The sequence below is a fragment of the Ambystoma mexicanum genome, chromosome 9 (genome assembly GCF_040938575.1).
Source record: "Ambystoma mexicanum isolate Mex_15411 chromosome 9, UKY_AmexF1_1, whole genome shotgun sequence".
Taxonomy (NCBI): Eukaryota; Metazoa; Chordata; class Amphibia; order Caudata; family Ambystomatidae; genus Ambystoma; species Ambystoma mexicanum.
Window position 1 is genome coordinate 276,729,845 of NC_090931.1, and position 72,089 is coordinate 276,801,933.

Below are 72,089 nucleotides of genomic sequence, written 5' to 3' on the forward strand. Positions count from 1 at the left end.
ATCAATGTCGACTTTTGAGCAACTCAGCGTTCTGGAAACAGGAAATGTAAACCTCCCACAAAAAACAACCTATCAGGAGCAAAAGCAGAATGCAGTTGTCAGCTCGCCGAGAAGGGAGAGAGATGCCCTCGGATCACACCGGTCTCACGATTTTGGAGACGGACGGGCCGAAAAGCTGAGCGGGGCGGTACTGCGAGCTAAGTCCTCGATGAAAAAAAGGTGGAAATAACGCCCCAAACTGCTCCACTCCCCTAAATGTACACACAGTCGAATCTGCAGAGACACAATGTGAGAACCAACTTTCGCCCCGACAATCTGAACGCGGCGACATCAAATGTCATTGCAAGGGTAAGTCCAATGGACTCAATCACAGAAGTCAAATCTAACCTATCCGTTGCTGCGGCAATACAGATACATAACAACGTTTTAGCTGCAACATCGCAGGCCTTAATCCCTTTCATAAAATTATATGAAAGTGTGAATGAAACGTTACATAACGATGGAGCCATAGTTGGACATTTAGCAGAAAAAATATCATTGATGGAATTCAATTTCCACTCTCAGCAACAACAAAGAGCAAACGAACATATTGAGATAAAAAATGGATTAAAAAAAATATTTCAGCTAATTGAAAAAACTCAAATGAAGCCAGGACTCAAATGGATGAGCTGTTGGACTTCATGAAAAAGTCCTTCTTGAACTTAAGCTCAGCATTTCCAAATCCGGTGTATCCAGGAAGCTGTAGGCATTTTGACATAAGTCTTAGCGAGACAGCTCCACCACAAAGAACACAAATTGATAATAACGTTCCAGCTAGCGCCCAAGTCAGTACATCTCATCGGGCACATTCTGACGTGAGCGCAGCAAATGTTATCACAAAAACGAATTAAATCGAAACAAACATCGACAATCATGTGAAATCTCAATCACACGTAGTGGAGGCCCCAAAATTGAACGATGGGAGGCAAGCATGCGATGGCATAAAAGGGTCAGTCCCCTCCAGTACCTGGGAGATGCCATTGGTGGCACCAAGTAGTTCCAATTCAAAGGCGTCCTTCTGAATCTTTCATGGAGGAGCAAAAAACCTCCAAATTGGAAAAAACCCAGGCACCACTCAAGATGAAGGGCAAGGAGGGGCAACAAGTAGTGTTCAACACAAAAAAAGGAAAGAAAAGACAAAAAATACAGTTGTTACGAAGCATACTTCGAACTCAATGAAATTCATTAGAAATTTAACAACCCCCCCCCAAATCTAAGGTATTTGCCCGAGAAAAGTCTTTAGGGAAATCGACAAATAAACAATTGTTAATTCCCATTTTGGAGACAACAAAAGAGAACGACAATGGAAAAGAAAAGCAAAAAACACTCACCGACTGGACTTTGGATGACAATGACGCAAGACAAGCGTCTAAGCCAGTAAGATCAAATCCAAATAAGCGGAGGAGAGTCGATTTGGATTCTAGCTGCGACTCGACAATCGATGGACTTGAAGAACTCTGCAACTTGTCTACCTACTCACATGATGTAAGTGAAGAATGTAGCAGTGCTTTCTACGATAACCTTTCCAATGACAGAATGAACTTCCAGGAAGCACAAACTCAAAGTCATCAAAACAGACCGAAAACAAAACAGAGTCAATCACGTCCTCCTACAAAAATGGGAGAGAATCGTGCTTCAGCCTTTGTGGAGTTTGATAAACAAAGGGATGGAGGAAAGTTGGATAATCCTTGCAACAGCAAGGAAAAATGTGTTACTGTATTAAATCCCAAGCGTACAGCCGCTCAAAAACAAAAAATTGGAGAACCAACACCGAAGACCTCCATCTCTGGGCAACAGTGCATATCATCAAAAAAAATAAAATTGGCAAATGTGTTGGCAGATGATATCGATGTAAATCTGAATCGTGGCAATGTAATGCGCCTGTTGCACTCAGTGCCTCTACTATGGACAATCACCTCTGATGATATTCAAATTGTTGAATATATCTCAGAAGAACGGGTCGACTGCGTATTGCTACATACCAATTTGCATGCAGTCAGAAGGTCATTGATGGACGTAAAGGATGACATCTTATGCCTTGGCTTCGATATCTCGGAATATCTCGAGCCGATAAGACAGAACGGAGCAGAAGACATAGACAGGCGAGAGTCGAAGAGCTCTCTGAGTCACCGGCGCGACCAGATTCGGAAGCACTTGAACTCAAACTCGACCTCTGCCATGAACAACAGGACCGTTCAGCAATTTGAAAAAAAACATTAACTAGACAACGATGGATTGGACGCTCTTAACACCCTGATCTCGTGGAATACTAGAGGCTTCAGCCACTTATATAACAACTTCCCAGTGGACCTATTAGACAACTTCATAATATGCCTGCAGGAAACTTGGATGCGTCAACCTCCTGTAAAAGATGGATATCAAATACTGATAAACCCTGCAAGTAAAAACACAAGAGGCCGCCCTTTTTCTGGCGTCCTGACGCTGATAAAAATAGGAACAAGTTGGGAAGTGGTGGAATCAATAAACCCAAATGGATACGTCCAAACGACCCTACTCGAAAGAATAAACAGTGGAGCTGAAAAAGTGCAACATCCATCTCAACACCTATTGTTAATTAACATATACTGGAACCCAGCAAAGATTACGGCAGGGGCATTTATTCTATCAATAACTACAATAATTGACAAAAATCACAGGTGTCTCCAAAACCTCTGGATTATCGTGTGTGGAGATCTAAATACATCCTGGTTTAATGGAAACCAACAGAAAAGCAATCTTCGTTGCCCTGAAGATCTCAGGGATTTCTCTAGAAGAGCACGATGGACCGAGGCTATGGAATCTAGAGATTGTACCATGGTAAACGGAAACGTGCCTGGCGATTCTCCGCCACAAATTACGTGGATAAATATGGGGTTAAAGAAAACATTGGATTATATTTGGGCCTCGAACAACGTGATGCACAAAATTACCAACCTGCAGATAACACCAACGAATAACAGTGATCATTATCCATTGAAAATGTCCTGGCAATCTCGGTGCAGGCGCTTGAGTGGCACGTCTTGCACTCAATTAGAAGTGAACTTAGGTCGCAATAGACTTAGGCTGAATACAAAACAGATCCAGCAACTAACTTCTGTTTTTCAGTCAGAAAATAAAGAAAGCTCAGATTTTACAAATTATCCAGCAATTCTTCTAAACTTGAGCACACATCCCTTAGAAATCCACTTCCAGCACCTAACCACAAACATACGTGGAGTACCAGCTTGAACAATGAAAAGAAGAAATTGAGGAAAGATTTAAAAGATCTGCAATCCAGATTTGGCACCAATAGTGCAAGCATAATCAAACAACGCAAACAAAGGTACCGAAACTGGTTAATAGCATGCGCACACCAGTGGGACCAAGAACGCGGTGAGGTGATGCTCTCCTTGATAAGAACACATAACACTAGAGACATTTGGAAAATCTTAAATCAAGGTCATCTAAATCAAGCTGTAGCAATGGCAAATGGAGTACCCGAGGCGACATGGGTGAGTCACTTCCAGAAAGTATTCTCATCCCATGCTCGATCGATGGAGGAGGAAAATAACTCTGCCGATTCTTTCTGGTACACAATAGAGACGGTGGACAACATAGTCTGTGCCATAGCAAAGCTAAAAAATTCTAGAGCAGCTGGCCCGGACGGCATCACGAATATGATGCTAAAACAACAGTCTCATGAATGGGCCAACTTCATAGCCGAACTGTTCGTAATAATAGCAAAATCTAGGAAAATTCCATCATCCTGGTCTGAGGCAATAATCATCCCGATCCATAAAAAAGCCAGCAGGGATGTCCCTGCCAATTATCGACCAATTGCTTTATTGGACACCATCGGAAAGGTATTCGCAACTTTCTTACAGAAAAAAATCTCAGCTTGGGCCCTTCAGTTTGGACTAAACGATGTAAGGCAAACTGGCTTCACTAAGGGAGTTGGAACCGAAAACAATCTCTCCATATTGAACCTTTTGAAACTAGAAACCTTGCAAAGAAAAGAAAAACTGTTCCTTGCATTTATTGACATGCAACAAGCTTTTGATGGTATAAATCGGGCAAAGCTTTGGGGAAAGCTGAAGAAATGGAATTGCCCAGATAACATACTAAATCCCATAAAAGCCTTGCATGATTTAACCTCGATAAGAATAAGGCTAAATGAAAATGGCGACCTCTCTGAACCAATTGCAACAAATAAGGGAGTGAAGCAAGGCTGCCCATTGGCAGCGGTTCTATTCAAACTTTACATCGCTGATGTGTCAGGAACGTTAGCAAAAACTCATTGCTTCCCCCCTAAAGTCAACGGCAATTCTGTAAGTTGTCTGATTTATGCAGATGATCTAGTATTGATTGACAAAACGCAAATTGGTTTACAGAGGTTATTAAATATGTTGAATATATACATGGTGGAAAATGATTTGATGATCAACGTGGAAAAAAAAAGATATTGAAGTTCGACCTTGTTTAGGGTCACAGAAATAAGAACTTCAAGTGGACAATAAACAACGTCCCGATCGAGGCAGTGAATGAGATCCGCTACCTGGGTATATCCTTTAGCACTTCGATAAGAGAAAGGAATTGGGTGACTGATCTTGAAAAAAGAATCAAAATTTTAGCTCTTCAAGGAGCTAGAATTCACTCACAATACGGGAAATTTTCTTTGATTCCAGTACGAACCTTTTATCTACAAAAGGTGATATCAGCAATAACGTTTGGAGCCGAGACAGGCTGGAATATTGACTATAAGATCTGGTCAAAATTTGAAGGTCTGTTTTGGCGAAGTGTGCTAAGACTGCCTAAATATTTATCAGTGACAGTAATACGCCATGAATTAGGACTGGAGCCTATGTATGGAGCCGTCATTTGGAAATCGATGGCTCTGCTACGAAAGATGTCAATGGAGAAGCCGGAACCTGCATTTAAACTGTTTAGTCCACTGAAAAACTCAAACATGGAAACCTTACAGGAAATATGGTCTGAAAAAGTAAAAGCAAACATGCAAGCTGCAAATGTCACCATGGAGATGCTTTTAGAATGGCCTCAAAATGCAAAGAAAAAAGTGAGACAATGGCTATGTATTGTTAATTTGGAAAAATATAATGAATTAAAGACTGCCCTGGATTTGAGGCTGACAACGAACAAATTGGATCAACTGCCGAAATACTTGTGCAAATTTCCGTCTCGACATCATAGAGATGGTTTTCTGCGCTTAAGAACAAACATTTACAAAACTAGGCAATTGTGTTTTGTTCGGCACATTGACAATGTAAAGGATCCTCTATCTAGGTTTTGCGCGAATCATCCGGAAACAATAAAACACATACTGATCGAGTGTCAATTGCTTAAAGATCTAAGAACTTTACATTTGTTCAAGTTCGCTCCACTAACTGACAGCATGGATGAATTGTGGATGCGAATTCTAAGTGAGAACTCAGTCCACTTGACTTGTGCAGTCATACATTTTTTGGAGAAATCACTAAACTGAAAGGTTTCCTGAAATCTGAACTTTGACAATCCATAAGACGTAAAATGGAGAGACTGATAAGGAAAGTTGATATTAAAATTGTAATAAAAGTTTGTAAGAAACTAGATATTACAATAAAAAATAAAATACTGTCTTTGCTTCCATCAAGACGATTGACCGACCACAGGGTCTTTTCTGCCAACGGCTTTTTCCCCGGAAGTTCACCTGTCGGTGAGGAGGCCACATCGCTACCATTTACAGGTGGCCTCTGTGGCTTCTAATCAAGGCAGGTTTCAGACATCATAACGGCAACCTTATAGAGAAAGCCCAGTTCACAACCATTCGGACACCAGTTCTTCAGGTGAGGAGTCGGAGTGGGTCTGAAGAGACTGAAGTAAGCATTGGGAAGATTGACAGTTGGAGCTTTTGTTAAGGCTGCTTTAATGAAAGAGAACTCACTTTCACACACTTCATCCCATTCAAATGTCTTAATGGTTTTTAGCATATTTCTCAAATTAACTGTATGATCTGAAAATCCTTTCATGAACTTTGCATAGTATTCCGCCATGCCTAGAAATGTTCTGAGTTGCTCTTTGCTCTCAGGGGTTACCATCAATTTTATTGATTTGGCCAACTCTTTTTTTGGTGCAATCCCTTCACCAGATATCACATGTCCTAAGTATTCAATCTCCTTCCTTTTGATTTTTGATTTCTCCTTACTCAATATCATTCCTGCTTCATGTAGTTTTCTGAAAACTCTCTCCAATCTTTTGTTATGCTCTTCCTCCTCGTTTGCATAGAAGAGTATGTCATCTTGGAAAAAGATTACACCATTTTCTCCATCTAGAATTCTGTACATGACTTTCTGAAAAACCGAGGCTGCTGATATCAATCCGAAAGGCATCCGCTGAAATCGATATAACCCCTCCGGGGTAATAAATGCTGTTAACTGTTTGGAGTCCTTATGCAATTTCACTTGATGGTACGCAGCTGTTAAATCCAACGTTGAAAATATTTTAGCTGGACCTATTGTAAGGAATTAATTCCTGAATATTTGGCAATGGATACCTTTCCGGGATAATACACTTGTTCAACATTCTCATGTTGATGCACAACGTAATTTTTCCTGAACTTTTCATGACCACTACCATTGGTGACACCCATTCAGAAGCATCTATGCGTTCAATTATCCCTTGATCCTCCAACTTTTTCAGTTCAATTTTAACTTCTTCTCTAAGTGATAGTTGTACATTGCATAGCTTCTGAGCAACTGGTCTAGTGCCTGCTTTGAGCAAGATGCGATGAGTTACACCTTTTACACGTCCAATAACATTTTCTCTGAAGATTTCATCTCGAATTCTCTCCAAACTCGCTTTAGCTCCAGTACCTTCTACTAACAACACTGAATCCCTCGCATTAGGATCCAAACGAACTTTTAGAAGTTTTTGATGAGTCCAACTCAATAATGAAGATGTTCCATTCTTTGAAACATAGATGCGACCTTCCGCCTGTCTTCCTTTAAACATGAATACTGCATTGAACAAAACAATCAACTAAATTTTTGCTCCACCATACGCCCTTGCTTTGATATCTAGCTCATCAAGTTATGCTGGCACACAACTCTTCCATACTTTCTCTGAGATCAACGAATATCTGGCCCCTGAGTCTACCATCATCACTATGGGATGACCATTCACTGCTATGGTTGCTCTCGGGCTATCAATTTCTTCACCTTCATCTGAAACCATGAAGTAACATTCTTCTTTCTCATCATCATAGTCACCACATACCCAATTCGTGTTTGATGATCCTCGCTTGCCTCTACAACACCTGGCAAAATGGCCCCTTCCTCTGCAGTTTCTGCAAATAATCTTCAAAGCAGGACATGTCGCACTGCTTGCCCAATGTGACAGACTCCCACATCTATAACACGTTCTTGCCAGAGTTCTCCCTCTCCCTCTTTGGGCATATCCACCTCTATTATGGTGTTCTACTTCTTTTCTTCTATTTCTGTATTTTCCATCCTGGAGATCTCTCTTCTCAGATATGAATCTGTTTTCAAACCTTATCTTCCTATCCATTTGACGGTATGTATTTGCTCCTTTAGTCTCATTTTCAACAGCCGCAACTATGTTTTCCACATCTGGTTGTACAGCGCTGACCATTGCCTTGGTCAACATCGCTTTTATTCAACTTTCAGTTCTGCTGTATTGATGTGAAGCCTGACCTTATGATGGCCGGCGAGTCAGCTGACGCACAGGCTGCTTCTTAAAGCTGTCAATTGTGCATGCGCGCAATCTTTTTTTTTTTTACTTCCTCTTTTATTTTATGTAGGTGGCGCCTTTCATCATTCGTCGTTACGCCCCTATCTGCAGTCGGCCGGAGATCTTTCTCCACGGCCGTGGGAACTTCCTCGTCGCCACTGAAGCAGGGGCATACACAGGTAAGTGATTGGGAAGTGCTTTAATAATTATATATTTAGGGTGGGGTAACATAAATATAACTTCTTAACTATTTATATTCATAAATAGATTCAATAGTTTTTAAGGGCGTAATGTGGAGTGGGTAATGGGCGCATCCTTTGTCCGCCTCTCCGTCTTCTCATCCTCCCCAACCGTCTTCCTCTCGCTCCCCGTGTTCCATGCCTCGCGTTCCTGCGTTCCTCGCACAAGCCTCCAGCTGGCTCCCACCATCTATTCTTTGCTCTGGATGCTACATAAAGTCTACTTAAACAGACAGGACAAAAGCTCAGAAATGCGGCTTAGTACTTCTTAATTACAGAGAGCTGCAAACTCTAACTAGCCCTAGTTCAAGATGGCAAGGCTCTGGCTACTGTGGCTGGTGGCCCTTATGCTAATAAAAAACAATATCTACCCTACTTAATGCTTGCACTACCTGGCACTTCAGTCACTAACTGAAGCTTGTCCTAATATAACAGTGTCACAATCTAATTCTTTCCACTTCAACAAAGACATAGGGCCTCATTACACGGAAGGCGGTAATGGTTAACGGTCACCGTTAATGGTAACGGTGACCGTTAACCATTACCGCCTTACTACGAGGTCCCTTAGCGGGTTGGTGCTTTAACGCCTGCTTTTTGCAGACGTTAAAAACCAACCCGCTAAGGGACCTTGGTGCTAATTACGGCACCGCAAAATTGCGGTGCCGTAATTAGCTCCTTCCCCATTCCCATTATGCCCTATGGGGCAAAAATGGGAATGGGGAAGGGCAATGGTGGAAGGGGGAATTACCGCCCCGCCAACCTTGGAATAGGGCGGTAATTCTCCTTTCCACCAAGGCGGTGCCGGTAATTTACCGGCATGGTCCAGGGTGCTAATAGCACCCTGGATTACCGCCTTCCGTGTAATGAGGCCCACAATCTAGATCAGTTTCCCAGTTCCTTGAATCACCCTTCCTTCCTTCCTTTCCTCAAAACTTACCTTCGAACTTCCTGGATTTTCGGCCGCGCTCGGGTCACGGCGTTCCGTGTCTCCGAGCTCAGACATTGCTCCTTCCTGGTCTCCGTCCTGGACATCTGAACGTATCCTGGAGTTGGATTGTCATCCTCACGCTGGAATCCGAAGACCAGCGCACAGGTCTATACAAATCCCGGACCGTGCGAAAGAAGTCACCAAAGAAGGTCTCAAGCAAACAACAAAAACAGGTGAGAAGGGGAGAGACTTGTGACAAGCAGTCCTCTCACAGGGCCTGCAGCATACTTCTTGGTCCATCACCACTCCGGTAAGCACTGCCCGCAAGCGGCAGCTTGGCAACACCTGCTCCCACCAGCATGGTCCATTCCCATGCTGCTGCCTTCTCCTATGGCTATGCTTCCTTCTGCCTCCGTTCGGCTTCTCTCGCTTTTGCAAATGCAGACACCATTTTTAAATATCCCCCAGAGTTGGGCCTCATCATAACAACTAGCCCGTGTATTCAGTTTAGTGTTTCTTTGGATCCATATTAACTCCTTCTTCCTCTTTCTCCTCCCAGTACTTGAGGCTTTATGGGAGTTGGAGTTCCTAGGATTTATATGACTTTTATGGTGATTTTGCTTGGAATTTTTGGTTAGCACAAAACCATCAGAGATAAGAGGTATTATCTGTGTGTTATGTACATATGATGTGAAAATGGTATTCTGTCTAGAATGTCTGGTAGGAAGGGGTTTTAGGGTTTTGCAACTGGAGGGATTTGTAAAGTGATAACACGCCATCAGCAATTTAGGAATTATAGGGTCTTCTTCATTTAGAAGGGTTGAATACTGCGTCCCTCCTTATGAGGTCACCATATCTCCCCGACAGCCATCTCCTCCCATGTGATTCTCCCTCATAATACCACCCCCAGGGTCAGGATAAGGTAACGGCTGTCATCCCCTGGTGACAGGCGGTAAGATAGCTCAGCGGGTTGAGCGCTCTCTGCTGCGATCTGAGCGCGACCTGCAGGTCGCAGGTTTGAATCCCAGCAAGGCCAACTCAGCCTTTCATCCTTCCGAGGTCAATAAATGAATACCGATTTCGGTTGGGTGATATTGTATGTAAATATGTGCTCTGTAAAGCGCTTTGGATTAAGGCGCTATATAAATAATACATCATTATCATTATTAAATGTATTTCTTTTCCCAGAATTGTAACAGGTATTTGAGTTTATGGATGTCCCTCTATATGGCCATGAATCCATCCTTTGTTCTTTTTTTCAGTAGATTTCCTCCATTGGGGAAGTAAATCAGCCCTTACAGCAAATCCCTTACTTCCTGTATCTAATTTTATTTTTATCAATGTATTGAATATTTATAAGGCACTTATAAAGCCAATGGTATTTCCAGGTGCCACAAGAAAAGGGGGAGTGCCAAGGGAAATAATAACAATAATGGTCCTACTAGGCCTTGTGACATTCGGACCGTGTGCAGTAACGAGAAGTGCAAAAGGTATGGTGGGGGGACCTGCATACAATGCAGGGGAGGCAAGGGCTAGGCAAGTGCCGAGGGTAGCCCAAGGGGGGTAAGTGCCAGGGGATGCCTAGAGTGGACCACTGTCTAAGTGCGGGGACGGGGTGGGCTCCAGCGGGAAACCTAACCCACCAGGCTAGCCAGAGAAGGGGGCCCAGAAGAGCAGTGTTGGTTTGGGAGAGTGCTGGTATAGACTGGTCAAGGAGAGCCTGGAACTTGTAAGACTCATAAGGGGTCAGGCCACAAGTTGCAACGGCAGGTGGGGACATTAGCAAGGGACGTCAAAAGGGAATGAAGTAGAGAAAAGCAGGGTCTTGAGAAGTTTCTGGAATTTGAGGAGGCTCACCTCAAGTCTGAGAGGGACGGGGAGGCATTCCAGCAGACAGCAGCTGCCAAAGAGAGATATCTATCCCCCCACTCTCTGCTTGGAAAAGCATTGGATCTGCAGAGAGTTGGACCTAGAGGAACAAAGGGCTCTACAAGAGAGGTATTTGGGGAGAGAGTGTTGGATATAGTGGGGTCCATGGCCCCAGAAAGCACTGTGGATGATGCAGAGGGTCTTGTATTTGATCCTTGCAACCACCGGGAGCCAGTGGAGCGATTTTAGGGATGGAGAGATGTGGCCCCTGGGCTTGAGGCCAATGATAAGTCTTGCAGTCCTATGCTGGATTAGTTGAAGGGGGCGAAGGGAGGAATGAAGCAGATTGAGGAAGAGGCTGTTGCAGTAATCAAGCCTAGAGAGGACCAGAGCTCTAGAGACATTGGGGGTCATTACAACCCAGGCGCTAATTGCGCCAACTTTACCACCATGGTGTAAACTATGTTTACACCATGGTGGATGGCGGATTTACCACCCCATTCCAAGGTGAGTGGGGCAGTAAATCCCCATTTCCCATTTTCCCTTCCCCATTCCCATTTTTGCCCCATAGGGCATAATGGGAGTGGGGAAGGCACTAATTACGCCACCGTAAATTACGGTGGCGTAATTAGCATCATGGCAGGTTAGCGCCATGGATTTTAACGGCTGCTAAAAGCAGCCGTTAAAATCAGAATAGGCGTTAAGGGTTAACGACGGCGTTAACCCTTAACGCCTGGGTCGTAATGAGGCCCATTGAGTTTCTGTGGAAGGTGAGGAAGGGAAGAATGCCTCTGAGGAGGTGAAGCTGAAAGTGGGCTTTCTTGGCAAGGCCCTTGATGTGAGGGGAGAAAGAGGGTGGCTTGAGAGTGGGAGGGAAACACAGAGCAAGGGTCCCCACAAGAAGGATCTCAGTCTTACTGGCATTATCACAGAGATTGTTAGCCGTGCACCATGCCTGAATAGCAGTCAGACAGTCAGGAATGAGATGGAAGAAGAGGAGACAGTGGACAGACGCTTGAAGGAGAGCTGTGTGTCATCAACATAACACTGGAAGTGAAGACAGAAGGAGGAGATCAAGTGAGCCAGAGGGGCAAGGTAGATGTTGAAGAGCCACAGCGATAGGATAGAGCCTGGGTGAATGCTGCTGGTAGAAAGTGAGGTTGAGGAGAGGAAAGGGCCCAGTTGTACCTGGGAAGGTCGATTAGATACAAAGGAAGTCAGCCAATCCAGTGCCAGGTCAGAGATGCCATGGGTATCACAAAGCCGTTTAATGAGGATGGAATGTATAACTGTGTCAAAGACACAGAAAAGATCGAGGAGAATGAGAACGGTGGGAGAGTTGGAATCAAGTTTTGAAAGCAGGTCTTCACGGGTGTTCAGGAGAGCAGTTTCTGTGCCTCTGGATGCTTTGAATCCAGACTGTTGTTCATGGAGGCAGCCAACATAGTCAGTCTGGTGGATCAATTTGGAGATGACCAATTTCTGGGTTTTCCCAGGAAGTGGGTAGTGGAGATAGTGAGCGACGCAGACAGGGTCGGCAGATGGCTTTTTTAGGGAGGGTGCACAAGGGAGTTCTTGAGGGGTAGTGGGAAGGAGCCACTGGCAAAGGAATTATTACAGATGTCAGCCAAGGCAGGTGCGAGAGATGAGATATTGTCCTTGAGAGTTCTAGAGGCGCATCGGAGCACCTTTTTGGCAGGAGGCTTTCATAGAAAGGACAACTTTAGAGACCTCATCTGGTGCTATGGGCAAGAAGGATGAGAGTATAGGGGAGGGAGAGAGGGGGCCCAGGGAGGCTTAAGAATAGGTGGGGGAGCATGGAGGGCAATAGAGGAGTGTGAGGACAGGATGTCCTGTGTTTTAGTTGTGAAATGGGAGGCAAGTGCAGGACAGAGGGCCTGGGATGGAAGAAGAGAATTGGTAACTGCAGTAGGATTGGTAAGTTCCTTACAGATTTTGAACAGTTCAGCCGTGTTGTTGGTGGCCCTAGAGATGCAAGCTTGGATATGGGCCATCTTCTTGGGGCAGATGGAGAGATGGTATTGCCTTTGGAGCAGGCGGCAGGCCAGTTTGTCAATGGATGTGCTTTAAGTCTGCCACTTCCATTCTGCAGCTCTGCACTTTCGTTTCAGTAAGGCTAGATTGGAATCATACCAGTTGTTGCACTTGGAGGCAGGCTTCATGCGTATCCTAAAATAGGGGCAAAGGTGTCAAGGGTTTTGGAGATGGAGAGGTGAAGGTTAGCGAGAGCTGTGTCAATGAGAGAGTCATTTGCAGGGGTAGGAGGGGGAATGAAGGTGGTGGCAAAAGCAGCGACTGAAACTCACTTCATTACATTCAGCTACAACCGCTGCACCTGCCACCCGCGCTGCCTGCACCACGTACCTGTCAGCTCTTGCCGATTGTATCCCAGGTGGTGCAGGCGGGCTGCCACAGCTTCTGGGGTAATTTGCCTACAATCATGGAAGGCAACAGTGGAGTGTCCCACAAGTGTTCTGTCATCCTGTCGGATGTTTCTGTGGTCCACGTCGTGCCTACATCACGGCACAGCCTTCAAGGCTCTGGTCACGTGACCGTTTTCCCAGTCTGCAGCGTCTCAGTTGCCTGGCAACCACTGCTGCTGGTGACTCAGGCACTATTTAAGGCTAGCTATCCCTCGATTCAGTGTGTCTTATCGCTCCCATGGTCAGGTCCGCTCCTGTGTCTCTCCATGGTCTTGAGATCTTTCTCCTCACTCTGTTGTCAGCCAGCCTGGTCCTGATTCAGCTTTCTGCTATCTATCAAACGCTCTCTTCCTGCCCTGTTTGCTTCATCCCTCTTTGTTCCTTCCTTTCTGCCTTTCCTCCTGTTTGGTTCCTATTCCTTTTTCTTCTCAGTGCCTTTCTTGTCTGTCAGTGTGTGGCTCCTCTGTCCGATCATCATCATCAACAGCACTTCCTGGTCCAGTCGGACCCCTGTGGTTCCGCTGCCTTTGCCCTACGTTAATTCTCGGAAGCAGCTCAGCCTGTGGTGTGGAGGAAACAGCTTGGGACAGAAGGGGGCTGGGTCTCCTGCCTGCATAGACCCCGATTCATCCTGGATGACTTGCGAACCGGTGCCTCCAAGAAGAAAGGGAAAGGATCATTGATCCAGGATGCGCGGGTCCCTTTACTGAGGAGGAAAAGAAAAGAAGAACAAACCAACTGTGCTTATACTGTGGTGGGTCAAGGCACTTTTTAGGATCCTGTCCGATACATCCTACCAGGGCGGCAGAAAAGGAGTCAGCTTGCTGTCTGAAGGGAAGACAACAGCAAGCCCATCTAGTTCCTCATCCCTTCCCGATGTCAACCAGGGGCTAATGTCTACATTTTGTCTCCTAGTTCTGGAAATCCAACTGTTCAATGCTGAGACACACCAAACGATCACTACCACGAGCTTGTTGGACTCAGGAGCCACCGGTAACTACATTGACCTGGCATTTGCAACCCTGCATGATATGCCATTGATAGAGAAGGCATGTCCATAGGCGGTTGCCCTAATTGATGGGTCCTTGATCTCCTCAGTTCCGGTTACCCATCACTCAGTGCCCGTTGATGTACGAATAACCAGCACCAGGGACAGATCTCTTTTGACGTCCTGCAAACCCGGTGATACCCACTGGTCCTTGGTCTCCCCTGGTTAGCTTAGCATAATCAGTGGTCGAAGTGGGCGGGAGCGGTTGGGAGCGGTGCCCCTATACTTTTTTTAAATTACATTATTTTACTGTTCATACTTTTATTTAAAAAAAAAGAAACCATTCTGGAATGGTTTTGTTTTGAAATAAAAGTGTAAGAATGAGTAGGAAGGAGTTGAAGCTTGCACTGCACTGAATGTTACTTTAAAGAGCAGGTGCACTTGTTTGGGGGTTTGCATTGTGTGTGGGAGGGGGCGTTGCGATGGGGTTTGTGGGGAGCGGGGCAGGCCAGCAGGGAACATAGTTCCACTACTTCTTTTCATACACTTCAACCACTGAGCATAATCCATATATCAACTGGGCCTAACAAACCATAATATTTGGATCTGATATGTGCACCACCCAGTGTTGTGTTAAGCAGACCGGAGATACATGTTTGTTCTCCATGTTCCTTGATTCTACCAAAACCATACCCAACACTTGCCCCATTCACTGAGTCCCTGCGGTATATTCAGGGTCCAAGAGAGTCTTCACCGAACCCAAAGACATCCCCTTTCCTCCGCATCGGCCGTTTGACTGCACCATTACCCTCCTACTCGACAAGGACATCCCTCATGGAAGAATGTACTCCTTATCGCTGCATGAACGGCTGGAACTCCAGCAATATTTGAAGGATTCTCTCCAAAAAGGGTATATTGGGCCTTCTCGGTCAGCGGAAGGCAATCCCTGTTCTTCGTACCCAAGAAATAAGAGAACTTGAGGCCCTCTGTAGACTACCAAGATTTGAACAGCATCACTGTGAAGGATCGGTATTCCCTACCTCTTATCTGAGACATTCTAGAATCCATGAAGTGTGACTGCTACTTTACAAAACTGGATTTGCGGAGTGCCTATCATCTGGTCCGGATTAAGAGAGGGGACAAATGAAAGACAGCGTTCAAAACTCCCCAGAGCCACTTTGAATACTGAGTGATACTGTTCGGGCTCTGTAATGCGCCCTCGGACTTCCAGAGGTTTATGGACATCTTCTCTGACCTCATAGGAATAACCATGTGGATATACCGCGATGATAATCTCATCTTTTCTCCCACTCTCGAGGAACACCAGAAACATGTGGCTCAGGTTCCACAGCGCCTGGAGTCCAATCGTCTGTATGCTAAACCCTCCAAATGCATGTTCCATCAGCTAAAAATCAACCTCCTAGGACACACCATAAATAAGCATGGTATACAGATGGATGACAGCAAGATCCAAGCCAGTAAGGACTTGCAAAGTCCTAACAACCGCAAGGCAGCACAACGTTTTCTGGGTTTTGCAAACTGCTACTGGGATTTCATAGCCGACTTTGCTCAATTATCCTTGGACATAACTCAGGTGCTACGCACCAGCCAAGTTTTTCACTAGGGTCCGCCAGCCGAACTGGCCTTCCAGAAATTGAAGAAAGCCTTTATGTCTACTCCTGTACTCGGTCATCTTGATGATTCTGCCCCTTTCTTCATCGAAGCCGATACTTCTGACAGAGCGATTGGGGCCGTATTACTGCAAACTGATGTCCAGTCCTTGGTGGAACAACCCATTGCCTACTTCTCTCGCAAATTAACCCCTACCAAGGGTCAACTATTCTGTGATCAAGAAGGAGCTGTTGGCCATCAGAGGGGCTTTTGAACAATGGACACAACACATTAAAGGAGCACAACACACTTTGACCACCCGTACGGATCACCAAAACCTTCAACATCTGCAATCCTTGTCATGCTGTAACAGCTGGCAATATGACTTTGTCCTTACTCACATTCCTGGCTACTCCAATATTCGTGCTGACGCCTTGTCCAGATCTTTTGACCCCAATGCGGTTCCTGAAGAGTACCCCACAACCATTCTGCACCATAAGCATTTTGTGGGCATCGTTCAAACCTTTTTTGGTCATGTTCGTTCTGCCACTACAATAGACCCTGCAGTACCCAACCTTTTTGAACCAACAGGAGGTGCATTCCAATGATGACCTGTGTTCTACCTCAAGCGATTATACATACCCACTCGTGGACTATGAAAACAAATCCTTTTTGCGTGCCACAATACACCCCAGGCAGGACCTAGGGTCTCAAGACCACCATTGAATTGGTCTCCCGTACCTTTTGGTGGCCTGTATTAAACAGACAGGTTGCACTATATGTGGAGCCCTGTCCAGTGTGTGCTCAGTCAAAAACATCACGCCAGAAAGCTATCTGCTGACTGCAACCCACGAGAAACCACCCAGACCCTGGCACACCATTGCTATAGATTTCATTGTAGAACTCCCAAAATCAGATAACCATACCTGCATAATGGTAGTCGATTGCTTCTCTAAATTAGCCCACTTTGTGCCCTTAACGGGACTGCTTATGGCAGTAAAAATGGCCAATGTGTTCCTACACGAGATCTACCGTCTACATGATTTACCTTCCAAGATCATCTCAGACCGTGGGTCACAGTTCATCGCTCGTTTTTGAACACCGCTTTGCAAGCATCTGAAGATACAAAGGGGGCTTAGTTCTGGCTATCATCCCCAAACTAATGGCCAGACTGAGAGGACCAATCAGACGCTTGAGCAATAGCTCTGTTCCAATACCAACGCAACGCAGGATAATTGGTCCTCTTGTTTACATCGGGACGAATTCGCCTACAACAAGTCTTGGCGTTCATCAATCTGTAATTCACCCTTTTTTGTCACTTTTGGTCAGGATCCCCGTCCGTCCCCCATGGAATCCATTACGGATAGCTCGGTGCCCTCAGCAGATTCTATGGTACGGCACGCTCAGCAGACACATCTGCTCACGGATTCCATACTGCAGGTCACCAAGGCCTATGCTAAGCAGCAGGTGGATAAACGATGATGCCAGGAGACATCATACCAGAGAAGAGACCTGGTATGGTTGGCATCAAGGAACTTGCCCTTACGGAAGTTACCTGTCAAATTGGCTCCCAAGTATTTGGGCCCTTTTATGGTTCTGAAGAAGATATCGTCAGTGGCCCACAAACTTCAACTGCCTGTTATGTGGTGTGTACACCCCTTGTTCCACATCTCCCTGTTGAAATATTTCATGCCTGTTTCTTATGGGTGCCTGCCTGTCAGGTCTGCTACGGTGGACGTTGATGGTTCTCCTGAATACGTGGTCCATTTGTGATTCCCGTTTCCACAGGGGTCGTCTGTATTATCTGATTGACTGGGAAGTTTACGCCCCTGTGGATCGTACCTGGGAACCTTCATCCCAAGTCCATGCACCACGCTTGGTTTGGTTGTTTCATCTTTGATTTCCCTGGAAGCCAGCTCTCCCCAGAACCAGGGGGGCAGAGTCTTACATTCAGCCAGGTCTGCCACCCGTGCCACCTGCTCCACGTACCTGTCAGCTCTTGGGGATTGTATCCCAGGTGGTGCGGGTGGGCGCCACGGCTTCTGAGGTTGTTTCATTGCCTACAATCACGGTAGGCACTGGTGGAGTGTCCTGCAACTGTTCTGTCATCCTGCAAAATGTTTCCGGGGTCCAGACTGCATCGTGCCTACGTCACGGCACAGCCTTCAAGGCTCAGGTCATGTGATACCTTTCTTCAGCCTTCAGTGTCTCGATTGCCCAGCAACCACTACTGCCGGTGACTCTGGCACTATTTTAGGCTGGCTATCCCTTGATTCAGTGCGTCTTATCGCTCCCATGGTCAGGTCCGTTCGTGGAGCATTTAGTGTGAGGAAGAGGCTGAAATTGGTGAATAGGAGTGAGACAGGTAAATGACTGGAAAGACATGTGGGTGGTGATTAGCATGCCTCTCTCCTTTGGTTTCACTCCTTTCCTAATATCTCTTGATTACACTACTTATCACATCACACATATTTTATTTGTAATAGCATTGGGTGGGGACTAATGGACCTTTCATGGTAGGAGAAGACCTCTTAAGTTTTGTATTGTCTCTGTATGGGGATTAACATTTTTGTCTGGCAGGCAATTAAGTGGTGTTTGTAGCTTGTACCTTACTCAGACAGTTTTCCTTCAGTTTAATTCTATTGCCTGATTCAAACTCTTTGTTTATTTTCAAGCCACTCCACAGAATATTGCCCATTGTGATAAGCATTTTCTTTCTGCATTTAAATATGATTAGCATTAGATTGCTGCAGGCATACGTGTGTGTGGGTAACGGGTGGTGCAAATGGTGGGTGATTAGACAGCATGGCTGCGTAAGGGGCCTTCTCCTACCACTAAATGTTGAGGCTCTCTACAGCCTATTTTTATACATGCAGTATAAAGCCCTGCCCAGCAATTTGTGAGGCCTGCCCACGACTTTATGAGCCAATCAGACAGTAGTTGCATGTATTTACATGTTCCTCAATCACTGTTATAGCAACATTTAAAAATCAACCCTCTTGTTGGCTAACAAGCACACCACTGTAGTAATTGATGTAAAAAGCAGCTTTCTTCATGTTATAGTTGTATTGGGCCAAAGAACGTGCATGCTGTAGTAGTGTGACAGACCTCAGCAAAAAGACATGCTGGGAGCTGCTGGTCCTTTCCTTCTCTCTGGAAGGCACTGTCATCACAGTTATCATTAAAGTATAGCTGGATGTGTTTGAGGGAGGGGCGAGCTGGGGACAGAAGTCTGCTTTTATTAAAGTTACGCGGGTATGTTTCTACCACTCAAAAGAGTCAAATCCTTCTTACAGTGGGACTTTCATTGCAAGGCTTGTTTGTGAGGGTCACAACCCTCATTACAGTTCAGGTGAGGGTGTAAGAAGCTCTTTTTCTGATATAATTTGTCATGTCTTTAATCTGCTAAATAAGTGGATTATTGAAGAAAAGAAAAACTATAAACCCTCCCACCTCCAAATCACTAGTCAGTTACACCTGGTGTGTGTTTTGTCTAAGTGCTGTGGTGTAATTTTTTCTTTAAAATGGTACAATCCTGAGTCCATTCAATCAAAACATTTGCTTTTTGCCATACCAGCTGTGTTTGATTCTCTTGGAAAATACACATCCCCTGTAAAGTGCATGTACATTTTCAAGGTAAAATGTGCAGTTTTTACACACAGTTTACTTAGTCCTTCTATCACACTCATTTCCATGCACACATTTTCACATTTAGGGCCTAATTCACAGAGAGTTTTTAATGGGGTTTTGCCATTATAGGCCCTTACACTTTTTACTCCACAAAAGACAGGGTTCCATGTGTTAATATCCCTGCAACAATATTGCCATACAAAAATATCGCCATATTTTTGGCAGTGATATTAAGCCATGGAACCTGCGGGGGACACCTCCGGAACCCCCATAATTTTTTTTAATGGAGCGGGGGACATCCCCGCAACCTCCGGTCCCAATAACTGCATAAATTATCCCCACTAATAATATCGCCTATGGCCTTACCCCACGACCATATATATGGCGATATTATTGATGGGGATAATATAACCTGATACCAAAGACAGCAGGTGTACGTTAAGCAACAGGGCTCAGGCAATGTGAGTAATTGTTAGTGAATAGTCAGTTCTACTTGGCAGAAGTGTGTGTGTGTGTGTGTGTGTGTGTGTGTACCCTCACTGGTCGGATACAGCAGTGCTTTGTGCTGAAACATTTCAAGGTGCATCTGTTTTCGGAGGATAGAGTGCTGTTTCCTTTACAGTTAGTTTGTACTGTACTAAGTGCATTAACCTCGGGAGGATGGCTCAGGGGCAATGTGCTTGCCTTGGACGCAAGACGACACGGAGCAACACAGGTTTGATCACCGGGTCCACGCTTAGAAACCTCTGGTTATTAAGCACGTTATAAATAACCAATTACAATTACAACCTGGGGAAAGAGAATAACTGGTAAGGTGTTTGTTTGGTGAGGGCTTTCAAAGAAGTTGAACGCAGCACGGGAGTGGTCTCAGTAATCATTAGTAACATGGAGGGTATATTTTGGATGTACTGCAAGCTTCTATCATTCCAAGGAATCCTACCCTTCATGTGTGAGGCACAGAGGACTTTAATGTTATTGTTCCTTAGAAGGGAGACGCACTCGTCTAATCACTTTTATGGTGGCAGTGTACGTAGAGTGTGGCATGTCATAATTCTGCTTGCCTGAAGCGTCTAGTGTCCCAACTCGTAGGATGTGGAAAGAAAGTAAGCAGAGAAAGTTTCAAAGAACCGTGACCAAGATTTACTAACATTACTGTTATATGGGACGGCACATAGGGTAAAAAGTAAATGATTGCAACGACAAAGGTAGTAGACACCATGTAGCAAAACAGAGAACAGATGGTGATGCAATATAGCGTGCGTGCAATCGTTCGGTTACAGTTGGAGGCCTTTTGACTGAAGGGGATAGGTCCGTGCAAGACTGCACAAGGAATACCAACCGATAAATTGTGGGATAGGCTCTTTGTCTCGTTCAGCAAGCCGACTAACAGCGAGCAAATGGCCATGAGATTACGAGAGAGTAGAACAGATTTTCAAGTTTTCGATTTTATGGTGCAGACGGTATACCAGGCACATTGAAGGAGTTTCTTATCCTGTATATGGTAGGCGTGGGGAGCAGAGGGGCTGGCCCCTCGGCTCCTTCGGCAAGGACAGGCGACAGCCTTATATGGTTGGCCGTAGCTGGAGAGGCCAGCTAACGCCTTCCGGTCTCGTAGTACGGAGTAAATGCAGACACTCAGCCAATCCGTGGTGAGATGGTTTCCTAGCAACATATACACAATGTTGCGGATGCCATTTTGCATGCCCTCCTCATGTAAAAAGGCGGAGGAAATGACGAAACTGGCCGATCACAGGGTGTATGGGGTCATAAGGTGCAATAATGAGGACAAGGGTCCCTCAGGTGATACTGGAATTACCCTTCTTACCCCAAGAGGCTTGGCAGATGCCGGGGTGATGTCGGCAACGTAGATGCAGAAATATGTTGGCGCGGAGGTGAGGGCTCCTGCCTTACCTGCAGAGCTGCTGATGCTGTAGCAGTGATGCTGATCTGTGGACAAGCAAGTACAGGCGACGGCCTTGTATGGTTGGCCGTAGCTGGAGAGGCCGGCTAACGCCTTCCGGTCTCGTAGTACGGAGTAAATGCAGACACTCAGCCAATCCGTGGTGAGATGGTTTCCTAGCAACATATACACAATGTTGCGGATGCCATTTTGCACGCTTTCCTCATGTAAAACGGCGGAGGAAATGGCGAAACTGGCCGATCACAGGGTGTATGGGGTCATAAGGTGCAATAATGAGGACAAGGGTCCCTCAGGTGATATTGGAATTACCCTTCTTACCCCAAGAGGCTTGGCAGATGCCGGGGTGATGTGGGCAACGTAGATGCAGAAATATCTTGGCGCGGAGGTGAGGGCTCCTGCCTTACCTGCAGAGCTGCTGATGCTGTAGCAGTGTGTAACGCTCACCTGATTCCCGTAGAGGCGCCGGTCTTGACTGGGCGTATACCGTATCTTCAAAGGTGATGTGTAACACACGGCTGGCTCTTTGGGTTGGACCTCTGTGCACTGTATGTCTGACTTGAAGGGTAAGATGTCTGCAGATAGAAAATATGGGATTAATGAACTGGGTTATTGAATGTCTCTCTCTTCTTCCCTTTCTCTTCTCCTGTAGAACCCCAAAGGTTAACGCTCTCACCTTAGGTAAGTGAACGCCGTGCTCTCCATCTGCCTCGGGGCAGGGTGCTGTAACCAGTTTCTTCACTGGATAAGGGGAGCAGGCCTCTTGACTTCAGAGGACTGCTGTCCGTCGTTTACTGCACGAACGGTAAGTTTCGAGTAATTCTAATGTCTTTAAAAGTCTTTAATAATGATGTCTCTTGTTTTGCAGGGTTCCGGCGATGGCGGATGACGGGCTGAAGTGAGTTGAAGATGGAGCCCGTGTGATGAATAGAAGCGCCTGGAAGCACGTAAGTAAGCGCTTGTTGCCTGCTTCACGATGCGCTCTAACTGTCTTTTTATTTTGCAGGTACAAGTTCGGAGCGGCTGCTGGGTGCCGGAATACCCACTGGGTTAGATGTGGAAAGGAGTAATGGCACGTGAGTATTAAAGTTCCCCAATGTCTTTAAACGCACCTTGTTTTGTCTTTCAGATGCGGGATGCAGCGCCGAAGGCCTCCGGAGCGTGCGAAGAGTTGGTAAGCTTTTGTCTTTCAGATGCCGCAATGCAGTGCGAAGACCTCCGGAGCGCACGCAGTGTAGGTAAGCCTTTGTCTTTCAGATGCCGGAATGCAGCGCGAGGCGTTGGTGACAGCCGATGGACCAGGTAAGTGAAGCGCTGTCACTGAAGACCGTAATGCTAACCTGTTCTTTCTTGTCTTTATAGGTGTTGCTGAAGACTGTATTCAGGATGGTAAGCCTTTTTCCTTAGGCCCAGGATCAGATGCAGAAGACACGATGAGCGTTCTGCTGCAGAGGATGCAAAATAACGCAAAGCAAGATTCATCCATCGGGTGTGGTTTAAATAGCCTCCTGTAGTGCTTAGGTGTCTCCTTCCACAGCCACGCCTAGGTAAGAAAAGAGTTCCTGCTTTCCAGAAGAGTTCCAGTGTTCTGAACCTAGGGAGTGGCTCCTGCCCCACCCAACAGGAAAAGTAGTTCCAAACAGAAGAGGATCAGAGGCTCAACTGGCAGGCAAGTAAGTAGCATGGTCTGCTGCAGGTAAGTCCACCCAAGCATTATGAGCCCGACGCTTCCAGCGCTGGGACTGGGCATATTTATGAGCCTGGTGCCACTGGCGCCAGGACTGGGTCCAAAAGGTCCCAATTGGGACTGGTTGGCACTCGGAACCTGGGTTATGGATCTGCTTCCAAGGGAGTTGGGAAAACCCTGACCTTTTGGAAGCAGAGATCATGACAGTACCCCCCCTCAAGGCCCCTCCCAAACCGGGCTTCTCCGGGGGTTTTGGCTTGTCAGGAAATGTTCGGTGAAATCTTTTGATTAGGCGAGTAGCGTGGACATATTCAGCAGGTTCCCAGGATCTCTCTTGGGGGCCGTAGCCTTTCCAGTCAATTAGGTAAAATAGTTTAGATTTGGAGATCTTGGAGTCCAGAATGCTTTTGACTTCAATCTCGAGTTCTCCATCAACTAGGATGGGTTTTGGAGATTTAGTTAGTCGGGTTTGAGGTTGCACGGGTTTTAATAGAGAGACGTGGAAGACCGGATGTATCTTCATGTGCGGGGGCAAGTCCAACTTGACCGCTACTGGGTTTACTATGGTAGTGATGGAATAGGGACCAAGGTATCTTGGGTTGAATGTGGGTGGCCCTTTTAGAGGTAGATATTTGGTGGATAACCAGACTTGATCCCCTACTTGCTATTGAGGGGCTTCCTTCCGATGTTGATCTGCTCCTTTCTTGTACTGTTCTTTAGCCCTTTGAAGGTGAGAAACAGCTTCCTTAAAGGCTTGGGTGATTGTAGAATGCAGGTAGTCTACTGCTGGTGTTTCAAGATCTTGGAGGGGATCCAACTCCGAGGTTCGAGGGTGACTGCCGTATAAAAGAAAAAACGGGGTTTTCCCAGTTCCCGAACGGACAGAGTTATTGTAGGCATATTCGGCTATCCAAAGGATGTCTTTCCAAGTTTTTTCAGTTTGTTGCAGCATGCAGCGTAAATACTGTTCCAGAGTTTGATTGGTCCTCTCGGTTTGTCCGTCGGTCTGAGGGTGGTGACTGGTCGATAGTCTCACATCAATTTGAGCCGACCGACAGCAACTTCGCCAAAAATGAGAAATAAATTGACTACCTCGATCCGAAATTAGAACCGAAGGAAAACCGTGCAGTCGGACAATGTTTTCGAGAAATTCTCGGGCCAGAGTTGCTGCTGTTGGCAAGCCTTTGAGCGGAATGAAATGCGCCATCTTGGAGAATAAGTCCACGATTACTAGAATCGTATTGTATCCGGAGCATGGAGGTAGATCGGTGATGAAGTCCATAGAAAGCGTATGCCAAGGGCGAGGTGGGATGTCAATAGGGCGTAAGAGGCCTGCTGGTCTTTCCTTTTGACTCTTGTTTTGGGCGCATACTCCACAGGACATTATAAAGTCTCTGATATATTTTTTCCAAGACGGCCACCAGAAGTAGCGCTTGATCTTTTCTGAGGTCTTGGCCATACCGGGATGTCCTTCCATTAAAGAATCGTGATAACAAGAGATTACTTTTTTCTGTAAATCTGTGCTGGGCAGGTATAATCGTTCTTGGAAATACAATAAGTTGTCCTTTACTGCAAAGTCCTTTCCCTGCAGATGCCAATTCTGTATGTCTGCTGGAGTTACAAGTTGCCTGGCTTTATCCTTAACTTCCTCTATGGATTGTGTGGTGATTACACCCAGAATTCTTTGTTCGGGAATGATTGGTACAGGTTTAGGGTTGATCAAGTGTTCTTCCACTCCCATCCGAGAAAGGGCATCAGCTTTACCGTTTTTTGTACCAGGTCGATAGGTAATTATGAAGTCAAACTCGGCAAAGAATAATGCCCAACGGAGTTGTCTAGAGGATTGGGCTTTTGCGGTTTTCAAATATTGCAGGTTTCGGTGATCCGTAATCACAGTAACGGTGTGTCGGGCCCCCAGCAGATAATGCCGCCAAGCCTTAAAGGCAGACTTGATAGCCAGAAGTTCCTTGTCAGTAATCGTGTAATTGATTTCAGGAGGCGAGAATTTGCGGGACCAAAATGCCACGGGATGCAACTGATTGGTTACCGGGTCCTTTTGTGATAGAACTGCCCCCATGGCAATGCTTGAAGCATCAGTTTCCACGATGTAGGGGAGTTCGGGGCGAGGGTGTTTTAAGATTGGTGCAGAGATAAATTTAGTCTTCAAATCCTGGAAAGCTTGTTCCGCCTCAGTAGACCATTCAAAACGTTTGTTTTTCTTTAACAAGGCAGTGATGGGCTGGACTATTCGAGAAAATTCGGGGATAAACCTGCGGTAAAAGTTAGCGAAGCCTAACATGCTTTGCACACCTTTTACGGAGGATGGTGATGGCCGTTTGAGAACTGCATCGACCTTCTTTGAATCCATACGCACTCCGCTAGGTGATAATATGAATCCCAAGAATTCAACTTCAGTCACGTTGAAAACACATTTTTCCAACTTAGCGAAAAGTTTGTGTTGACGCAATCTTTCGAGGACCATTTTCACGTGTTTCCGATGTTCAGATTCCGATGAAGAATAAACGAGGATGTCGTCAATGTAAACAACAACACACACATCTATGAGCTCTCTGAGGACATCGTTCATAAAATATTGAAAGGCGGCCGGGGCATTGCAAAGTCCGAAGGGCATGACCTGATATTCAAATAGCCCATATTTGGTGCGGAAGGCCGTCTTCCATTCATCGCCCTCTTTTACTCGTACCAAGTGGTAGGCTCCTCTAAAATCCAGCTTTGTATATATGCATGCTTTTCTGACTTGGTCCAGGAGTTCAGGGATCAAAGGTAACGGATATCTATTCTTGACGGTGATCTGGTTCAGGGAGCGATAATCTATACAAGTTCTAAGGTCTCCTTCCTTTTTTGGAACGAAGAACAAAGCTGAAGAAGCAGGGGACTTGGAAGGACGAATAAACCCATTTGCCAGGTATTGATCCAGGTATTGTCGAAGGTGAAGGTTCTCAGGCTCGGTGAGGGCATAAATTCTACTACAAGGAGGAGTAGATCCAGGTATCAGGTCTATCTGGCAGTCATAAGACCTATGAGGAGGTAGAGAGTTAGCTTGATCCTTCCGGAAAACATCTTGGTATTCTAGGTATTCGGGAGGTAACTGGGGAGTCTCTGAAGAAATTGCTGCCAGTGCAACACCAGGTGGAGGGTGACAAATAGAGACACATTCTGGAAACTGGACCGTTCTTGCTCGCCAATCGATCAGAGGATTGTGTTTCTCTAACCAAGGTATTCCTAGAATAATCTGAAACTGAGGAGCCTTGATCACATCGAACACGATCTTCTCATGGTGTCCATCTTGACTTACTAGCGTCACTTCTTGAGTGGTATGCGTTACTGGTCCGGAGGCTATCTCCGTTCCATCCACCGTAGTAATGACGTCCTTTACAGCCTTGGGACAAAGAGTTAGATTCATCCTCATAACCATTTCATGATCCACATAATTGCCGATGGCACCGCTGTCGACGTAAGCTTCAATTGTATGTAATCGATCCGGATTATCAGGGCTAATGAGGACCATAGGTATCACGAAATGCGAGGTCACAGAACTGGTTTTCACGCTCGGCAAGAGGACCTCTATTCTTGTCGGGTGAGGTCGTTTCCCTGCTCAGAGTTTGTAACTTTGGTAACTGCAGCTCCTACTGCCTTCTTGGCAGGTTTCACCGGACAGTCTCGAAGAAAGTGCCCTGAGTCTCCGCAATAGAGGCATAATTGCAACTGTTTTCTCCTTTCCCGCTCCTTTTGTGTTAGAGGACCTTTCAGGCCCCCTATTTGCATGGGTTCCCCGGAGTCTACTCCTTTGGAAGGAGTTGGCGGTTTGGAAAATACTCGAGCATCAAACTTGGAACGATCGGCCTTCCTGTTCTGCAGTCTGTGATCTATTTGAACGACTAAGTCTATATAGTCCGAACAATCTTGTGGGGGATTCACTACTTGGGCTAACACATCTTTGAGCTCTCCATGTAGACCTCTATAAAACAGCGTAATCCTTTTGTCCTCAGGCCATTGAGTTTCCACTATCAGTCTGTTGAAAGACGCAATATAAGCCAAAAGGTCTTGATTACCTTGTTGCAACGAAAGAAGCTCATTGTCCAAGGCCTGCCCCTGTAAATGTCTTGCGAACAGTTTTTCCATACTGAGCTGAAAAGCTTGAAAATCATGGAGGACCGGATCATTTTGATTTACTAGAGGGATCGACCAGTCTGCCGCATTGCCACTAAGGTACGAAAGCACGAAAGCTACTTTAGCTTGATCAGTTGGAAAGGCTGCTGGCCGGCATAAGAAATGCAACCGGCACTGATTGATAAATACTGCAAACCTCTTTGGGTCACCAGAAAATCGTTCGGGTGGAGCCAGAGGTACATTCCCAGGTAGGTTGATCTGCACTGGATTCATAGAGGATGTAGAAGGAAGATTTCCCCCAGATGCGGGTAACGGGGTCTGTCCGGCTTGTGACTGTAGCAATTGTCTAGCGAGATCATCTGTTCGCTCCTTGGAAATAATCAGTTCCCTTCTTAGAGCGTTCGTTTCCTGACGGGCTGCATGCACTTCTGCCCTTAGTTCCCCAAGTAACTGGGCTAGCTGGTCGGTATCCGTGGTTTCCATAGCGCCTGGACGGGAGTTTTGCGGTAGGCTTTGTGTTCTGTAACGCTCACCTGATTCCCGTAGAGGCGCCGGTCTTGACTGGGCGTATACCGTATCTTCAAAGGTGATGTGTAACACACGGCTGGCTCTTTGGGTTGGACCTCTGTGCACTGTATGTCTGACTCGAAGGGTAAGATGTCTGCAGATAGAAAATATGGGATTAATGAACTGGGTTATTGAATGTCTCTCTCTTCTTCCCTTTCTCTTCTCCTGTAGAACCCCATAGGTTAACGCTCTCACCTTAGGTAAGTGAACGCCGTGCTCTCCATCTGCCTCGGGGCAGGGTGCTGTAACCAGTTTCTTCACTGGATAAGGGGAGCAGGCCTCTTGACTTCAGAGGACTGCTGTCCGTCGTTTACTGCACGAACGGTAAGTTTCGAGTAATTCTAATGTCTTTAAAAGTCTTTAGTAATGATGTCTCTTGTTTTGCAGGGTTCCGGCGATGGCGGATGACGGGCTGAAGTGAGTTGAAGATGGAGCCCGTGTGATGAATAGAAGCGCCTGGAAGCACGTAAGTAAGCGCTTGTTGCTTGCTTCACGATGCGCTCTAACTGTATTTTTATTTTGCAGGTACAAGTTCGGAGCGGCTGCAGGGTGCCGGAATACCCACTGGGTTAGATGTGGAAAGGAGTAATGGCATGTGAGTATTAAAGTTCCCCAATGTCTTTAAACGCACCTTGTTTTGTCTTTCAGATGCGGGATGCAGCGCCGAAGGCCTCCGGAGCGTGCGAAGAGTTGGTAAGCTTTTGTCTTTCAGATGCCGGAATGCAGTGCGAAGACCTCCGGAGCGCACGAAGAGTAGGTAAGCCTTTGTCTTTCAGATGCCGGAATGCAGCGCGAGGCATTGGTGACAGCCGATGGACCAGGTAAGTGAAGCGCTGTCACTGAAGACCGTAATGCTAACCTGTTCTTTCTTGTCTTTATAGGTGTTGCTGAAGACTGGATTCAGGATGGTAAGCCTTTTTCCTTAGGCCCAGGATCAGATGCAGAAGACACAATGAGCGTTCTGCTGCAGAGGATGCAGAATAACGCAAAGCAAGATTCATCCATCTGGTGTGGTTTAAATAGCCTCCTGTAGTGCTTAGGTGTCTCCTTCCACAGCCACGCCTAGGTAAGAAAAGAGTTCCTGCTTTCCAGAAGAGTTCCAGTGTTCTGAACCTAGGGAGTGGCTCCTGCCCCACCCAACAGGAAAAGTAGTTCCAAACAGAAGAGGATCAGAGGCTCAACTGGCAGGCAAGTAAGCAGCATGGTCTGCTGCAGGTAAGTCCACCCAAGCATTATGAGCCCGGCGCTTCCAGCGCTGGGACTGGGCATATTTATGAGCCTGGTGCCACTGGCGCCAGGACTGGGTCCAAAAGGTCCCAATTGGGACTGGTTGGCACTCGGAACCTGGGTTATGGATCTGCTTCCAAGGGAGTTGGGAAAACCCTGACCTTTTGGAAGCAGAGATCATGACACAGTGATGCTGATCTGTGGACAAGCAAGGACAGGCGACGGCCTTGTATGGTTGGCCGTAGCTGGAGAGGCCGGCTAACGCCTTCCGGTCTCGTAGTACGGAGTAAATGCAGACACTCAGCCAATCCGTGGTGAGATGGTTTCCTAGCAACATATACACAATGTTGCGGATGCCATTTTGCACGCCCTCCTCATGTAAAACGGCAGAGGAAATGGCGAAACTGGCCGATCACATGGTCTATGGGGTCATAAGGTGCAATAATGAGGACAAGGGTCCCTCAGGTGATACTGGAATTACCCTTCTTACCCCAAGAGGTTTGGCAGATGCCGGGGTGATGTGGGCAACGTAGATGCAGAAATATCTTGGCGCGGAGGTGAGGGCTCCTGCCTTACCTGCAGAGCTGCTGATGCTGTGGCAGTGATGCTGATCTGTGGACAAGCAAGGACAGGCGACAGCCTTGTATGGTTGGCCGTAGCTGGAGAGGCCGGCTAACGCCTTCCGGTCTCGTAGTACGGAGTAAATGCAGAGACACAGCCAATCTGTGGTGAGATGCTTTCCTAGCAACATATACACAATGTTGCGGATGCCATTTTGCACGCCCTCCTCATGTAAAATGGCAGAGGAAATGGCGAAACTGGCCGATCACAGGGTGTATGGGGTCATAAGGTGCAATAATGAGGACAAGGGTCCCTCAGGTGATACTGGAATTACCCTTCTTACCTCAAGAGGCTTGGCAGATGCTGGGGTGATGTCGGCAACGTAGATGCAGAAATATCTTGGCGCGGAGGTGAGGGCTCCTGCCTTACCTGCAGAGCTGCTGATGCTGTAGCAGTGATGCTGATCTGTGGACAAGCAAGGACAGGCGACGGCCTTGTATGGTTGGCCGTAGCTGGAGAGGCCGGCTAACGCCTTCCGGTCTCGTAGTACGGAGTAAATGCAGACACTCAGCCAATCCGTGGTGAGATGGTTTCCTAGCAACATATACACAATGTTGCGGATGCCATTTTGCACGCCCTCCTCATGTAAAACGGCGGAGGAAATGGCGAAACTGGCCGATCACATGGTCTATGGGGTCATAAGGTGCAATAATGAGGACAAGGGTCCCTCAGGTGATACTGGAATTACCCTTCTTACCCCAAGAGGTTTGGCAGATGCCGGGGTGATGTGGGCAACGTAGATGCAGAAATATCTTGGCGCGGAGGTGAGGGCTCCTGCCTTACCTGCAGAGCTGCTGATGCTGTGGCGGTGATGCTAATCTGTGGACAAGCAAGGACAGGCTACGGCCTTGTATGGTTGGCCGTAGCTGGAGAGGCCAGCTAACTCCTTCCGGTTTCGTGGTACGGAGTAAATGCAGACGCTCAGCCATTCCGTGCTGAGATGGTTTCTTAGCAACACATACACAATGTTGCGGATGCCATTTTGCACACCCTCCTCGTGTAAAATGGCTGAGAAAATGGCAAAAATGGGCGATGCGGGCATAAGGTGCAATAATGAGGCCAGGGGTCTCTTAGGTGATACTGGAATTACCCTTCTTACCCCAAGAGGCTTGGCAGATGCCGGGGCGATGCAGGCAACGTAGATGCAGACATTTTTCAGCGCAGAGGTGAGGGCTCCTGCCCTACCTGCGGAGCTGCTGCTGCTGCGGCGGTGATACTGATCTGTGTGAACTGGCGCCATGGAGTACTATGCAATCACCTCGCCACAGCAGCTCACTTCTTGCAGAATGCTATTACACGGATCCAATCTTTTCTAAACAACAGGACCATGAGAGTCTTCTCACCATCTGCAGCAGCTGACCCAATTCCTATCACATATCGAGTCCCCCAAGGCTCCTGCGTGTCACCGACCATGTACAATATCTTCACAAAGCATCTATTCAATGATCTGGACCATCTGGATGTCACCTACACTAACTATGCAGATGACACCCAGATCCTCCTCCCTTTAATGGGTAATTATGATACTGACGTACTGCTAGTGAACAAAATGTATCTAATCATTCAGGCATGGATGTCCACCCATGGCCTCTGCCTGAACGATGATAAAACTGAGCTCCTGATTTTAGGCTCCCCAGCTAACCTGAATAAACTTAACACAGATTATGCTTCCTTCAATATAGATGGGAACAATATCCTAGTGGCTAAAGAGGTAAAACTTTTAGGTTGTTATCTTAATTCTACACTGAATATGCATAAACAAGTCAACACCACGGCCTCAGCCACAGCCTATACCGGTAAATTGATAAAGGCCTTCAAACCCCTGCTCTATAAGGAGAGTTGTCTTACCCTAGCTAGAGCCCTCATCCTATCTAAGTAAGTATGTTGTAAATAAATTACAAATCTTGAGAAATAATGCACTTAGGACTGCTTTGAGTATCTCAAGGAGAGAACATATCTCGGAAACAAGAAGACAGCACAAATGGCTATCTATCAAGGATAAGATTAATCTTAAAACTATGGCTCTCACGTATAAATCCTTGAACCATGCAGCCCCACCATGCTTAACTGAGAAATTCACCATCAGATCCTGAGCACGGGTCACCAGGTCGACTAATACCTCCTGCCTGGTAGTCCCTAGGTTCAAACAAAAAAAGTCAGGAGGGAGTAGCTTCCCAATTTTGGGGGCCCAGCTTTGGAATACACTCCCACCTTCCCTAAGGATTACCTAGTCTTTCTCTAACTTCAGAATAAAATCCATAACATGGCTAACTGAGAAGGGCCAATGTTGAGAATCTGATCTCACCACTCCCAGGTTCACTTACTGCATATTATTTCTTTCTGTACTGCTTATGTTGTTCTTATTACTGATTATCGCTTGTAACCTACTGATCCCTTTGCGGTTTCAATGTACTTATCTGTAACCTGTGAGCATGTCTATCCTTTAACACTTGTTATTGATCCAATGCAATCCAATGCGCCCAGATACCTCTGGGTTCGGTGTGCTATGGAAATAAATAAAACAAACAAACAAACTGTTTTTAGTGTTAGTTATGTGTGGTGTAGGTATTACCTACTTATGGTGCAGCTGCCCCTGAATATAGTTTTCACTGCTCTCATGGAACATTAGTATTTTGACATAACACAGAAAACATTATCCAAATTCACTAGGAAAGCACCCTTCACCTTTAAAACGCTGGAGGAAATGATGCTGTGTAATGCTTTGGCAGTGGTACGTTTTCAAGTGAAAGAGCCCAAAAATATTCTCACACACTTATACGCTTGCTCCATCCATCCCACTCATTTCCTTGAACACATTTTCACTTTGACACACACACAAGGAACCATGGGCGTAATTATAGGGGGGACAGGAGGTTTTGTCCCCCCCAACTTCTGTGGCATGCATGTTTGCCCCCCTCATCTTTTGGAGGGAGGGCAGGGAGGCCGCAGTCATCAATTATGTAATTGGACAGCACGAGCCCAGCTGGGGTGCCCAGCAAGGCTTGCACTGTCTCATTACATAATGCTGAGATGCCTGTGAGCCGCACTGCAACATATTCAGGGCCAGGATGCCCTGCATGCTTCAGTCCCTCACCCTGGGTGCTGAACTGGGTGTGCAGGGACTGGGTGTGCAGGGACTGGCGCATGTGCTGTCACGCTAGCAGCAGCACTTCCAGAGGCCGCGGCTCAGAGAATCACCTTCCAGCTTTGTGTTCATGCCACTCACTGACAGGAACTAGGAAGCTCATTCAGCTTGCTGGTTTCTGTCTGGAGGTGCTTGAGTGCGAAGAGGTTAGGTCGGTGTAACATGAAACGTGGCCCGGGCGGCATTTGAAAGCAGAGCAGAGGTACTTTTTTAAAAAATAATTTTTAATTGTGTTTGTGTATGTTTGTTGGGGTGCTGGGCTGCGGGCTGACTCTAGTGAGGGTGCGTGTCACATTTGGACAATGTGAGCAGAGCTCACAGTACACATTAAGGACCCAAGTATCAAGACACAATAACAATAACAAATGGTGCATTCTCTGTTGCAAGCCACAGCTCTGCAACGCCTCTGAAAATAGTCTTGCCACTTTTCAGATGCTACTAAAGCACCACCATCCTAATTTCAAAATGAAACTGGCAGAAGGTGCGCCCTACCCAGATAGAGTGGAAAGAGTCAAGCTGAGAAAACCTGTGACCCAAAACTGTCATACTATGCAAATTGTGTTAAATGAATTTGAGTTCTATAAGGCTTCCAAACATGGTGAACTTTTGTTAAGCGGTTTTTGCTCTAGGTGCAGAAGGAACCGTATGGGATTTTGTGTTAAAAGCACACTTTTAGGAGCCCTGTATAACTTTTCCCCCTGCCGCCAAAAATAATCTTCACCAAACTGACAAAAAGTATTTCAAGTTTTGCAGACACTTTTTCAGGACGGTTTGGTGCAAATTTGTATATGGGTGTCATGGTTCAGGTTACAGGCCAACAAAAACTGCTTCACTTACCAAACTAAGCAGCGCAGTATCCTGCATTGTAAGAGTGTGGGAGGGGGAGCAACGAAATGCAGTGTGTGGAATTCCACATGGTCGCATTGGCGCCCCCAAACCGCCCACCCCTACCTCAATCTACTTTTTTGGTAACATTAGTGGAAGATGGCATTTTAACACACAACAAAAAAATTTAAAACTGCAGGTTCATTTCAGATGCAGAAAACTCACTTATTAGAGCTCTGTCCAAGCCCTCTGAGGCAAAATACATGCAAATTTTCTGATTATTATATGGAAGTGACTTCATAGAAAAGGACATTGCAAGGCGCATCATCAGTCTTTGATACTTGGAGGCACCATGGAAGTGACTTTAGAAAAAGCTGCCATAAATAAGTCAAGTGACAAATAACTTTGCGGTGCAAAATACCCAAATTGCACTATCATTATATGTGGAGCAACTCTATAGTCATTAGGCTTTTCCATTATAATACCATGATACATTAACATAAGCTTTGAAGGGAATCAGAGTCACTTGCAGAGCTGCTGATAAGGCACAATATGATTACATGATTTGCTCAGGATCACACACTTGGTTAAATGGTGAAACTGGGATGTGGACAATTTAAGCAACCGCACACATCTTTACAGGTTTAGTTGATATAGATATTTATTAAGATTTTGCTTTACATTTCATGTGCTTAAATAATTATTTATAGAAATGCCTTGGAAGCAAACCACATTACATAATAAACTAGCCTTTCATAGCAGACTAACCACACACTATATACATTGTCATAGAAATATGTTGAGCAATGGGAGTATGGCTTTAGTTTTAGAGTCCCCATTCTGCATACAAAGTCACAATAGCATCATGTAGATTGATGTGAGCCTCACAAATCCCTCTTGGGCTTTAAAGCCACAGCCATTATTTCATAAAGCATGTAACATTATGCACCCTTCTCACTTCTGATCACTCCCTCCCATTCACATTTCTAAAGGGACAAAAGTCCCTGCTAATAGTACCCCCATCCCTCCCATTAGTGCCTAATGGCTCACATTGTAATGCTCTGTTGATACAGAGCAACGTGAGGACCCTCTGCTACCCTGAGCTCCTTGGGACATTATCCTGGCAGCGGGACACCTCTACCATTCGGAACAGGTATGGTCTACTGCTGCCAGCGGGACACCTTTGCCATTGGGCGTCTTCTTTGATGTGCCGAACGGGAGAGGTGTCCCAATGACAAATGTCTCAGTCTGGCTCTTAAAAGAGCCACGGGGGCAGCTTGCCCCCCCCCCCCCATCTCCTCTCCCGGCTTGTTACTCCACTGCTTGGAGCCATTTGAATACATGAAAACATAGCTTCATTTTAATCCGTCCCGATCTTGTAGAAAAAATCTATCTGCACGTACACATATAAGGTACTGTGCAGAACCCAAGAATAGAGATATAGGGCATTTAAAATTTGATACCAAGTATACTAGGTCACCCACTGCACTGCATTCACTGATGACATCTGCCTTCGAATGAAAGTAATAATCAAGTGAATTGCTGACATTCCATTGAATCTGTTCCTTTTGGCCATGGCTTTATAGTTCAGCTAGGTCAAGTCAACTTAGCCAAAAATATCAGGGACCAGGGGCTGATAAAGTCTGGTCTGCTCAATGGACGTTGCGCCACTGTTTCCATGTGTTATAGTATATGTACATATAAATGTTGTGTGCACACAGTGGGCCTCATTACGAATCAGGCGTTAAGGGGTTAACGGCGCCGTAAACGGTGCCGACCCTTAACGCCTGATTCCGAGGTACCTTTGCGCCATGGTGAGTTTAATGCCTGCTTTTTGCAGGCATTAAAATCCATGGCGCTAAGGGACCATGGTGCTAATTACGCCACCGTAATTTACGGTGGCGTAATTAGCGCCTTCCCCACTCCCATTATGCCCTATGGGGCAAAAATGGGAATGGGGAAGGGTAAAATGGGAAATGGGGATTTACCGCCCCACTCACCTTGGAATGGGGCGGTAAATCCGCCATCCACCATGGTGTAAACATAGTTTACACCATGGTGGTAAGGGTACGACCCAGGCGGTAACTCACCGCCTGGGTCGTAATGAGGCCCAGTGTATGTCAATGGAGGTGCTGGGTGCATTTGTGTGTTTGTGAGAGTGTATGCAAGCATATGCGTGTTGACTTTTGTGTCTGAATGAATGATAAATAATGCATTGTTTGTATGTTCTATTGGAATTAAGTTTGGAAATGTTATGTTGTGTCACTAGGTGCATGGCAGGCCGGCTGAAGATGTGTGGGGGCCCAATTGAATTTTAAAGATAGGCCACCAGTCTTATGAAAGTTATAACAGAGCATCAGCAATTGACTCTTGTGGTGTAGTAGTCTACTGTTATCCCTCAGGAATTTGGGTTGTTTGACCAAGGTACAAAATCACGGCGAAATTGACCGTAGTCCTTTTCGCTGCGAATACGTTTTTACTGCAGTACAAAAAACAAACCCCACGTCCCCCACAAACGGCCAGTACATCCGCAAACCACCCTATTTACTTTTTCTCCATCCACTGCCTCTCCTGTACCCTGCAGAGTCAGATCCATCCATCTAACGTGGGTCGGATCTGACACTGCAGGGTCCCTTTTTCTTTTTTTTTACTGGGTCCCCTGCCACCAATGCTGAGGAAGTGGGGGACACCCCCACAACCGCTGAAGCCAAAAATACCGAACATGGGGAGCGGGGGACACTCCGCAACCCCAGCTCTTCATGTTCGGTATCTTCGTCTTCGAACTAATGGTGGTGACCGAATTCAGTCAAATCTACCATTTGACCACATTTTTTCGAACAATTTGGCTGAAACGATCCCTAAGAGCCACCACCTGTCCTCCCTCCACCACACCCCTGTCGCCCCCAACATTTTCAGAAAAGTTACTCCACTGCAAGGAACTGTTGGGTAGGAGTTAAGCAATGGGCATCTTTATTAATTGTTGGCGAATATCATGTGAGTTACGCTTGTATTAAATCTCACTGACAAAGCATTTCATCATTCTGAGGTGAATAATATGAAAGGCACCTATGTTGCTCAGCATTAGTGATGTTCTAGACTTCTTACAACACCTAAAAGGTACTATGAGTACTTCTGTGTTTTATCATATTACGAAACAGTGTAGAAAATGTATTCAGGACATTTTCAACTTTCTAATCCTAAATGTCTTGACAATAGTTGAGGCTGTTTCCTTGCTCTATAACCATTCATGGTCATACTTTCAATTTCCATTGACTAACCCACAATTCAGTACCAAACCCATTAATACTACATTTAAGGTGAGATATGTAGTGTAAGATTTTCAACTTGGTGGATGGTGTGCTGAGATTTACATTTGTCTGTTTAGAGAAGTGTCGGGCATATGCCTCTCAATGAATCTGGTGCAAGTTCCAGGACAAATAACTGTGAATGTGCACCCTCGTTAATTTCCTTTCACTCAAGTAAGTACCAGCTCCAGGGCATCCCACCAGACACTTGGCTCATAGGCTGCACTGTAAGGAGTACTGGAGGCGGCAGGATTCACAGGGGAAAGGGACGCAACACCATCTCCCTATATAGGGAGGAAATGGGAAAATCAAAACAGTTCCAAGGTCACCAACTTCTTTGGTGTGATCATCTTCCTCCCTGGTCTGCTGCCATCTCTTTTGTTGATATAGCCTTGTGTTGACTTAAATGCTTTTTGTGTCCCTACATATATCTGATTATGTATGTGACTTCTTTGAGGGGTGGAATTTAGGATCAAGTTGGGCTTCATTTTGTGTTTCTACTACTTTGCCTTTGAGAATGGACCCAGGTTGCTTTGCTGAGGCCACAGTGAGGTACTACGAGGAATTATTTACCTTTTCCTTCATTTACATCCTCCTTCTTTGAGCCCCTAGCACATTTTCTGGCTGATTTGATTTCGTTTTCTCCTTTTTGGCAAATAAAGTGGTCGTTTTCCTTCACTTGCCACTGCATTTATTTTCTTTGGACATAAATAACCAGTGTCTAAAACACTCATCTAATCTTACCTTTCTATATAGCACCACTGCTGCCCCTATGGCTGGTGTGCAGGGAGTCCTCCCCTCGCTCCCCATTATTATTTACCCTTCGGCAGTGCGTTGTGGACTGAGTGATGTCAGTGCTTGTCATGAAAGTGCCACTATTCCTATGAAGCAGTCTGAGTACCTGAACCCCATAAATCGTATAGACCTGCACTATTTTCACTTTCGCAGGCCCAATGGGGGATGAGGCAGATTGCCTTCAGATGCAGTGCTCAAGTTGCTGCTAATGAAAATAATTCATCCCTCGGTGTGTCAGTATTTAAGCAGCTGCCTGCAGGAGCAAATTTTTCTCCAGTTTTGGACCACTATTAGACTCACATGCTCTGAATAATTCCCTGTCATCTGGCTGGGTATCCTCTTTACTAGTAAAGCAATGAGGAAAGTTTTAATTTGCAGCCCATCACCTTAATTTTGGTTCTTTTTGACCTTGATAAATATGGCCTATTGGGTTAAGCTCCACCCCTGCAGGACATTTCCAGATTCTGTGAGTTAGGACATGTGGCCTAAAACAGTAGTATGATTTCAGGCCATTTTACTGTATCTTAACATTAATTCTGAGAAGTAAAACATAACCCTTACCAATCGTCCACTGGCACCACCAAACTAGGTACATACATTCCCAAATATTACAGTTTAGTCTCCACATTCTAGTGCTTTGAGTCAAGAAGCAAATGTGAAGCTAAAGCATCATTTACCAGTGACAGACAAATACTGGTTCCTAACAGTAACACCAGCTTCATGTGAGTTTTCAATTTGGCCAAAACAAAAACATTTCCACAAAAACAGCCAGGTATGTGGGTAGATTAACATTGGCCTACGTCCATGGCAATAATGAAATCTTGATAATTTCATGCATGCTACCATTTCCCGTTTCATTTGGCTTTTGCATAGAAATGTGCCGGTTTTCATAACTCATGCTCTGTTGCCAAGCTTCTAAAATCATACAGTTCTCCTGACAATTTGCAATTTTGAGTTGTTAGATGGATCAAATGCCCTGTCACCTTTCTCATTCCATTTATTTTCTTTTTATTCTTTTTTTTTTTTTTAACTTTTGTTTATTGGCAGGAGGTTAAGACAGGTAGAGCACAGATAGCATGTAAACAAGCAAACAACATAACAGCACGTATACGCATTGCATCACAGCTATTATCAACAGCTCATCTTATAGGGGGTGGACATTATGGAATAGCACGTATGGGTCGTACATCAGGGTGAGTCCGGCTGGGCTGGTGAGGGGGCGGAGGTCCACTCGACCTCGTCTTTGTTATTCAGATAACTGCAAAATTCCGACCACACATTTCTAGGGTGGGAAGGCATGGGCAAGGATCCGATGTACTCCTCCTCGCATGTTTGTACCCACGTGAGGGCCCTCAACCACATGCTGAGGGTGGGGGGGGGGGGGTGCGGCGCTTCCAGCATTGTAATATACATCTTTTGGCAACAATAGCACTTACTTCAAGAATTTTGACTTTTTCCTTACATTTTCTCCAGTCCAAATACCAAACAGCAAGGCTAATGGGTCCATCTCCACTGGGGAGCCAATTATCTCCGAGAGCGCCTCCGTCACCTCCACCCAAAACGTGTTCCACGCAGCACAGGACCAAAACATATGAACATGATCTGCCTCGTTCGATTTGCATTTCGGGCATGTATATGCCGAGGTGAGCGTGAATTTTGCAACTCTGTACGGCATGTAGTAAAGCCTATTGAGAAGTTTGTATTGTATGCAGCGGAACCTGGGGCTAAGTGAGACCTTGTGCGTGTGTGCACACATTTTGCCCCACATTTCTTCAGTGATCTCCATTTCGAGCTCCCTGGCCCATGCTTCCTGCGGTTCTGGGGACATATTCTCTAGTTTGCCCATTTGTATTTTGTACAGGGAGGATATTATGCCCCTGCAGCCTGTCGAGTTTGCTATGTATTGGAGTTCAGGTGAGTCCGGAGGTTCCTCTGGGAAGGAGGGCCACATTGCCCGTACCGCTGCTCTCAGCCTGTAGCATTGCAACAAGTCAAGCGCAGAGCTGGGGTGGCCGGGGCGCAATGTTCGGGGGTTAATAAATGAACCATCAGGATAAAGGTCAGCCAGGGCCCGATATCCCAGGCTTTCCCAACGCTGGGAGAGATGTGGATCGTGTGTAGGGGTGAGGCCGGGAAATTGCCATAAGGGGAGCCACTTATAATATGGACGCTGCTCTTGACTGGAGGGAAGGATATTATTCCATGCCCTGATCGTGGTAGCCACCGGGTCTAATGGGGCATCCGCACGAAATCCATAGTGTAGTAGTAAGGTCATGATGTGGGTGCCGCCCCCCGCCATTTTCTCCAATTTAACATGTGGGGGCGGATTTGGGTGTGTGTACCAATGGGTAGCAGGTTGGGCCTGTACAGCGTTCCAGTATAAAGTTAGATCAGGGGCATTAAAGCCCCCTTTTTCATAAGGCAGGGTCATATGTTGCCACTTCTTGCGGACCGCCCCGGAGTGCCAGAGAAATTGAGCAAACGCTGTGTGCAGCCTCTTGAAATACTGCTTGCTGGCCACACTGGCACATTCGCAAATATATAGAGAAGCTTGGGGACTGCGATCATTTTTATTAGGGAGAGTCTGCCCGCAAGGGATTGGGGGAGATTGCGCCACTTGAGCATCTTGGATTCGATGAGCTGTGCCGTTGCTTCGTAATTGTCTGCCAGCAAGGAAACTTTAGCCAGTGACACCTGCACCCCGAGGTACTTGATTCCGCCCGGGGACCAGCGTAGGGGGAATTCGCAGGACGTTTGCTGGTGTAACGCTCACCTGACTCCCACGGGGGCGCTGGCCTGGTTCGCGCTGCTGTGTCCTCGTCTAAGGTGATGCGCAGGGTTCGGAAGACGGACTGGACCGGGCCCCAGATCGGGCTGTCTGACTCGCAGAAGTATCCTTCTGTAGGTGAGAATATGGGGTTAACTGTCTGCGGGGTAATACAATCGGCCTCCCACTTACCCCTCTCACCCTCCTCAAAACCCTTCTGTGCTTCCCCGTAGCGTCTCACCTTAGGGTCTGGAAGGACGAGCTCTCCATCCTGCTTCTGATGCAGGGGCGCGTTGGTATCCAGTTACGTCACTGGATTTTCGGATGGGTGAGAACCAAACTTGCTTGGCTTCCAGGTAAGTTTTCTATAAGTGGTTCCCCTTGTGTCCATGCATTAATGTTCTAATGCTAGTGTCTTTTTCCCCATAGGGGCCGGGGTACGGAATGCCGGGGAACAGGCACCGACCCGAGGTGAGCGGTGAAATCCTTGTGGAAATCAGGTAAGTCATTAATGAGTGTTTTGGTAATGTCTTTTCATTCACTCATTAACGCTGATGTCTTTTTCCCCTTAGGGGCCGGGGTCCGAAAATGCCTGGATGCGGCGCGGACCCGAAATGAAAAGGGAATGACCCAACAGGTAAGTCTTGACATAGAGTTTTAGCTTCCCTTTTCCCTTCTTTCTCTCACCTTTGTTCTTGTCTTTTTCTCCCTAGGCGCGGGGGCGCGACTGCGAATCCGGATGGTCGCTGCAGAACATGGAGGCGCCCTGTAAAGGTGAGTAGAATGCGGCGCTGCAGCGATTGATGCGATGTGCTTTTAAAAATAAATGTCTTCCTTTTCAGGATTGTCGGCGAAATGTCTCTGCGATGCAGATTTAGCAGGTGAGGCCTTTTCCTTCTTCTGTTCTCTTGTTCCCTTCCTTTGCAGGTGATTCAGGATGCTGGCAGGTGTGGCAGAAGTCAAGATGCAGGAGCAGACACGGTGAGCGTCCAGCTGCTAGATGCAGAACAACGCGAAGCACGTGTGGCTGATCGGGTGTGGTTTAAATAGCCTTGGAAGAAGTTCCTAGAATGTGTCCTTCCTCCAATCAGGAATGTATCCTTCCCCGACCACGCCCGGGTGGTAAATGAGTCCCACAGGTAAAGTAGTTCCTTTCAGGCCTCAAGGAGGCCGGGGTTCTGCAGCATGGTCTGCATCAGGTAAGTGCACCCAAACACTTTCATAATGAGCCTGGCGCCTATGGCGCCAGGACTGACGTTTTCTATGAGCCTGGCGCCATAGGCGCCAGGACGCTGTCCAAAGGGCCCCTATAAGGGGTTGCTGGGACCTTCCCCGGGGACTTGATGTCCGCTTTCGGGGACGCAGGGCCTGAGCGGGCTCCCCGGGAGCGGGCATCGTGACAGCTGGGTTGTTTTAGTGAGAGGGAAGATTTCGAATTTAGACTAGTTTATGGTGAAGCCCGAGTATGTGCCTATTTTTGTTATGTCTCGAATGATGGGGTCCAAGTATGTGGAAGGTTGTCTGACGTAGAGGAGTATGTCATCCGCATACAATGAGATGATTTCCGGTGTATCCTGCAAACGAACGCCCTTACGAGTATGTCGATCCCTGACATGATCGGCCATGGGTTCAATGGCAAGCGCAAACAGGATGGGGGAGAATGGGCAGCCCTGTCGGGTACCCCTGTTAATTCAAAGGGGGAGGAGGGGACGGAGTTGACTAGCACCCTTGCCGACGGTCCCGTGTACAACATCTTTATATAGGAGATCATATTCGGCCCTATTCCCATTTTTCCAAGACAGCCCATTTATATTGCCATGAAACTATGTCGAACCCCTTTTGGGCGTCTAATGTAACTGCCACTGGGTCCGCATTCGGATCGATTCTAGACAGCACGTTAAATAGACGCCAGATGTTAAGTGCCGTAGAGCGACCAGGGACGAATCCGCTTTGGTCGGCATGGACCAAGTGGGGCATGAATGGAAGGAACCTATTGGCAATTATCTTAGCAAAGATCTTCATGTCAGTATTGATGAGGGACAGGGGCCTATAGGAACCACATTCGTCTGGAGGTTTCCCTGGTTTAGGGAGGATGGTGATTAATGCTTCTCTTAAAGAGGGGGGGAGGGTATGTGAACAGAGTGATTCAGTCCAGACCCCATGTAGTATGGGCGCTAATATGGCAATATGCTCTTGATAGAACTTGCATGTGAGCCCATCGGGACCCGGGGCCTTGCCCTTAGGGAGATCCGAGATCACCTGGACTATCTCATCTAAGGAAAACGGGGCATCAAGAAGTTCTTTGGTGCTTTGAGAGAGCAAGGTCATAGGGATGGACTCTAGTAGGTCGTCAAGGTCTCGGGCTGTGTGCTCAGGCTGGGGACTGTATAGGTTGGCGTAAAAGCTGGTGAAAGTGTCAAGGATGGCCTGGTCTGACCAGTGTCTCAACCCCTTCTCATCGATAATACTATCTATCCGGGTCCTACCCCCCTCAGACCGCACCAGTTTAGCCAAGGTCCTGCCCGGCCTATCCCCCTCACCATACCTTCGGGCAGCCGCGGGGCAGGCATAGTATCTCACTTCACTTAGGGCATGTGCTTCAAATTGTTCCAGTTCTGTCCTAATCTTCGCTAGGGTAGCAGGTGCTGGATTAGAAGCATACTCTTGTTCTAGGGTTTTAAGCTTGGTTTCAGAGTGATTTAAAGCCTGCCTTATGGCTTTGAGGACCCCTGCTTCCCTAGACATGTACAATCCTCTGTTGTAAACTTTGAATGCCTCCCAGCGGGTCCCCTCGCGCGTGTCAGAGGCATTGTTGTTTTCGAAGAACAAGTTTATGTCCGCTAGTATCTCAGCCCTAAAGTCGATATCTGATAGGGCGTCGGATTTGAAATGTCAGACGGGACGGGCCCCAGAGGCATTACCAAGTTGGATCTGTAGCAGCACGGGGGGGTGGTCGAAGAGTGTGCGCGCGAGGATCTTAACATCAGAAACCCTGCCCATCCACATCGACAGGAGGAATGGATCTATTCTTGAGGAACTATCGTGTACCGTAGAGTAAAAGGTGTAGTCTCTCTCCTGGGGGTGAAGTGTTCTCCAAGCATCGTGTAAATTCAAAGAGCCCATGTGAGTTAGAAGCCATTTGGCCGCTCGGGTTATGGGTCTGCGGGCAATGGTTGTTCTGTCCAGGGTCGTATCGAGTATAAGGTTCATGTCTCCGCCCCATATAATGGGGACATCTACATATTTCATGAGAATGGCAGATACTGTATCTATAAATTCGGGGGAATCAATGTTGGGAGCGTACAAATTCACAAGCAGGCATTCTTCGTTAGCTAAGGTACAATGTAGGATCACATATCTGCCTTCTGGATCGATGTGGGATGTGTGAAGTGTGAACCCTACCGATTTGTGGACGAGGGTGAGGACTCCCCTGGACTGAGTGGAGTACTGAGTATAGTATCTGTTGGGGCCCCAGGTCTGTGCAAGGTTTGATGACAAGAGTTCCTTAGCGTGTGTCTCCTGCAATAGGAGAACTTTGACCCCATGCCTCTTTGCATACGCCATTATCCTACGAGATTTGGTAAAATTGGTCAGCCCCCATACATTCCACGTCAACACTCTAATAGCCATACTAAAGAGTTAAGGAACATCCCAGATGTGGAATCTCACTTCGAATATCACCAGGAGCGCTGTGTTGAGGCAGACCTGCCACCTTTTAGTACCAGTCAGGACGATCCTGCCATTTTGTGTAAAACAAACCCCAACTGTCCCTCTCACCGCCCAGTAATGACTAGCAGTGCATTGACAACCACCCTTAAAACAAACTGCGTGCCATCCCCAACTCGGCAGCGCCTGAGAAGTAGCCCAACCGGGGCTTGAACACAAACCCACCGCCGTAAACGGCATTGCAGCTGCAGTGGGGGCTGCTGCTGCCGTCTAGCCCACCAATGTTAAAGCTTTGCATGATAAAACATCATTTACATTTTTCAGCATTGTTCGAGTAGTAAATTAGAGGTTACAAGAAAAGGATAACCATAGTTTTCAGGATAGCAAGGACGAAATTGGAACTACCACAAGTCAGTGCAGGACAGTGTGGCCCAGTTTCCAGAGTGCATGCCCGGAATGTGGCAACAGATACATGGGATACAGGGAGACAACTCCCGCAGGAGATAAGGTACTAGATATGGCACCAGAGGACCAAGGCAGACCAACAAATGGGATGTCCAGGGGGCGGGCAACAGTACGCCAGGTGAACAGTCTCCTGGTCGCCCCGTCCACCAGAGGCCAGCGAAGGAACCTGGGGTTACAGCATCAATCGTCGTCCATTGGTTCCTCTGGAGGATTCAACAGTGGGATCTGTGCTTCTATAAACTTAACACCCTCATCAGGGACCGTAAAGAAATAGCTTTTATTGCGATGAATGAATTTCAGTCGGGCAGGGAAAAGCATAGAATACTCAATTTTTCTATCTCTCAGCATCTTCTTCACCCCGCTAAATCGGCGTCTCTCCATCTGGACTCCCACCGAAAAGTCAGGGAAGATCCTGATGATTTGCGACTCGAGCCTCAGCTCCCCTCTCTCTCTGGCCAAACGGAGTATGTGATCCCTGTCTTTGTAGCTCAGTAATTTCGCAATGATTGGCCTGGGGAAATCGCCTGGTTTAGGCCGGGGTGCCAGAGAGCGATGCGCTCTTTCAACTGTAAAGAATGGTGAGAGCTCGGGGTTGCCAAGGAGATCTTTGATGAGTTGCTCGACCGCGAGTTCCATGCGTCCCTTCAGTGCAGATTCAGGAACCCCCACTATGCGAATGTTCTTTCACCGTGACCTCGATTCGAGGTCATCATTCTTGGCTTTGACCTGTTTCATGTCGCGGACGAGCTCTGTAACTGTATTTTGAAGAGTATGAATGTGATCCTTGTTGGTCCCTATCCTTTGCTCCGTCTCCGTGAGCCTGGTCCCATGTTGGTCAATTTGAGCTCGTAAGGAGGCTACATTAGCATTGATGTCGTCCAGCTTTTCATGGAAGGATGCAAAGTTGTTTGCCATGGACTCCATCATGGTGGTTAGGTCCGGTTGCGGGGGGTCCGGCAGTGTCTCGCTATCCTCCTGTGCTGCTGAGGAGGACGCCAGGTGTGCCCGAGGCGCCACCTTGGCAAACTTGTCCATAGCGCCCATCTTGTTAGCACCTCGCGCTCTGTTGGACATTACTATGGTGGGGAGTCCCGCTCAACCTGGCAGGGTTGGAGGTGGACGGCGGCTGAGGCGTCGCGGGGGAGATGGTGGCAGAGCAGCAGCTGCAGTCTGTAGGTATTGAAGGTTCAGAGATGCTGATCTTATGCCGACTGGGTGGGGAAAGCAGATTTTGGCGAGGCAGCAGAGGTGATGTAGCCGTGAGCCAAGGCCAGCCAGGGGGTATACGTGGGTCCAGAACAGCGCGGGTCTTGTGGGGAGTGCAGGCCTCGCTGATAGAAGGAACTGTGGGGCCCCAGCGTATTCTGTGTGAGTATTGACTCTCTGGGGTAGGCTTAGGCCCAGGGCGCCGAGCCGACGGCCAGTCGACCCGGGGACCACACACAACCAAGGGAATGACACCGCAATCAATCACACAATAAGGTGAGTGGGGCGCCTCCCCTTACAATGGCACCCCGAGGTATGTCAGTTCGCTGTAGGAGCCCCGGCACGATGATTTGTGGAGCAAGAGGTGGCGGGGGGCGAGGAGGTGGGCGCGCGACCACCACTGCCAGGTAGGCCGCAGCACCAGTGGCAAGTTAAGACGCAGGAGCCACGTTCCACGGGCAGAAAAGTCAGCCGGGAGCCGAGCTCCTGTGCAGGCAGCCCCACAGTGGGCGATGAGGGAACACAGGACGTGATACTAGCAGCCGGTGGGAGTGGGGGCCCGCACCAGGAGGGAGCAGGGGGGATACAGCGCAGCCCCCAGCACCCACCTTGCAGCCTTTAGGGTGGCTAGACCCGCGTGTCCTCTGGAGGCTAATGGGCGCAGGTCCGCAGTCGGCAGCAGTCCAGCGGCGTGATCCTCGTGGACGAGGGAAGGTGGTAAGAGTCTCTGCACAGGTGCCTCTCGGATGGTGTCGCAGGCAACCTCCTGCCGCGGGGGAGCGACCGCCCGCCCGCCGGACGGTCCGGGTACCCGGCCCCCAAGCAGTTGCAAGCACAACCAGCCAGCACAGCCCGCACAGCCCCAAAAGTCGAGCGGGAGATCCGCGCCCATATGCGGAGGCAGTGGGCTACAGCCCAGCCCGCAGCGCACAGGGCCGATCAGAGCGCCGCACCGCCACGGCAGCCAGGACCCAGCAGCGCCGGGGCGCCCGCTGCAAGTTAGCGATCCAGACGGCAAAAAGCCTCGGGGTACAGTCCCCCGGGCCCCAAAGAGGAAGTCAGTCCTTGCAGCGAAGAAGCACCACAGGGGGCCGCGGACAGCGGTGTAGCAGGATCAGGTGCCGCAGTACTTCCAGGCGGAGACGGCGGCCGCGAGCAACCGCGGAAGGCTGCGGCGAGGCCCCGCAGGGAGGCCGCACGCAGATGTCAGATGTGCGGGCCCCAGGCACCGATTCAGCCCCAGATTACAGGTACGCGTAGAGGGCGATGCCAGCAACAAGAACGTGGTAGTGGCTGTAGCAAGCAGTCAGGATTAGCGCCGATGTTGGAAGGATTCTGGTGGGCCACGACGGAGCTCACAGGCTAAGCAGCCATTTTCCTTGGCTGCTCAACAGCGCCCCTTCTTTTTATTCTTAAATGGATTCAACATTGTCCAATTAATTGAACTATCATTGCTCACCCTTAATTTCCTTATAATTATTACATACACAATCACAGACTACAGAAAATTATCCATTGACTGCTTTGCACCTACTTATGTTTTTTTTCTTTAGAGGATGGATCCTGCTAAAATGCAGGAAATCATGAACTATAAAACCACAAGCGCATATCCTTTGGGTGCCTCAAAGCAAAAAAAACCTGTAATTCGTAGAAGAGCTTCCAAAATAGAAGTGTCTGGTAGGTATTTACTTTTTATTTCAGTATATGAAGGAACTTGTTTGAGGTCAGGAATGAACATGTTCGTTCTTTGGAAGTATGGTGGGGGGTGAGGTTTCAATCAGATCATGGGAAATTATGAGGAAAATATATGCCCTCACCGCTCAAGACTTTAAGGAAAATAGTAAACTGAATGAGCCAGCAGCTCAACAAAATCTCACTATTTTCTTCATATGTTATTGTTATTCACAATGGCATTCATATTATAATGGCGTTAACCTGCTACACTTCAAAGCAAGTAGATACAACTCAGGAGACTTCGGTAGGTAAAGAAGTATTGAGTCTGTGGGCATAAGAACAAGGGATAGCATCATTTTAATAATCAGGAATTGTTTCTAAAATTATCTTGGCTTACAATAATCCAACTAGGAACTCCTATTTTATAGTGGATTTTACAGGCAAGTTCAAATATATTATTAATTATGGTATTGCAATTCTTTTAGCACACCTTCAAAAATGTTCTGTATTGCACAGCACTTTTATCTGTCTTGAGGTACAAATTCTAGAAGTCATAAAATATAAACTGGTGAAAAGTTAAGATATTAGACTGTGTGTGAAAGAGTTTTCAATACTGAAATGAGAAAAACAGGTTTTGTGGATGTCTGTAGCTCCTATTGGGGGAGTCAAGGTTGGTTGGAAACTGGAAGGTCTGTGGAGATGACAGTTAGTGTACGACAGCCAGTGGATAGGTATGTGCAAATTGAAAAAAAGGTTCAACCTGGATGTTGAAGGCTTTTTGTGCTATGCAGAAACATTTGAACACAATATACTTAAACTTTAAGACAATGGAGGCTGAAGAGGGCTGTAGTGATGGGGTTATATTTTTTGAGGCCAAGAGGCAGATGGGCTTGTGAACAACGTAAAATGGGAGACAATAGTAAATGCTATGCCTAGAATTCAATCTTGACAAAACTACTGTCACTTTGCATTGGAACATGTGGTAGTGTGTGACGCGGTTAATGATTCTGAAAGACAAATGAGAAAGCTCCTACCATTTGAAATGAGGAGTTTAAAGTGGAGATGTACTCCAGAATGTGTTATGGTGCAATTTCTGGGACCCCAGCTGTGAGCCATGCCTCAAACCTGTCAAAAGAAGTTAACATCTTGCAAGCTTTTATTAATGTTAGAGAGCTGATAATACTCACGGTATTAATATTGCTTGGCCTTTGTCCAAATAAAAAAGTTAACATATTGCTTGATGAAAATTAGGACTGGCCACTGGTAAAGCGTGCCAGTACTAGAGGGTGCCAGTCAGTGGTCGAAGTGGGCGGGAGCGGTCGGGAGCAGTGCGCTTGTACTTCTTTTAATTAACTTTTACCGTTCCTATACTTTTATTTTAAAACGAAACCGTTCCAGAACGGTTTCGTTTTAAAATAAAAGTGTACAAATAAGTTGGAACTTGCACTTTCAGTGCACTGCATTGGACGTTCCCTTAAACAGCAGGCACATGTGTTTTGGGGTTTGTATTGTGCATGGGAGGGGGCGTGGCGATGGGCTTTGTCCGGGAGCAGTGCAGCCCAGTAGGGAACATAGTTCCACTACTTCTTTTCGTATACTTCAACCACTGGTGCCTGTGACAGCTAAGTCTATGTGGTCTACTCTGACCACGAGATCATCCAACTAAAATGTAACCACTAGAAGTATATGGAAAGGTCCATTACATGCCTAGTAAAATGTGTAACTATAGTATACCCGAGGCCACAGTCTGATTGAATTTAAGAGTTGTCAAAGTGTGTCACACTCCCTGGACTGACGGCAAAACTCTGGGGGGGTCAGGGAATAAAATGGAGATGCCTACATTTTCGTTTTTGGAAGTTTCCAAGCACTCTGGTTCTGTGAAGAACTAAAGAATCAGCAGCACCGGCAATATGCCTAAATCCTATTCTGAATACATCTTCGAGAAGTTCAGCTGAGACTGTTATTTACCCCCTAACACTATATACAAAGGATCATTTGTAAGGGAGGCTAACACTGAAGGTCCCAATGAGGGATGGGGTCTTCTGAGAGGGGTGTGTTGCAACAGCAACACATGTGACTACGGAAAAGCTATCATTTGAGGCAAGTGTAAGTTCTGCTGCCATCTTGCTGGACTATCCCCTTTCATTGAACTTTTAATGCAATAGAACATGGCAGCAGAGGCCTAACTAAATATATAACATTTTTAAAGTATTGCTTTACAAATTCTATTTTTTATTTATTTTAATTCATTATTAATAACACGCGCCAACCCGGGGATCGAACCTGTGTTGCTCCACATCATCTTGCTTCCAAGGCGCACACGTTGCCCCTGAGCTATCCTCCTTCACTTTTAAAGGGCACCATTTTTGGCACAACTCATACATCTTTCATTTCTTACAGGGGGTGATCTGTATTATGAATATTTTGGAAAAGATAGCAGAAAGGAAATGTGAAAGTGGTTTCTACCACTGAGGAAGCAAGAGAAAGCTTTGTAGATTTTCATGCTAGTGCTACACGCAGTGACGTATTTAGGCTTTCTACTGCCCTAGGCCCAAATAAGTGCATGCACCTCCCCAACTTTACTCCACTTCTGGCAGACTCTGCACCTTCAGCCGATTCCACCCCTTCAACAAACTCTGTCCGTGTCGTCCAAACTATGCCCCTTCACCCCCATTTTGTCCCCATTTCTGGCCCCATAACATTATAAAGACGTTTTTAAAGTTGCAGGGATTAGAAAGTGATTGCTTCCTCTCTATTAATTCAAGCCTCTCATTTTCTATGTTTTGTTAGTTGAAGAGTGTTTTCAGATCTCTGCTGCCCAAGATTTGGAGAAGGCAGTGTGTTCTACAATGGAGTGCACTAGAGGTAATTGTTACAGCTAATTGTCTACTTTCGGTTAGGTCCGAAAACAATCTTTTAGCGGAGGTGATAAGAACATAAGACGTCTGCCAATTGGACACAAGTGAGAGATGGTTGAAATGGGGAACTTTGGTTTCATAGCTAATATCTGGTTTCTCTCACAAAGTGCCTGCTGTCACTCTATGAGAAGCACCTAGTCTGGTCTGTAATATTAATTCAACACAACTAAATTTCATCACCCGTCTTGTCAAATGGTAAAGTTTACATATGAAATTAATGCAAGTGGTACAGGCACATTTTATAAAAATGTTGAATAAAAAGAACTCAACCCCCTTCTCATGGTTACAGCTCTGGTGTTAGCAGGGGGCCAAATGGAAATAATGCAAGTAACTTGCTGCAGTCGATGCACCTCAAATCCCTTGAACTGGAATACCATTAAAATATGGCAAAATCACAAGTGAAATTTGTAAACTGTGCCTGGGCATAAACACCTCAGTAGAGTAAGGACAGATGGAGAAGGTTCTTGGAAACTTTGGCTGTGCATTCTCACAGTGGAGTAATGGATAAGGGTGACCCTGAACATTCATGTGTGGGAAACAACAGCACAATGGAGGCAACTTTTATAACAAATACAATTGTACATCATTGCTGTTTGTGCAATTGTTCAAAATACCCAACGTTCCAAGAGTAAATTTGAGCAATGGATCGGGCGTTCCAGCACAATATTTCCTTTGTGGGTGTGGTTTAGGCTATGGATCTTGGCAGCTTGCATTTAAGGTAATTTAAAATGTTTGTTAACTCTGTAAAGTTGGCTGGACTGTACAATATATAGGAACATTTTGAGAGGTGTGGGTATAGATATAGATGTCCTGCTGTCATTTGAAGTAGTGTTTCACAATAAACGTCCTACCTTGTATTTTAAATATAATTAATCTAAAGATTACTTATAAGCATCACGTTTATGCATTGTGTGGCATTCTTTGCAGTTGGTTCTCATAATAGTACTGAGCGTGTAGCAGAATTATGACATCACAGACACATGATAAACCCAGCAGAGATGGCATTTGCCTGCTTAGCACTGAGCAGCTTCTGTAAAGATGGCTGAATGGATATCTTTATGGGACTCCTTTACAGCTGTGAAACAGTGTGTACCTTTGGCACACAGTTTTTGTTCTCACCCTTCTATGGCTTTGGGTGTCCTTTCAAAGGTTTCCTGATGCACTTGCGCGTTCAGGTTTACTCTTCGCCATTTTAGCTTCTCTATGATCTATTTCATGCTTGCACCTTTTGGGCGGCCACAGACCTCTGAAATGTGGGGCCGGGGAGGGAAATTAGTGCTTGCTTACGAACATCATTTTAGTGCCACCTGTGGAAACTCTATGCTTGACTTAAGCATAGGCATGCGTTTAATATTGTAAAAAGATGCATAATTTTTAACCTTCATTTTTGCAAAGGTTTGAAAAAATACATGTCATGTATTTAAATATAAAAGTGATTTAATATAATGTGAAGCGGCACCAATAAAACCAATTAGGTTTTGGCTGTCTTGCATATTAAAGAGCATTTTGGGAAGATAAGAATGACCAAAGAGCTTTATATCTGTCATATATATCTGTGTGAGTTGTATGACCAAATCACTAAATACCTAAAGCATGCTGGGTACACATTTTTTTGTTTATATAAACAGCCTAACAATAAAGCCTTTGCAAATATCAAACATATATACAAGTTTGGCCATCAAAGACTTTAGATGTCAGAGTGGAATGACTGCTAACAGGTCAAAATTACACACAGTGTTGTGGATCATCAAGATGCAGAGAAACAAAATTGTCTTTACATTTAAAAAATGATAACGAGTAATTTGAAAATAAACTGCAATAAAATGCTGCTCCTCTGGCAATCTGCAGGCCTAGGACTGGGCATAGTCGGCCTTGTTGTAAATATGTCTATCGCTACAGGAGCACACTGTGGAATTCAGAAAACGTGCCATTCCATTTCTCAGTGTTACTACTGGACCAATATGAATATGGACATTTCCAAATGGGTAATCATTCTTTTGTTTGTACTACTTGCTAATGTCGTTTTTCAGTATAGCTACACACACTCAGACATTTCTAACACTTCATTTTTTTTCCAAATCTGCTTCTTAACCATCCCATGGGCACATATGGGGTGACACTACTTTGTGGACCAAGGCCTTTCTGCTGCCTGTGCACTGGATCCAGGATCCTTTTGCTATTAACAAACAAACATTAAATGCTCTTTTGGGCCTCACCCTTCCCAGCGTAAGTGTTCTTTGTATTAAAATGCCAACTACGTCATGCTTGTTATTTGCGGAACCAATATGCTTGCTCCAACCATCTTTCATTCATCCGGAATTACCTTCTCTTCTGAAAGGTAATGTTGTTTACAAATAACACTGAAAGGTACTCTCTATTAAATTTCATTGCTAGGAGTGTTCTCTTTTGTGGAGAAGTCAGGCCTTTTTACGCCTCAACCCTTTTTTTATGTTTTCATACATATTCTAATTTAAAGTCACATCCATGACATTTGTCTTAGTACATATCTTTCATTGAACACAATATTTCATATCTGCCTAATAGCCTGCCTCTATCAGCCACTTTATTCAACCATCCTTTACAAGACCCGCCCATAACTAAATTAAGTGTCTCCAAATATTTACACACTTAAATGATTCTGGGCTACCAGTATTAATATTGCAACAAACAGATGAGCGGTCACAGAGATCTTTTGAAAAATGTGTGACCGCTCATCTAGTCTCTACAAGATCATTCAAATGATAAGAAAGAGACGTGCCCATCATTGGCTGGGATGATGAGGTCAGGAGGGTGTGTTTTTTTCACCTTGAAGCATTGTGGCCATCGTATTCATTGGTCATATACATAGAACATTCTCTGACCATTCTTTTGATCTTAAATGGCTAATAAGTAAGCTAACACAACATTTATATGATAATTCCTTTGCTTTGTGTTGACCATTTAATTCATATATCAGTGGCATGGCCACTGGGCAAGGAGCACTAGTTACATCATCTAAAAGGTCCAGGTGGACCTAGTCCTGGTGCCTTTGGCGCCAGGCTCATGAGAAAGTGTGCTCTACACACTTTATTTCTAGTGCATGTGTTGTTTCCTCTTCTGCAGGGTCCCCATGTGCATCCAGGTTGGGCGTGGCCATTGAAAGACATTGGGCTGCACGTGCAGCATCTTCTGGGAGTGACAAGGTGGGGCCACAAGGCAGAGCCAAGGAAGCGTGGCTGGAACCAGGCGATTTAAGCCTGCCTCGTCTGTATGCAAGTGCTTCGCGTTAGTCTACTTATAGCAGCGTAACGCTCACCACCGCCTGAAGCGGTCTTACCTGATTTCAGCAATACCATCACTTGAAGCGCAGCTTACCTGATTCCAGCAACATCATCTCCAGCACGCACCTTACCTGATTCTAGCCATGCCATTGCCTGGAGCGCACCTTACCTGATTCTAGCCATACCATCGCCTGAAGCTCATCTTACCTGATTCCATCTATACCATCACCTGAAGCGCATCTTACCTGATTCCAGCAGTCACAGCAGTCGGAGCGCATCCTCACCTGTTCTGGGCATATTAGCTACGCGGGATCTCATCTCGTCCAACATCCTTGCTGATCCTTCCACCAGCCGCCGGCAGGTCTTCGGATAGTTGCCCCTCGCCAGACGTCGCCAAGCCATCCCTACAGGAAAAAGAACAAACAAGGTTAGAAACAATATAGAGACTTTACGCTAAGGTCGCGCACAACACATTCCTCGCGGTTGACGTTAGAATAAACCTACCTTCTATTTCGGATATCGTAAACCCCTCGGGCCCCATTTGGACTCGCTTTCGACACTGCGACTCGGCTGGGCCTTACACCACCTATTGGGGGAAGACGGAAAGACATTACAGGTGTTATGGACAATAATCACGGCAAAAGACATTCCAAAAGGATACAGACAATAATCATTGTTGAGAAACACTTACCTTTGAAGTGGATCAGCCACAGCCGGTCTGGGCTGCCACACACATGGACCAATGAAGAAACTAGGTCCCATTAAAGGCGCCCCTGCAGTTGAGACGCAGGGCGGAGAGCTCATCCTTATAAATAAACAGTTGAGACTATATGGGGAAACGCATGCTCACCTCATTCTGGGAAGAAGGGTTCGATGGAAATCACAGTCAACCACAGCATTCTCACTGCCTCTCGTATTCTCTCAGGGGCAGTGTCAGCAACCAGTGCGGTCCTCACTACAGTAGCAGGGGAAGAAGTCTTATCCAGGGGAGCCAAGTCCAGGGGGGGCTGCAACCGTGCCCCAACTTCCCCACAGAGACCAGGTGAGCGTAACAGAACGCGAAGCCTCTCTGAATCTCTGCCTGGGTGTTATGGATACCTCAGAAACAGACCAGTTGGCCCAATTGCTAGGGGAGCTGCGGGCCAAAGTACATGCCTCCAGACAAGAAACCAATGCCTTAAGAAGGGACCTTATTGTAGCCCGAGAACGAACTGATGACTTGGCGAGACAGATGCTTCAGACTCATGCAGGGCAGGTTCCTTTATCTGGAATTGCACAGACTCCTATGCCGCAGCCATCACCACCAATTCAAGTGGTGCTTCCAGGGGCAGTGCAACTGTCCGCGCCCACACGTTTAACCGGCGATCCTAACAAGTATGCTATATTCATGAACCAATGTCGCCGTCACTTTTTGTGCCGTCCTGGGGCCTTCCCTAATAATAGCGCAAGAGTCGCCTTTGTACTTTCATACTTGTGAGGCAGCGCAGCGGACTGGTCGATACCATTAGTAAATCAGGATGATCCTCTACTCTGAAACTTCGGGGAATTTCAACGGGAATTGGAGAAATTGTTTGCCAGACACACCCAAGGACAAGCCCTGGATAACAAACTATTGTCCCTCAGGCAAGGAAACCATGATTTGCTGATTGATATTGCTACCTTTAATCGTCTCGTAGCACAGACAAATTGGCCAGAAGAGAAGAGGACCACACTATTTTATCGGGGATTGCGGGGCGAACTAAAGGATGTTCTGGCCCAAGTGGTCAATCCTCTTGAATGCTGTGCGGAGTACATCAATCTGACGGTACAGCTGGACCACAGGTTGCAGGACCGAAAGATGGATCGCAGAAGAACTGAAGGAAGGTTGGTCTATATGCGACCCCAGGACAATCAAATCAAAGTCCACGTACCAACCGAGCCTATGCAGATCGGGGGATTACGGGCTCCCATCTCCAAGGCGGAGAGAGAAAAGAGGAGACAACAACAACTCTGTTTATATTGCGGAAGAGCAGGACATTTTCTCCGGGAATGCCCGGTAAACCCCCCCCAAGAGAATGGTAGGTGCAACAGATAACGGCAACGAAGAGAAAGAACAAAGCCCGGAAAACTCCAACGCCCGACAAGCGTAGGGGTCCACTTGTCAAGCGAAAAGAAGGAATCTGTATAGCCCTCACATCTGGTCATCCCGATACTCTTGGTCAACCGCCAACAACCGTCAAAGGTACATGCCTTGGAGGCATATATTGATAGTGGAGCGGTGGGAAATTATATTGATCAAGATCTGGCTGCACGAAGAGTCCTTCTCCTCCAGCAAAGGCTACAATCGGAAAACGTCACAGCAGTGGATGGTTCTCAGTTGTCATCCGGCCCAATGACGCAACATACCGACAAAGCCATGCTGATGTGTCAGGATGGTCATCGGGAAGACATCTCTTTCGAACTTATCGGGGCTCCTCAGTTCTAGATGATCTTAGGAATGCCTTGGCTGGAAACCCATAACCCCAGGAGCGACTGGCGAACATGAGTGCTGACTTTTCCTCAAAAATGCACCAATAGCTGCTACCACAAAGGTGTGAAGATCCAGGAACTCAAGATAAATCTATCCTGGGGCTCTATGGTTCCCTACCCTCTGAATACCTGGATTACCTGGATGTGTTCCAAAAGGAGCAAGCTAATACCCTGCCTCCACATAGACCTTACGACTGCCAAATCGATCTGTTGTCTGGAGCACAAATCCCCTGCAGTTGAATTTACGCTCTAACAGAGCAAGAAAATCAGCATCTGAAGTTGTACCTGGATCAGTACTTTGCTAACGGATTCATCCACCCGTCTAAGTCTCCTGTATCCTCAGCTCTCTTTTTCGTACCAAAGAAAGAGGGTGATTTAAGAACTTGTATAGACTATAGGGCACTGAACCAAATCACAGTAAAGAACAGATATCCCCTGCCACTCATCCCAGAGTTGCTAGATCAGGTGAAGCATGCTCAAATCTACACAAATTTGGACCTACGAGGAGCCTACCACCTTGTGAGAGTTAAAAAGGGAGACGAGTGGGAGACGGAATTCCGAACCAAATATGGACTTTTCGAGTATCAGGTCATGCCCTTCGGGTTATGTAACACACTGGCAGCGTTCCAATTCTTCATGAACAACGTGCTTCACAAATTGTTCGACGTTTGCGTACTCGTTTAAATAGATGACATTCTTATCTACTCAACGTCCAAGAAGAATCATGTTGGCCATGTAAGGGCAGTGCTGGAGAAGCTTTGTCAGCTCCAGCTTTTTGCCAAATTGGAAAAATGCTTCTTCCATGTCACGGAAGTAGAATTTTTGGGCTTCATGCTTACCCCACGAGGAGTTCACATGGACCCAGGTAAGGTAGATGCTATCCTGCAGTGGCCATCCCCAACAACCACAAAAGGAGTACAAAGTATGCTCGGATTTGCCAATTTTTACCAACGGTTTATCCCAAGGTTTTCACAAATAGTTCATCCAATCACCTCCCTACTGAGAAAAAACAAGAAATTATTCTGGTCCGCCGAAGCAGAAAAAGCCTTTCAGGAATTGAAACTTGCCTTCACCACAGCACCAGTTCTTCGGCATCCCCGACCCGACCTGCCATATGTGGTCGAAACAGACACCTCCAGCGTATCCATGGGAGCAGTATTATCACAAAAGGCCCCGGACACGGGGCAATTACATCCCATGGCATTTTGGTCCCGTACATTTTCAGTGCCAAAATTAAACTATTCAATTACTGACAAGAAACTAGTAGCAATCAAAGGAGCCTTCAAAACCTGGAGACACTACCTTCTAGGGGCAAGACACACGGTCATAGTTATCACAGATCATCGTAATCTGCAATACTTGAAAACTGCCAAGGCCCAATCTTCGCGTCAGCTTCGCTGGGCTCTTTTCTTTGTTGAATACTATTTCGTCATTACTTACAGACCTGGAGTACGAAATGGGAAAGCAGATGCCCTGTCACGCATGGGTGAGGACAAAGAAGCTTTCACAACATCTGAGCCAGTGCCCATTATTCCCGAAGAATGGATCCAAAACCAGATCGCCGCAACCGCCTGGTGGGAGGACTTAAAGACCGATCTCCAATCTCAAAGGAACCAAACAGACCAACAGGAGTGGTTGGCTAAGGGAGACCAATACTCCATTAAAGATGACTTACCCTATTTTCAAGGAAGACTATGGGCCCCATTCCGAGTTTGGAGGCAGCCCTGGTGCTATTAGCAACATGGCTGCCTCCAAACTCGGGTCCGGGTTCCCTAAATGGGGATTTACCGGGTCATTCCAACCTTGGAGGACCCAGTATTTCCCCATTCAGGGAAGCCATCCCCATTCAAGCCCCCATAGGGCTCAATGGGAATGGGGAGGGAGCTAATAACATGCCCATTAATAACTGGCCCGTTATTAGCTCCCTGGTCCCCCTAGCAGGACCCGCTAAGGATGTCTGGTCTGACCAGACGTTCTGAGCGGGTCTGTAATAGGGCATTAAGTGGTTAACGGCACCGGCACCCTTGCCGGTGCCATTAACCCCTTACCGCCAGGGTCGGAATGAGGCCCTATATATCCAGGACAAGAAAATGCAAAACCAAATAATAGCAAACTACCACAAATCAGTAGTGGAAGGACACCCAGGGATTGCCAAGACTCGGGCCAAAATTCAAATTGGTGGCCAACCTGGAGAAAAGACGTTGCCCAATTTATTGTGACTTGTGGTGTCTGCGCGCAACACAAATCCCAGAAGCTAAGTCCCACAGGGTTACTATGCCCGTTGACTGTACCACCAACACCATGGCATACGCTGTCTATGGACTTTATCATTGATCTTCCTCCCTGCGACGGGTTCAACACAATCCTGGTCATCGTAGACTTATTCTCCAAGATGGGGCATTTTATTCCGTTAAAGGGCCTTCCCACTGCTTCCACTCTTGCCACTGTATTTTTGGAGCAAATTGTCAAGCTACATGCTTTCCCATCCGTATTTATTTCAGATAGCGGAACACAATTTGTCTCAGCTCTCTGGAGGAGGTGCTGTAAGATAGCCAAAAATGACCTTCCGTTATCCACGAGTCACCATCCCCAAACTGATGGTCAAACCGAAAGTACAAATCAGACCCTGGAGCAATACTTGAGATGTATGTTGCAACAAACTGAGGAGTCCTGGAAAAGTATCCTCTGGTTAACCGAATTTACCTACAACAACTCTATCCACACTAGCACCGGACAAACCCCATTCAACACAATGCACGGTAGGCATCCTCGAACATCCTCCTTTGATCCACTTGACGAACTGGAAATGCCAGCAATTACCACATTGCATAAGACCATTACTCGAACTCTTAAAGAGGCAGCAGAAAACCTATCCAGAGCCAAAGATCAACAGAAAAAGGTTGCAGACCGACATCAAAGAGAGGCTCTGCATTACCAAGTCAGAGATAAGGTATGATTGGCATCCAAGAACATTCCATTGAAAGGACCCCGAGCCTTCCGTCCCAGGTACCTGGGACCCTATCCCATCACAGCCATCATCAACCCTGCTGCCATGAAATTGGATTTACTGGCCAATATGCAGATCTATACGGTATTCCATGCTTCTCTCTCCTGAAACCAATGAAACCAGATACTCGGATTAAAGCACCACCTGAGCCTGGTATCTTAGAAGGAGAACTGGAATACGAAGTCAAAGCCATTCTGGATTCCAAGATAGTGCGATCTAAACTGTACTACCTGATCGACTGGGAAGGTTATGGATCTCAAGACCGCACATGGGAACCTGTTGAATTTGTCCATGCCCCACAGCTAATCAGACAATTCCATCGTAATAATCCCACCAAGCCAGGACCGGGGGAAGAGCGCCCGTGAGAGGGGCCTTGAGGGGTAGTGCTGTCATGGCTACTGGGAAAGGACCACTATTTACATCACCTAAAGGGTCCAGGTGGACCCAGTCCTGTCGCCTTTGGCACCAGGCTCATGAGAAAGTGTGCTCTACAAACTTTGTTTCTAGTGCATGTGTTGGTTTCTCTTCTGCAGGGTCCCCACATGCATCCAGGTCGGGCGTGGCCATAGAAAGACATTAGGCTGCATGTGCAGCATCCTCTGGGAGTGGCAAGGTGGGGCCACAAGGCAGAGCCAAGGAGGCGTGGCTGGGACCACTATTTAAGCCAGCCCGCATGCAAGCGCTTTGCGCTAGTCTGCTAATAGCAGCATAACGCTCACCGCCGCCTGAAGCGCTCTTACCTGATTTCAGCAATACCATCTCTTGAAGCGCAGCTAACCTGACTCCAGCAACATTATCTCCAGCGTGCATCTTACCTGACTCTAGCCATACCATCGCCTGAAGCGCATCTTACCTGATTCCAGTCATAACATCACCTGAAGTGCTTCTTACCTGATTCCAGCAGTCACCACAGTCGGAGCGCATCCTCACCTGTTCCGGGCGTCTAAGCTACGCAGGATCTCATCTCATCCAACATCCTTGTGGATCCTTCCACCATCCGCCGGCAGGTCTTCGGATAGCTGCCCCTCGTCAGACATCACCAGGCCATCCCTGCAGGAGAAAGAACAAAAAAGGTTATAAACACCATAGAGACTTTACGCGAAGGTTGCGCGAAACACATTCCTCACGCTTGACCTTAGAATCAAATTTACCTTCTATTTGGGACATCGTAAACCCCTTGGGCCCCATTTGGACACACTTCCAACACTGTGACTCCGCTGGGCCTTACACCACCTATTGGGGAAGAAGGAAAGACATTACAGGGGTTTCGGACAATAATCACGGCAAAAGACATTCCAAAAGGATACGGACAATAATCATTGTTGAGAAACACTTACCTTTGAAGTGGATTGATTGATATTTTATTTATATCACGTTCGTACACAGTCGGTCTGGGCTACCACGCACATGGAACAGTGAAGAAACTAGGTCCCATTAAAGGCGCCCCTGCAGTTGAGATGCAGGATGGAGAGCTCATCCTCATAAATAAACAGGTGAGACTATATGGTGAAACGCATGCTCACCTCATTCTGGGAAGAAGGGTTAGAGGGAAATCACAGTCCAACCACAGCATTCTCACTGCCTCTCGTATTCTCCCAGGGGCAGTGCCAGCAACCAGTGCGGTCCTCACTACAGGAGCAGAGGAAGAAGTCTGATCCAGGGGAGCCTAGTCCAGGGAGGGCTGCAACTGTGCCCCAACATCCCCCCACAGACCAGGTGAGCATAACAATCAGGTGTTGCAAGCTACTTGCCAGCCATTGAAGGTTACTTGCCACCTCAATTCTATACATACAGACAGCACACCATTTCTTAATCGGCAAGAGTCCATGATCATTAGCAAATGGATAGTGGAAATGCTGTGCTCTGCATTTATATATCCCAGATTTAAATTCAGCAATTTTCAACATGCCCATTATACATAATGTCATTCTTTTAACATTCCTCAAAGGTGTGCCCTTAGGCCTTGCCTAACTAACCTGGCGTTGGTAACGTTTAGTTTTTACAGTGTATTTTATTGTAGAAAATGTTTGATTTTTTTACACTTAAATACATATGTTTTTACTATTTTCCTTAGGTATTACATTGCACAGAGTGCCAAACCAAGCCAATTGAAATCAAGGCAACTACTGAATACTTCCCAATACTGGTAAGCCTTATATTATTCAGAAGGCAATGGTTGTATTTGATTAAACTGTTCTCACTACATACATGCCAATTCCACATTGATTTCATGAGCTAGCATGTTTTGTAGCTGCTTCGAAAAGGGAGATACACATAGTTATTTATAAACGTGGTAAAAACGATTAGAGCATTTGTTTTGTAGATCATTCGTTATTAGTATAATCTTTCTTTTAGGTTACTGAACCATGGGGGTGGGCATCGATTGATTTGGCAAATTGAACAAAACCACAAGGGATAACGAGTACATAGTCACAATAGTGGATTATTTCACTAAGTGGACTGAAGCATTTCCTTTAAAAAGCAAATCAGCAGCAGATGTAGCAGACTGTATTCTTTTATATAATTTTAGAGCACCAAAGCGCATTCTAACAGACCTGGGAAGAGAGTTCAATAATGAGGTAAGCTGTATTTCTCTTGTATTTCTCATGTTATTCTCTGGACTCTTTGAACCTGTAAGGCAAGACCTCCAGACAACCAGACAATAAAAACACTCCTCTAGGAGAAAAGGTTTGGTGCACTGCTTTGCAGGGAAAACAACATTTAATTTGTATACAAAAAGGAAAGTATCAGAAGGTCCTGTACAACTAAACTATGTTAGTTGAAAGCAGGTACAAGGTTTTTAAGGAAAGAAATCGTCACTCATGATGTAATCAATATATAGTGTTATCCCACCACACTCATTGGCTACCACCTATATACAAACTACCAGTCCCCTACAGTCCCTTGACCGATTGGCCACATCCTGATCTACCCCTACTCTCTTACACGTGGTTCCTCCTAGTCCGTCACCTGGGTTTCCAGCTACTGGATTGATGAGTTATCTGGAATGCTACCCACCACAGCGGCCTAGTCACATGGTGTCCATTTAGTCATTAGCATGAGCTCAGTGGACAACTCTGAGGTCAAATTGGCCCTTTGAAATAACAATACACTGCTCTTGATGGCAGACATGCAGGCACCACAGCAATGTCTCCCCAGCATGGAACTAGATTTGTTGGCATCACCTCTTACTCTTTATATCTATAAATCTCGGGATCCTCTGGTTCTCGCTCCCCCCTTATCAGTTGGCCACTCGTGGTACACTGACTCGCTTTCTTGAGGACCACATTGATCAGCCTAATTCTTACGAATGTATGTACTCTGTTCCCCAGCCGCCTGGTAGTTCAAATGAGACAGCTGTTTTCTCAGGGGCACTAGTGTCCTAAATCTCAACCCGCAAATTGTTAGCTCGAGACCTCTAACTTGACTCGCATGGATTTGTCCTTAGGGAAGGCCGCAGCCCTACCCGCGCTCTGGCATTCGCATTCAAAGCTTAGTCCGCCCAGGGCCTGCATCTGGATGCAATTAAACGGTCATCTATTCGACATGAATGCTGCTATTTTCAGCTTCACTGCTGGGGTTTGGAAAAAGGAAATAATTCAGAATCTTCATTGTGCCCCACTACTGCACTTACTACAGGGAATACAAACTGGTAGGCCTCACTTGTAAAATGGTGGTCCTTCAGTATTTTCCAGTCCACACCACCATTGTCACCCATTATCACTTCATACAACAACTATAATTTCACTACCGCTGCACAATACCACCTGTGGCCTGTACATGGGCCCGCTTAGCCTCTATAACTACTTTAAAGATACATTTGTTGCCTATGCCATATTTTTGTATGCAAACCTATCATATGGCCAACTCTAATCTGCAATCTCCACGCCACTGCTGCCGCGGACGTTCACTTTCTCATGTGCTAATAGATTTTCCTTAGTCTGAATCGTTTGGCCGTGCTTGGACACTGCACGTGCATCCCAACAAATCTCCCATTCCCCCAGCCTGTTTTATAATTCAGCTCCTTTTTATGTAGCAGAGGGACCCACAATCCGTTTGCAACACAGAGGTGGAAGCAAGGTATAAAGTCAATTTCACATGCATCTCTGTCCATAATACATTTTCATAACTGTAGAGGTTCTGCAACCTTTGAATTCTCTATGTTTTTGCATATTTTCTAAAACAATGAAAATAGCACAGATGAAGAGCGCATGTTAGCAGTCCTCTAAAATATTCTACAGGTCATACAAAATGACCCACAATGTGTCAATTGTTGAAAAAGTGCTTTGCTTCCCTTTTGTGTTGCTTCATATGCAGTGAACTCCTTGCGAGAATGGTGGATATGGTCAAATATAAATAATGTTATCAGCATTTGCGACTTGCTTAAAGTTAAAAATACACATCTCTAATTAAACAATGACCCCAACCCTGTACCGGACTGTGCCAATTCATGCTTTTGCATTTTCTGATGTTATTTTTTCTACAATTCTTTGTCAGCCTGTGTCATGCATGTGACTATAACATGCAGGGACTATAGTTTTACGTACAGTTTAGCCTCTTTTTGAAAATAAAATAATTGCAGGTGTTGCAAGACACATGACTATATATTGCAAAATGAATTTCAGCCCTCATTCCAGCCTCTCCCTTTGACATACATGGCTGGACGAAAAACAATTAGGCCACTCACATTGGAGGAAGGAATGTAGCAAAAGGTGTCAGGCAGTATGTTTATGTTTGCAAAAATATTCAAGAGATAGTGATCTTTAACAAACGTGCAGCATAAGGCCATGGACTCATCCACCGTAAAAAGAGTTAATTGTAATTTTTCCTTCGGTTATGTGGATTTTAGCCCTTTTGAATTTCCATGCCAGCCTTTCTCAAGCAACTCATGTCACAAAGCATAATACTAGCTTCCCTTGAATACATAATTTAAACGGCCATACTGTTACAATACACTCTTGCACCCAAAGATGACTCTGTTACCAGAATACAAACACTCAGCAGGCTTTATTATACTTCTCCAGGAAGTCACACGGTTACATATAGTAAGTTGCTTATCTCTTCATGCACTTGTTCATTCTTGGATTAGAAAATTAGTGGATGGTCAAGCATCGTCTCAGTTTCTGGTTCTGGACTGATGGACTAGCATACACACACACACACACACACTTTTCAAAATTTAGGACATGGTCACATGGTTAAGCTTAAGTCAGCATAACTGACATTTCTTTTTTACAGATATGTTCTGTTGTGTTTCCATTATTTTGTAGCTGAATGCAGCTCTGTGCAGCTTGCTCCATATACAGAGAAGTATTTAATCACCTTACCACCCGCCAACCAATGGTCTTGTGGAAAAAAATGAATGGAACAATTCAATGGTAAATTAATCTAAGAAACATGATGAAATTTGAAAATTCTGGCCTCAAAACTATCACCTGAGTATTCTTGAGAGTATTTAACAATCTCTTATGTCAATGTTATGGGAGTTTTCCTAAAGTCTACCTTCGGTAAGACTTTGAAACGATCCCTTGATTTACAGACCCCCAACTTCTCTTATAAGTCTGTACTGCTCAAGTTTTCTTTTAGTAGGGCAGAGCAGCCAGGCTTATTTTAGGAGAGAGATGTAAGTTGTAGGTAAGTACAATGAACTCAGTAAATACATAGGCCCAAAGAAACTTGTATACACTTGTAGTTATAGGAAGGTAGTTATTTATTTTATATACACAAGGATAAAAGGTATACTCTGGTGAGTAAGTACTATTTCAAACTAATAAACACAATATAAAACCAATGCAATACTTCAGGTGAGTAAACCGTAGGTTATGACTTGTACAGTTAATGAACACAGTTCAAGGTAAGTGAAATCACTTGTTATAGCAACTCCTAACATTTTCTGTTGTAAGAAAGCAAAAGGCTAAGCAACACTAACAATAGCAGGTCAGTACTTTAAAAGACGTGTATTACTTTTCGGAGGCCTTAAGGCTTTAACAGTTATATAGGTATGAGTTCTTTAAAGTCAGATTGCAGTTTAAGCAGATCATGTACAGATGTAGAAAATCCAAAGTTCCAGAGGATTCTTCTATTACAAATAAGTAAAATGCTTTTGGGGGTTAAAGAGGTTTGAGGAAACTTGGGAAAGGTTCCCTGTGGGCGCACAAGTGTTAGGCCTGGGCGAACGGTATGGGTGAACACCCAAACACTGCAGACAGCACTCCGGTGGCAAAGGAGCACCAGAATCACTCAAGGTATTTACTACCACGAGTCCCAGTACCTTGGTCATGTTGATGAAAGGAGGAAGGGACAGATAGTTGTGAGCGGTCAGAAATGAGAGAAGGACACAAAGTCACAACATTTTCAACAACATACATCTTTATTAAAGAAAAGGGGTTGGAGAAAGTCCTTTCTGTCCCTAACCTAAAGAGAGGTCCCTTCCTAACAAACTAAAACTAAGGATTGTCAAAATTATGCAAACTGTCCTTATGTCCAAAACGTATCTGACCCTCAAATTAAAATAAAGAATGAAATGTGTAAGATAATTGTCTCTGTTTTGATTTAGCAAAATGTGTGTGAAAAATCAAATATGAAAATTCAACAAATAATCCTTGAATCCAGGAGAGAGTTCCCTTCCCTGTGATTGTTTCAGATAGAACAGCAAAGGTGTCCTTTTGAACCAATGATTCCTTAAGAGTGGCAGAAATGGCTCTTTCACACAAAACTTCTTCAAGATGGCAAAATGTCTTTTGGAAAAAATATCAAAAGTGTCTCTTTTCCATGATAGCTTTTAAAGGATGACCAAAGTGTCTCTTTCACACAATAAATTCTTATGGTTTATCTCCTGGTATACTTTCTTGCGATCAGAATGGGATGCTTGATTTGGTTTGTCAGGTTGGCTTCTGGCTTCTCTGATTCTCTCTTCCTCTATGCCTGCTCCGTGCGGTGAACAAGTGTGTGGTCTCAGAGGCTTCGTTGGACTTCACAGTTCACCGACTCTTGGTCACGCCACCACCTTGGACCTTGTAATCTGTTGGACATCTCTTTGCCTCCGTTTTTCTCACTTCAGGCTTTTCCCATGTTGCCTTCACTCGCCAGTTTGTTTATATGCTTGGAGGCTGCGTGTCCCGGTCTGGTTCAGCTTTCCTTGCACAGCTGATTAGAATCTCCCAGGCTTCTCTCCCTGACAGGATTTCTCTTCCGTAGCTGGGCCTTCCCCGGCAGAGCATCAAACTTCTCGATATTTTCAGAGTACTCTGCATTACTCGGGCTGTCTTCTTCTTCACAGTAGTGTACTCATTTTCTTTCTCACATGGATATAAGGTTTCTACACCACAGTTACACACATTAATTTCTTTGAATAGAAATTTTTGGAGGTGGGTTGTGGATCAGTGACTTAGGGAGTTCATCTTTGAAACAGGAGTTCTTCTCCCCAAAGGGTAGAGGGGTTTCTTACAGTGAAGTTCTGCTTGCCTCTATCCCTAGGGCGGGTATCTCATAGCGGGCTCACTTCTCTAGCCTCACAGAGAAAGGCTCCCCACTGTGGAGAAGTGACTGAATTCCGCGATCCGTCACATTACACATGGTATATATGTATTTGTATTTTGTTTATTTGTATAGCGCACCAAACCCTTAGGTATCTGGGCCCATTTCTTACAGTACATATATTACATATTTACATACAGTTGAGACAAAGCAGGAATTGAATGCAGGAATTGAATATAAGATAGACTAAAGTGCATTGTAGAGAGGTACAGAAACGAGCATGGTGATAGGACGTACAAGTTATTGAGTTTCTTGAATGGTCAGCCACAGTTTTGCATTTTTTTCTAAACATAGTGTAAAATGGTTCTGATCTAAGGGCTACAGGCAGTGCGTTCCACATTTTAGCTGCTAAAACTGGGAAACTGCTACCCCCTGCCTTATGAACCTTGAACCTAGGGAGCTTAAGACAGTGTAGTTGTGTAGATCTAGTTGGTTGGTCAGAAAGGTGACGTGAAAACTTGTCACTCAGGTATTTTGGTGCTAGGTTAGAGAGGCATTTGTGTGTGAGTGATAGTGTTTGAAATGTGATTCTTTGATGGATTGATAGCCAGTGAGCATTGCGTCTCAACTCTGATATATGGTGAGATCTGGGGATGTTCATGGCGGATCTGAGCGCATTATTTTGGAGTATTTGCAGCTTTTTTAGGTTGTGTTGGTTAGTTCCGAGGTATAAGGTGTTGCAATAGTCAAGTTTTGATAATATCAAAGCTCTGGCTATAGTGATGCAGTTGGATATGGACAAGAAATGTCGGCAAGCATTAATTAATGTGCAGGTGTAGGCTGAGGCCGAGGCTATCGCATTAACCTGTCTTGTCAGTGTTAGTGATGATATGCAGATAACAGGGGGGGTCCTGGGAGACTCTCTGCCAGACATGAGTCCTGGTTACAAGAGCCTTACCCAGAGTATTTAGCTCACTATCTTTCACAGAGAAGAAATATCCCAAACATATCAGTCTTTGCCCTGCCCTGGGGCAGTCCAGCACCGAAATGCTAGGCAATTCTCCTCTGAACAAGAGTACCAACTGCAACCCCAGACACGTGTTTCGGTCTGGTTGAACCTCATCAGTAGGGTGTAGCTGTGCCTCTCTAAGAATAGTGAGCAAGGGGTCCACGTCTGGATTCCCCTAGTAACTTAGGGTGAAACCCAAAGTTACTTGAAATATGCAGATAACAAGGGGGGTCCTGGGAGACTCTCTGCCAGACATGAGTCCTGGTTACAAGAGCCTTACCCAGAGTCTTTAGCTCACTATCTTTCACAGAGAAGAAATATCCCAAACATATCAGTCTTTGTCCTGCCCTGGGGCAGTCCAGCACCGAAATGCTAGGCAATTCTCCTCTGAACAAGAGTACCAACAGCAACCCCAGACACGTGTTTCGGTCTGGTTGAACCTCATCAGTAGGGTGTAGCTGTGCCTCTCTAAGAATAGTGAGCAAGGGGTCCACGTCTGGATTCCCCTAGTAACTTAGGGTGAAACCCAAAGTTACTTGAAATATGCAGATAACAAGGGGGGTCCTGGGAGACTCTCTGCCAGACATGAGTCCTGGTTACAAGAGCCTTACCCAGAGTCTTTAGCTCACTATCTTTCACAGAGAAGAAATATCCCAAACATATCAGTCTTTGTCCTGCCCTGGGGCAGTCCAGCACCGAAATGCTAGGCAATTCTCCTCTGAACAAGAGTACCAACAGTAACCCCAGACACGTGTTTCGGTCTGGTTGAACCTCATCAGTAGGGTGTAGCTGTGCCTCTCTAAGAATAGTGAGCAAGGGGTCCACGTCTGGATTCCCCTAGTAATTTAGGGTGAAACCCAAAGTTACTTGAAATATGCAGATAACAAGGGGGGTCCTGGGAGACTCTCTGCCAGACATGAGTCCTGGTTACAAGAGCCTTACCCAGAGTCTTTAGCTCACTATCTTTCACAGAGAAATATCGCAAACATATCAGTCTTTGTCCTGCCCTGGGGCAGTTCAGCACCGAAATGCTAGGCAATTCTACTCTGAACAAGAGTACCAACAGCAACCCCAGACACGTGTTTCGGTCTGGTTGAACCTCATCAGTAGGGTGTAGCTGTGCCTCTCTAAGAATAGTGAGCAAGGGGTCCACGTCTGGATTCCCCTAGTAACTTAGGGTGAAGCCCAAAGTTACTTGAAATATGCAGATAACAAGGGGGGTCCTGGGAGACTCTCTGCCAGACATGAGTCCTGGTTACAAGAGCCTTACCCAGAGTCTTTAGCTCACTATCTTTCACAGAGAAGAAATATCCCAAACATATCAGTCTTTGTCCTGCCCTGGGGCAGTCCAGCACCGAAATGCTAGGCAATTCTCCTCTGAACAAGAGTACCAACAGCAACCCCAGACACGTGTTTCAGTCTGGTTGATGAGTCAAGGTAGGTGCCCAGCATTTTCACTTCCTTAGAAACCATTATGTTGTTGCTGTTAATATTAAAAGAATGGTAGTGTTTGTCTAATCTGTTAAGTCTCGTTTGGGAGTCTATCAGGAGTAGTTCTGTCTTATCGTCATTAAAACACAGTCCGTGTTTAGATATATGTCATTTAATAGTTTAGTGTCAATGTGATAGTCGGTGTCATCCGTATGGTTGGTATAGGAGACATCCAAATGGTCAAGGTCGTCGAAAAGGGGCTTTGTAAAAATATTAGAAAACATCAGGGAAACGCAGGAACCCAGCGGTACACCATATGTGACCGGTGCTGGCTTGGCCGATGCTGTGGGTGCGAATACTCTCGTAGTTCTGTTATTCAGGAATGACTGGATCTAAGCAGTTGCTTTATCGGAGAAATGGGCTGCAGATGAGAGGTTGTTGCATAAGATTTCATGATTTACTAAGTCAAAGGCAGCCGATAGGTCTAGTAACAGTAGGAGGGCTAAGTTGCCTTTGTCTTTTATTGTATCCATTTGTGTTTTTAGATCTATCAAGGCTGTCTCGGTGCCATGTCTAGGTCTAAAGCCTGATTGTCGGAGGCCCAAGAGATTACTTCTTTCAAGATGTTCCTGGATCTGAAGGCAGGCTGTTCTGTCAAGAATGTTTAGAAGTAACAGAACAGTAGTGATCGGTCTATAGTTTGTAGGGATGTTTGGGTCGAGGTTAGGTTTCTTTAGTAGGGGGAAGGACCCACGCGTCTTTCAGATTAGTAGGGACTACGCTATTTTCAAATGAGGCATTGATTATTGAGGTAATAAAGGGTGCGAGATCCCTCGCTGCCTCTTTAATGGTCTTTGCTGGGCAGATGTCCCCCTGACATCTTGATGGTTTCAAGTGAATTATTATGTCCTCGACATCCTTAGCGGAGAGAGGTGAGAACTTGAACAGATTGGGTGGATCGGGTGGCGATGTGGACAGTGGGAGTCGGGCAGAGTAAGTGGTAAGGCACATTTTCTTTAATTCAATTTTGGCTTGAAGAAGCTCAATTTTGTCTAGCAGTGCTTTCTCTATATTGGTGCACCATCCCATGTCTTTGCTGCAGGTCTCAGGTGGAGGTATAGGAGATTCCAGCTCTCTAAGGATGTTGAATAGTTCTTTAGTGCTGGATTTTGCATTGATGATTCTATTATTGTAAGAATCACTTTTGGATTGGTGCATGGCAGCTCTGTAGGTGAGGGAGGCTTCTGTAAGTTTGTCTTTGTTAGCTGATGAGGGAAGGCTTTTCCATAGTGATTCGGCCGTTCTTTTGTTTTTGCGCAAGGTTCTAAGGTGTGGGGTGAACCATGTATTAAGGTGTGAGCAAGGTTTAGCTTTCCACATTTTCAAAGGTGCTATTTTGTTGATGGCATTGAGTAGTGTGCTGTTGTACAGATCTACTGGTGAGGATGGGTCATTGTAATAGATGGGGTCATTGAGGATAGGCTGTAACAGAGGGAGTAGTTTCTCTACTGTTATGTTATGGTTGTTACTAGTAAATGTAGGAGGTGTGAGTGGGTTGCCATGTTTAGGACGGTTGCTGTCTTCTATAGTGAATATGATAATATGGTGATCGGAGCAGGCGCATGGTGAGTTGGAAAGGATGTTGGTGTTGCAGTTAATATCTGTGATCCAATCTAGTATTCTCCCTTTGTTGTGGGTGGGGTCAGAAATACGATGTGTGAAGCGTGAAGCCTAGTTCAGATATGGAGTTAGCGACAGCTAGGGCCTTGTCATCTTTAGGGTTGTGCAGTCCTAGGTTGAGGTCTCCTAATAGCATAAATTGGGACCCTGGTTTGGTGTTTGCTGTGAGAAGTGTGGTAACTTCTTTCTCGAAGGAGGAGTGGACCTGGTTGTCTATACATGAGGTGAATGGTCATGGTCCGTGATGCTGTGATGGGTAGCTTAATTAACAATAGTTCCCCTGTGGGGAATGTTTGGTTAGGTAAGGGTCTAAGGCCTAGTAAGGCTTTGGCAATAACGGCACCGCCGCCTTTACAGGATTCTCTGTCTTGTCTGATGATAGTGTACTCGTCTGGTATAGCAAGTGAGAATGATGGCCCTGCTGCAGCATGAAGCCAGGTCTCCGTTAAGGCTAGGAAATATAGGTTGTTCTTGGTTATAAGGTCTGCAATATCACATGTGTGAGCTGGCAGGGATCTGGCGGTTATAAGCGCTCCTTTGGTAGACAGGGTAGCGCTAGTAGTGGTGGTGTTTTCTTGCAAAGATAGAATATAGGTGATTTTGCTGTTTTGGGAGATGGTTGCTTTCAAATTTGCAGGCGTGGGATTGCTGTTAGTTATACTATTGTCAGCAATTGGGTGATGGCTTGTTGTCATGAATCTGGAGCGAAGTCCGGAATTCCTGATTTGAGTTGGGCAGGGTTGGTTGGGAGTAGGTCTTGTGGCGAAAAGTTTCATCCATTGGGTTGGGGTGAGTGGCAGTGGATTGCTTAACGCTGTTAGGACAGTGCGATTATGTTTGCTAACCTTTAGGTGGAGTGGGGTAGAAAGGTGGTGGGGCTAATACTATCCGATGGTGGTAGAATTCACGCCAACGATAGGAATATGCTGGATGTTCTACATGAATTGTAGTAGGCTGTGGTGAGTACCTGAGTTTCATTGTATTTGTCATTAGAAGGAGGGGCTGTTGCAGATGATGCCATTGTAGGTAGTAATAAGGGAGTAAATATGTTTAGAATGCACAAGATAATTAGCGCGAGCAAGTTCATGACTTGAGGAGGTGATGTCAGGCTAGGTGTGGTGTCGTGTAATAGGATCTGCGGCTAGTTGTTATACATATAAGGACTGGTAGTTGGCATAGTGTGTATAATATTTATTTATTTATATTTATATAGCGTGCAAGCAGCCCAGGGGCATTGAGGCGCTGTTACTTGCAAGAGCTTAGTTAATAGAGCAAGGTAGTGGATAAAATGGTATGCCGATGGGGTCTAGCAAAAAATGTAACATAAAGCA